The following is a 72,089-nucleotide window of genomic DNA, read 5'->3' on the forward strand; positions in this document are numbered from 1 at the left end:
GTTCCAATTTCATAGAGGAGCTGCTTTATTGCAAACATTGCCTGACAATTTTTCTGCAAGGCAAAATTGAGATGGAAACCAGTCACAGATCTGTGCTTATAGGTACTTGTTGTGCGTTAAGCAGAACAGCTCTGGCCCTGGTTTCAATTTCATTAGTCTGCTTATACTGTAAGCAAAAAGTGTCACACAGAAAATGTATGTATAAACAGCAGCTCAACACGTGTACTTTCTTAATTCTTACTAATTAAGTTGGTTTTAGCAACAAAAAGTTGTCAGAAATGATCAATGTCTCAATGCAACCCTGGCGTCACTCTTTTACATACAAGTGTATTTTACAGGTCTGCAAGGAATTGTTGCTTCCAGAAATTTGGAGCTTACCATTTCGTCTTTCACCACAAAATTCAAACCTCTTCTCAAAACTTATCCTATGTCACAAAATGTCAAGGACTGATTTAGTTGTGTCTTTTTTTTCCGTTTGTGTTTGGTTTTACTTGGCCTTGAACACCCACCAGGGTGGATTTGGCGCATTACAAGTCTTTAATGTTATTATTATTATTATTAAACAATCCATAATTAATTTATAGATTTGTACATCAATACCACACAAACCCTCAATAATTGGAATTCATGGTATTCAAAACCATCTCCAATTCACATCCCATCGTTGATCATATTGGTAAAGGCATCATCGTTACATAAGGCTAAAATGTCAGTCAATTGTATCAAGATATTTACATGTATATCGACCTTAAACGCATGACATCACGGCAGTGGGATGCCCTCACTTTAAGGTCAAAAGGAGGCTGCTCATTGGAAATAGCAATTCATGGGAGCTTGTTGAAATTGTGAGGTTTCCTGACTAAAACTTCCAACGAGTCAGTGACCTGCTCCAGTTTTTTTATTCCAATGTGCCCCTCAAACATATATGAACCAGTCCCCAGTGTTTGCAATTTTACACAGTCACTGGCTCAGGCCCATATACTTCGTTTTTGAAAGGGCAAGGGCACCAAGGCAGTTTCTCCTTGGTAAAGGGCACCCTTTAAGGAAATTGGAAATTGTAAATTTCTACTGGAGCATTTCAGGGGCACCAAGGCAATGACTAGGGGGCATGGAGGCAATCGCCTTGGTTGTGAAGTATCAGGTCTGCTGGCTCCAAGATACACCGCTTAACTCTTCCAACATAAATCAACATGTATTTTAGCCAAACTGTATGGAAACCTTAAATAGGCATTTCACATTCTCAAATTCGATGTATTTACAAACAACTGATACTTTTTATAAAACATATTCATATTTCTAAATATATAAATATCTTACTGTATACATATACACAATTTGCTTTCTTCAAAAATTAGACGGCCAATTGATTCTCAAACAAAAAATGGCAAATTTTCTTGGCATGGCTACACAAATGCCCTGCAGTTTATCACTGCCTTTTATCAGGAAGCTCAGAAGTCTTATTCATTCTTTACATCAACCCAAATCTGCAAAAACCAAGATTGACCTTGAAGTACTCCTAACAGAGGGTTCAAATAATAGTTCAATTATAGCTCAATGACTATAGCTGTCCTATGCATAAAAAGTGATTAGACAAAAGTTTGGATGATTGTAAAAACGGCTAGCCGAAACGATAACTCGTACTTAGGCTGCCCTTTTCATAACAGGAACAGCAAATTCCATTGAAACAAAACTCAAAGAAATCCTTGGTGAATTTTACTTTCACCACCATAAAGTATTGTTCAGAGTCTCTGAACACATTTGATTGTTTTTCATTTTGGGTTCAACATTGACATATTGACTAGAGCAGGATTTGAACCTCCAGATTAACATGCCGACGCTCTACCAACTGATCTATCTAGCGCTATTAATATTCGTCTCCCTATTTGTGGAATCAAATAAACCTTTGTTTGTGTTAAGTACAAAAAAACATGGCATTGTTCCTATTTTTGCGAAAACAGACCTCCAGGTTTACCAGTGGTATGTAGAAGCAACTGCTTTTTGATGAGCAAATTCACTTTCAGTGATAAAAGCAAGCTGTTTTACAACTGGCAGATGTACCATGCTTCTATTTGATGATCAAGTTGATTTAGAGTACTAAATACAATGTAGTTTGTGTGACTTTACAGGGCTTCCAAAGAACGTTATATATTAGTATGAACAATTCTTGTTTCATTAGATGCTTTATACACAATTAAATTGTACTGCCGTCTCTGTTATTTTCAGGTGAACAGATCCAATCTGCTTGGCTTTTTATTTGCGTAATTATACTGTCATTTGATGATTGAGTTGAAGAGGGTTGATGTAAAAGCTATTCACCAATCAGGCCCTTCTCCAGAGCTTCCTTCTGTAACTCAGCAAGCTGCCTGTGTGGAAAAATCAAGATACAATTGAAAATTTGAAAAACCCCATTAAAAATAATCCGAATGTAAAGTATTCTAAGGGTACTATTTGTTTTACCCATACACAGATGTGTGTGGGCACTTAATACTTTCCAGAGTTCTGTCAAAATCCACAGACACAATTACACCCCTTTCAGACAGAAGTGCCAGAGTCGCACCAAGCCAAATCATTAAATTAATCAATCAATCAATCAACCAATCAATCAAAAAATATCTATATATAGCGCCAAAATCAACCAAAATTCTTCAAAGGCACTCAAGACAGTTGTACGTGAGGTCAATTAAAATACACTTATTGAAAAAGATAACATTTTGAGCAGTTTCTTGAAAAAATGAATAGTCTGAAAAGAGCGACTCTATTCAACCAAAAACGACTGCAACAGTTAAGCTTTCGACTTCTAGCGCGTCAAGTCGCTCCTATTGTTTCAGACGTCAAACTTTGTATGTACTTTAAGAAATTGGTTCGGCGCGATTCTTGAGTGCCTGTCTGAAATGGGTGTTACTCGGGTGGAAATCCAACCCCATCCAACCCCAAATCTATCTTTGGCATTCAGAGCAGATGTCTTACCGACTAGACATCCAAGATTGCGAAGTAGCTAGAGGTAGTTTGAATCTGTACCTGCTGCTATAGGATTTGAACTTCTTCTAGCTAACGGGCAATCTCGATCATGATAGGGGCATGCATGCGTAAGGAAACTTACCAAGGCTTAAGGAGGACTCACAGAAAGAAACTCAAAGTCAAAAGAAACTCACAGTAAGCTAAAGGAACTCAACCTAGAAAAATAGAACCCATTTGGCTAAACTTATAGGTGAAAACAAACTCAGGGTAAACAGTAACTCACAATGGGCAAAGGGTTGTTATTAAAGTAACATCAAAGTAGAAAAGTAGAAATCACAGACAGGTAAAAAAGGAAATTTACTTTCTGAGTTGCATGGCTTTTATCTTGAGGCGCTTGTCATTCTGTTGAATCTTACGGATCTCAGCATCAGTTGAGTCATTGACTGTCTTATCCATGTCCCATCTTAGATACAAGCCACACCAAAGCATCTAGCCAATAATAAGCATACCATCATACATTAATTTTTATACACCTCATTTTGTATAGATCGAAAGTGTTTCTTAAGGCACTGGACACCTTTGGTAATTGTCAAAGACTGGCAGTATTCTCACTTGGTGTATCCCAACATATGCATCTGATAAAAATGTTAATTCATGTGGTCATCAAAGTTACAAGAGAATAATGAAAGAAATATCATGAGACTGACTTACCAAGCTTTGGGGAGCTACTGAAGGCCATATGACTGTGGAGTTTGGCTGGTACAGAGGGTTGATATAGGTTTCTAATATCTTTGGTCTGTTGACATACGTCCTTGTGGAAAAAAATTCAAACAAGAGGGCAAAGTTAAATAATAAATAATAATAAATAATTATTGTGGCTTCTTATATAGCGCACATGTCCGTCACTCAGTGACACTCCTGGCGCTGTAACATACAGTATTTCCTGCAAGATGTGGGACTACGTTTGAATTATGAGACCTAATTCTGATAGCACCGTGTAATGTTTTTACAAGGTGCTGTGGCGCAATTTGATGCCGATCGGACGAAGAACACCGGGGCGAACCCCCTTCTCTTTTCGATAAGTGCACTGAGTTCTTTTACATGCGTTACATAACACATGGGACCAACGGCTTAACGTCCCATCCGAAGAGCGAAGCAATGGTGAAGTGTCTTGCTTAAAGACACAAGTGTCACGGCTAGGGATAATAATAATACTAAAGATAATAATAATACCTAGTTCTTGATTTTGAAGTATGAGACCTGTTCCTTTACATAGGATCATGAAATGGTTTAGAAGATACCTCATGTGCTGTAACACAATATGCAGAAAAGTTGCACAATCTATCTGTCATTAAAGCCTAATGCATGTACATAAGTCAACAATGTGAACATCCTGTTTTTATCCTCCAGACAATTTGGAAAATAAAACTGTGGATCATGCCAGTTACGTATAATCTTACCATAAGGATTGTGTCTTTGTAGAAAGTTTCAGAGCCTGTCTATCATGTTCATTATTGCACAGGAATGTTCCTACAAATGACAAAGAAACAACACAAGGGATAACAGTCCAAAGAGATTCTGCTTGACAGTAATATATTTTGAGGGATAAACACAATAAAGCATACTCATACTGTGTATTACACAAACACAAAAAGCCCGTGGTTTTAAATCCCATCTGAAGGACAAAGCAATGGGAGACTTTCTGGGACGATAGAGGGCAGCAGACTTACCGGGTAAATCCATTGTTCTCAGAATTATGCGCATGTTCAGAACTACGTAAACAATGGAAATTTACCCGGTATGTCTGCTGCCACCTAGCGTTGGAAAGTCTCCTATTATGGTTAAGTGTCTTGCTTGAGGACACAAGAGTCATGAGCATGACCCAAACTCGCGCTCTAATAATATCAAAGCTCAGCCATGACACTCCATCCATGTTTAATGTATCAGTTTGAGTGAGAAAATTTAGAAGCGTTTCACTTGAATTTGAGAAATGTTGCTGTCAGAAGTGTTTTTTCAAATTGTGTATTCCAACTACGGATTATTCTTCCTGCATTGTCTAAACCGCTTCAGAATTTCTACAATATCTCAAAAGCGCTTCCACCGTTTGAACCATTTTAACTTGCACAGGTTTGTTTTATTGTATATTACATTTACATTGGATTAAAACAGTCAAAGGGTTCCAAAAACCAAAAGGAATACATTCTCTATAAACAGCAGACAGGGGACAGTCTCTTACCAAACTGTGATGCGTAGGAATTCTCAAAGAGTAGAATCAGAAACTTCTCATTGAATTCAAAGGAGCACTGGTACTGCTGCAAAATCTTTAAAATACAAAGTGATTAATTACAAATAATTAAAGCCGTGTTCAGACAGTATAAAGGTGTGCGGTTTCCAATGCTGGGAGGAGATGGCAAATGATCACCGAAAGACAGACATTATACACAGGTATTAAAGAAGCCAATGACACTAAGATATTGGAAAGGTAATGCATTCTGCTCTACCAGCCAGGCTCCTAGTGGATGATACCCACGCCTACATCCTTAGGGACTGTGGACAATGGTGGAGGGGGTTACCATGTTTCAGCCCCAGGAGTACATGTAGGTGGGTCAACATGATCTGGGTCAACAGCTCAAATCAGTTGTGTATAGCCCTCACTTTGATATGGCCTTCCCATTCTAGTAAGTTGATAGACCTCAAGTTATTGTTTGAAACAGGTGAGGGAGGAAGGAGTGAGTTGCTGCACCTCGGTTACTCTCTTTACCTGCCATGAATGTAGGGGTATAAATGGGTACCTTCAGGGGTAAAGGTTGATTTTGTGTATGAAAAAGATTTTCGAGTGCCCTGGCAGCTCAGGGCTGTACACTACCCAGGGAGCTGAGAAAGATTAAAGAAACGTTATTGGCCATCAATGACCAGGGCCCAATTTCATAGCGCCGCTTAGCGGCTGTTTTTGTGCTTACTGTGCAATTTCTATTTCATAGCGCTGCTAACTGTAAGCACACGCAAAGGCATGCTAACCTTCCGGTGCTTACCGCACACACAAAAATGATGACACAATGCAAATCCACTGTAAACACGCAACATGGCCGCCCAATTTTTCTGCTAACCTGTGAAATACGCTAAGGCTTAAGCAAATTGTTCTGTTACAGTAAGCACGCAAATTTACTGTTAAGCAGCGCTATGAAATTGGGCCCAGGGCACCTCTGTAAAGCGCATTGGTATGGTTATTGTAAAACACGCTACACACATGTAAGAAATAGTTATTAATAGAATCACTTAGTTTGAAGGGTTGTGGTTATAAACACTCACCTGTCCCACACAGTCTAAGAAGAGAAGGAATACAGGCCCAGTGTGTTTGTGTTTGCTCCCAGCGTAGGCAGACTTTGCACATCGACTGGCGAATGGGTGACCAGACTGAACCCACTCACGTTCAACCAGTGCCTCAAACCTATAAAGCAGGACAAAATAGACGATCAAGCTTTCCATCATAGAAAGGGTTAACCTTACCCCTTGTAATAAAACAGGTTTTCAAGTGTCAGATACGATAACTGTTTCCCTTCATGTTAGATTTTGTTTTGTGATCATAGAGTTATGTATCAGGTCTATGTCAAATTCTAGATATTGGCATAGTGTTTGTGGGCTAAACGAATCCCAAAACATTTTGTGTAAGCTCTTCTTACATAAGTGAATTTGATTGAACAGTACTTTTGTTTAACTGTTCCATTTTGGACCAACATGGAATGGGCATAGGACTAAAGTTAAACACGTGTAAAGAAAGTTCCTAACAAGCAAGGTCGCAATAGAGACCCTTTTTGCAATACATTTTTCTGCTAGGGCAACTAAAATCTGCCAAAATGGTATTGATTGTTTAACATATACATGTACGTAAAGCGCATTGAGACATTATTGCAAATGCACTGTATACATTTAAGAACTAGTTATTGTTACTAGTACCATGATTGTACTTGTATGGCTTACCCTCTAACTGTCCGACAGTCAGGATTGAGTATAATCTGTGCTAGTGATGTAATCTGTAGTGTGGCATCTAGTCCCTCTGAACCATGCACTAACACTGACGAATCTGTCAAAAAAACAGTTTCCAACATGTCTCAAAGTAAACTCATGAAAATAATCTCACCATGCACATATAAACATCCATTATTCAAATAATAAAACCAGTGCTTTGGTCTCTTGTTACTGGGAAAGCTTGGTTAAAACAGTTAAAATATGTTTTCTAAACATTCAAAGTTTGTGGGTATGATTTTGCCATGCAGGACTTAGATAAATTGTAGCGCTATAGGATTTTTTCTGTTCAGCAAACAATCTGTATGTTTAACGAAAATGTATACATAGAACTGGGCCCAATTCTATGGCTTTGCTAACCATAAAGCAAAGAATCGAGGGATACGGAAGCATGGGATTCTGCGCTTACATCAAAGCATATTTCATAGCAGCAGGGAATTTCACTTGTCAGGCTTGTGCGCGTGCATTCTCCACTTAACAAGCCATGCTTTGGTTACAAAGCTAGTGCAGATATTCCGCACTTGGAGAGTAAGCGGAGAATGTTGATCGTAAGGGCAGAATTCGGCAGTATACAGGGCCAAGAAAGTGGGCCCCAATCTTCTTGAATCTTGGTGTCATGACCAAGCTCTGGTGTTTCTGTTCAGCAGAGTGTGGGTTCGAATCCCGGCCCTAACACTTGTGTCCTTTAGAAAGACACTTAACTATAATTGCTTCTCTCCACCCAGGGGTAAATGGGTACCTGTTAGGGCGGAGATGGTTCTTGTCGTTGGTTTAGCTTAGTGCGCTACATATTTTGCAGTACAGGCTGTATACTCCCCAGGGAGCTGAGATGATTTAAGGAATGAATCATGGCCCAGTGACCAGGGTTACTAAAATGTTGGAAGTGCTTTGAGACGCCCTTCAGGTGTATATTAAGCGCTATATAAAATCTGATTATTATTATTATCAAGACTAATGCAGAAGATGTTGACTTACTCTCCCTGTCCACACACTGAGCTACAAGGCATGCTGTCGTCAGGACTTCCTTGACGTTACTGAGCCAGCTTGATGCACCTAGGTGCCCCAGCCACTTGTCCATTGAGTTGGTATTTTTGTTACATGCTGCAAATGAAACCCGGTAGAGTATCATACACAAATCTATAATACAGAGCTGTAAAAGGTAAACAGCTTCTACATATAGGTGTAAAAATTAGTTAATGGCCCGATGTTTCGACCCTAGAAGAGTCATTCTTGAAGGTCAAAGGTATTTTGTTTCACTTAGTTGTCTGTTCATGTTTGTTGTGTTGTCATTTAGCCTTCGAGAAAGCCTCTGTTAGGGTTGTAACATCAGGCCATTCACTATTTTTTGCAATGACACCATAGGTCCTTTTGGTTGGTAGTTGTTTGCAATCAGCTCATTCTATTGTAACCACTTCATTTAGACTTTTTGTTCTTTCTCTTGAACAGTATACCGCAGACCTGAGACTGTTCATGTAGGGGCAAGGCAGTTTTTTATTGATAAGGGGCACCTATGAGTAGAACATGTAAAGGGGCACCAAGGCCACCAATTACCAATGATATGTAGGAAACTGCCTGCTGCCACCATGAACTCTCAGGACTGATACAGTACATGCATTGATGTCATCACTGTATTAAATACATAATGTGACAAGGTTTTGGCAATAGTAAGACTGAGAACTGGGTACAAGATGCAATCTTTCATATTTTGTACATGTTTAAGACATGTTCCACAAGAATTGAAGACAGAGAAAACATGCAGTCATACAGACATAACAAGGCACAAATGCAATAGTCGCTGCCTATAGTGCTGTACAGTAAGACTTTGAAGAAAAAAAAGGATTTAAGAAAAGTTTTGAATATGGCAACAAAAAGAGATTGTTTGGTGTTCTAGGAAAAGGGTTTCCACATCTTTTTTGGTTGGTATTTACAAATGCAATACCAGTACTGGTAAATGCATTTGTACACCTCAGCAAGTTAAACTTTAACTCTATAAGGGAAGCGTTCTACCACCATAATCTTCAAACCGTGTAGTTTGTGGACGTTGTGTCGTACAAAAAGTACCCAACCCCTTTAACATACACTGTGTATTAGACTAGAGCAGCCTTACAGGGCCTTAGTATGCACCTACCCTCCATTAATTTGGTAAGGCTCTCCTGCAGGCTGCTGAATCTATCTAAAGGTTTGTGCACCCTCCTCCATTGGGGGTAGTGGGCCTCGGTCTCAAAGCCCCCACCTGGTGGGAAGAGAATCAAATAAAAATCTAAACGAAAATCAAAAAACGAGGGAGGGAAACACGGTACAGCAAATTAAATCAAAACGGAAAATGAAAAACTGTGTTTATAAGAGCACACACTCAGAAAGAACGAAATGTTGAGGAGATGTGAATAGCATGCTTCATAGGGGGAAATGAAAAACAACATCATTTTGTGACGTCTTAGAACTGTAGAACTGCATGGGTATTCCTGGACTGCCTATAATCCTTTCGAAATGACATTCGCTGCTGGAATTTGCTTGATCGCTGACCGCAAACAAAAGAACCAGCGGTCTGTGAACGAGGACATGATGATGCCATGGTGCAAAACCTTTAGACGAGTGACTTCTGCCTTTACCTGTACATCGTGTTTACCCACCTATTAGTCTAAAGGAATAAAGAAAAGAAAGAATATCTGAAGGTAAACACCTGATATAACTTGCATGTATTTGCAAGTTCCTAAAGAAAGAAATAAACACTTTTCTTTTCACATAGCTTTGACATTTTGCGATGAAGACTTCTTATTCCTTTATAACACCATTAATTCTGATGTTAAGGCTTCTCCAACAAAAGTCGGGAAGGGTCAGTGTTGCTTTATGGTGATGCATCCATCATGCTACATGTGCTAGGTTATACCACGGTCCAACTTCATAGAGCTGCTTAATAAGCAGCAAAAAAATTGTTCATGTTGTTATGAATGAAGAACTTGACCTGCTGTTTTTCTTTTTTCTACTGCGGTGTACATGTAGATTGGGTAGGTAAACTTCATAGACAACATTTACCTACATAGTGCAGATACAAACTTGTTCAGCCTGCTATTTGTCTACTGCTGCGAAGTAGGTTGGGTAAATGTAGGACAACCTAGTTCAGATAAAAACTTTCCCGCTGTTTATTTACTACGTGGAAAGCAAAATTACTTCTCAAAATTTAATCTTCACCACAGGTCGAAGTTAGAAATCACACAAACATGGCACCCTTCTTTGAAACTGCACTAAAATCGAGTCTCAATTAAACCATCCGCAACGTACACACAAACCCAACTATGCCAGGGTAAAATATTTGCATACAACATCAATGGTGCAGGACAGGATGTTACAACAAAATGAAGTGCACTACACTGTATTTTGGAATGAGGCTTGAGGGAAGCCTTTTAAATAAAATGTATGTACACGTATAACAATACTAACATGACTAGATGAAAGGTAAGTGTAATATTGTGTTCAAGTAGGAAAATGGTTTTTAGCAAAAAGGCCAGGTACTTGTTCATGGTGATATAGGGTGTATTGTTTAATATATAGTCCAGACATCACCATTTTTCTGAATTTTCAAAGGAAAAGAAATCGGAAATCAGACTAAAGTCAAAGTAGGAAAAATGTCATGCCTGCCTTAAGAACAAAACATATATATCCCTGTTTCTTGTGTCCATACATAACTTTGTGTCAGTCTTAAGCCCTGCCCTTTCACCTTTTGATCTTGAGTTGACGGCTGAATTGTATGACCTTGTGTCAATTATGTAACCTCTCTTGCCGATACCTAGCGTTGAGTTTAGCAGACTCTCATCCTCCTTGCATCTCTTACCATTCGGGCCTGGTAGAGGCTGTCCACTCCGAAGTATCACAGTCTGATAGAAACAAGTACCTCAATTGTTAATGAACCACTCACGTCATCCCCTCTCCACCCGACTGCTTCTGTTACACTACAATACACTTTTAAAGGGTCTGTATACCTTTGGCTTTTGGAACCCTTTGAATGTTTCAATCCTATTTAAATATAGATATCAATGTGAACCACAAGGGAAACTGACTGGGTAAATTTTTAAATGATTTTTGGGGTTGAACAAAGAATTGACTAGAGTGGGATTCGAACCAATGACCTCCTGAACAAAGAATTGACTATGGTGGGATTTGAACCAACAACCTCCTTCATGTTAATCCGGAGGTTGTTGATTCGAATCCCACTCTAGTCAATTCTTTGTTCAACCCCAAAAATAAATATAGATACATACATGTAGTTTGTTTACAATCAAACTATCCCATGAAAACTTCATTTAAAAAGGTGGTCCTGTTTTTTGAGATGTCACAGGAAATCTGGAGTGAATAATGTCCACGCAGGAACGATACTCCCAAATACATGTAGGAATACACAATCTTAGCAGCATTACCGCAGATAATGCTTCTTATAATTGTTTAAGTTTTTAGGTATAAAAAAGTGATCCTTCAAAGTGAAATATTTCTAAAAATGCATAGACTATGCAAAGCTGATGTACTTCTTATAATTTTTTATAGACATAAGCGTATATACAGATCCTTTAAGTAAATGTATGCATGTGGGTGTTGCCTTGTCATTCAGCCTTTAAGAAAGACTCTGCTAAAGTTGAAATGTCAGGAAATTATCAAGTTCAAATTAAACTTACCCCGTTTGCTGCATGTAAATAGCTGAGAACCGGGAACCTCCCCCCTTGGCGGAATGCAGCGGCCTGCATAATACAGTCATCATCTATATTTTTGGGTACTACCACTGCTTGTGGGTAAGTAGGGCACACCTTTTTGAAAAAGACATAACCAACAATTATTGGCTGACATCATAAACACAAAACATTCATGTCGGAAATATTTTATACAATTGTTGCACGCTGTGACGGGAATCCATGGTGTTTTGTTCACCAGAGAGGGCAAATGGCACCTGCAGGAAACAAGAGGGGGCCATTTTCCCCAGAGGGTGCACAAAGCCCATGGACCCCCAACACAGCGTGCCATAATTTGTTTGTTTTACCATGGTTACATAGATTCATGTTCTGAAAAGGCATTATGTTGTCATTTTCAAACATTATTACTTGCCATGGTTTAACAAGCAGATGAAAAGTTTTAAATGTTCACTGCTAGATCGACCCCCGTTGCTGATTCTTACACAAAAATGACATGGATGTTGACAAAGTCTAAACTGGTAGGGTATTGGAAGGGTATTGAATACAATGGACCATTTTAATGTGTGGTTCGAGACTTGGATAAAATCTCACCTGGAAATTCTTGTTAACAAATGAGAGTCTCCAGTCGTCTGTGTTCATTCTGGCAAACTCTGTCTCAGGTAGGAATGCTTGCCAACCATCCTCAAGGACGTCAGCCATCGGACGGTAGAAGAAGGGATACGTCAGAGTCACAGACTCTAAGAAATCACAGATTTATTATTATGATTATTATACATGTTATCAAGGTTTTCATTTTGAAAGATTCACAACCGAAGATTTTGTAGGTCAAAGGTGAAAGATTGGGAACTCAAGAGGTTGTATTGTTGGAGCATGAAATATGCATTGACGCCATTTCACATGTTTCAGCAACTAACTGTTTAGTTATGAATTAAATTTATGATATGATCATGGTGTGCACTGAGCTGTTATTGAATCAAAAGAGTTACTTACTAAAATGGAGGCAAGTGCATATTATTTCATACATGTGTTTCAGCCTGAGTTAACAATATTTCAACCCTAAATTAAAGCATGTTGGACTCAAAATGAGTCCATTTCACACAAGAGTTAATCAACATAAATAAAAACAATACACAGTTCTTATAATAGCACTTTATCACACCTTAGAATTCTCAAGGTATTCGGCATACCATGTTCAAATAATAAGACCCACTTTATGTATTACAGACAGTAGCACCATGTAACGGTTTACAAGGTGCTTGACGGTAAATGTCCAGCCAACCATTCAACCATATAAACATAGCCAGACAGCAGGGGCAATTTCCTTCTTAACATTAAGTACCTTTGGGTTCTTTTACACGCATGCATAACACAACATACGGGACCTGCAGCTTTCATCCAGCTCATCCAAAGGACCAAGCAATAATGGTTAAGTGTCTTGCTTAAGGACACAAGTGTCAAGACATACTCTGCTCAGAAACACCAGAGATTCAGTCCAGTGTTCTTGGATCGCTCGGCTACTACACGCAATGAGATGAGTTTGGAAATGAAAGACTCAGAGTACATTGTAAATCTTTAAAAATGTTGATTAATACTAGACAAATATTTGTTCCATAGGACTTGTTTCGTTGTAGGATTAAAGTCTATGTAAAGTATGTGCTAAAAATACTTGACCCTGGTCTTGATGCAGTGTATATCCAGTCATGGAGAGTTAAGTCATGGCCTTATTCCATGGCTCATCCGCTTACTGCGGAAATCTGCACTTACGATCACCATTTTCCCCTTACTGTGCAAACGGCATCTTTCAGCACTAGTACATGTAAGCAAATAATGCCTGGTATCGTAGAGTACAACGAGCAGCTATTTCTATGAAATTATGCCCAGGTAAGGTTGGCTCCAAATTGCGCCACACCACCTTGTAAATTCCCTGCTAACTTTCAAAACATATTTGACGTAAGTACAGAATTTCCTGCTTCTATCATGTCTATGAGCACGGACGTGTTGCTTATGGCAACCAAAGCAATGAGACTGGGCCCTATGTAGATCTGGCCCTTCCTCAACTTAATATCTTGTTAAATTCTCGTTAAGATTTAGGGGACTCAGATGCCAGTCTAGGTATAATGTTAAATGTTTGCAAACATTCTACACAGAGTGTACATGAACTGTATGTCACGGACAAACTGCACGTCAATTAAACAAAATCAAATTAGATTAGAGATTTGTAATGGCCTCGTTTGGACTTTCGACATGTCATGAAGCATACAGTGAATAGCCAAGCTGAATAAATAACCTGCCAGCAAACTTCACCGGTAATCAGTAGAATTTGATTAAATCCTTCCCATCCACATGGAATGATAGATGTCATGTCTAGTGGAGATAAAGTCAATATGGCTCAACCCTCTACAGACTCCAATACGGCGACACAGCTGTAGATGACAATGCACTGTTGTGCCATCTGTGTCAAGTGCATCAGGACAAAAATAAATGCAGAGACGTAACTGGCTGGCTATTCAAAAATGAAAATCAGAAATTCGTTTAACACTTGCTGCCGGCTCTGGAATACTGCCAATGTGCTAGAAATCTGCCTCAGGAGATTCTGTCCTCTACATGTACGTGTACATGTGGCATGAACAGTTAGCATTGGCTGCAGAGGAGGTTGATTGAAAAGAGGACACTATCACAAGATGCTAGTACACAGTAGTTTGCTGTATGAGGGGACAGATTGAATCTCCTGAGGAGAAAGAAACTTAGGCATGCAGCTGGGCATCAGCTCATGAAAATCCACTGAACTTGTGAAACTTGGGTAATTTGCACACAAAATTATGGCAACACCAGCTGCATTGATGCCATGGTGGGCGGCGCTGGGTGGGCCCGCCCGGAACTCAGAATTTCTGCCAAGCACTTTGAGCATAATTTTGCCAAGCACAGACTTCTCCCAGAATTAATCCAAATATTGTCCAATACATTAGACATAGTTGATGATACGTTTCAAATATCACAGAGAAAGAACACAGTAAAAAAAAAAGGCCATTCCACTTATCGCATGGCCCCAAAACCTGAACAGTTTAGAGACAGAAGCTTGCCTTCATCAGCTATGATATGGTCTCACAATATGAACAAATGTCCCAACAATAACCCTAGTTAGTGCCTCAAAATACTCCACACAAAGTCTAACATCAAACAGTTATGTTGCACTAACGTACAGTCTTAGCCATATCTCGTTGGGCCATGCACCACAGCCCCTGTGCCCCCTTTCAATGTTGGCTCTCATTGTGCAGTTTGCGCTCCCATTAACATTGACCGGGGGAACGAGGAAAGAATGTTTGTTGTCACAGGGGAAGAGGACAGGGAATGCTAATTGTCATGTTGTGAATGGGTGGCCCTTGCATTTTGGCCAAGACTGAGACCTCTAGAGGCCATTGTGGGTGCCATTGAATCATAGCCAAGAACCATTGCACTCCACTCATTCATTCATGTGGACTTCGAAAACAATTTTGATTTAGAGCCCACCACTAGAAATGGTCTAGCTATTATGTACAACTCTGAACACCATACGAGTCTTACACGCGTCACAATAATCAATAAGAATAGTACTGAAGTCATATAGAGCCTGTATCTGCATGTTCATGTGTACCAACAAGGTACTCAAGGCGCTTAGTTAGGCATTTTTTTCAGAAAGATAGGTTATTGAAGTTATGATCAATCATTCAACATTTCTAGTTATCCATGCATCCAATATTCATGTAGAAATAGATTTAACCTGGAGCTTTCATGGAATGCAAACAAATCACCATTGTACTGGCCATCCTTTCTGCCCCTCTTCCTTGCTGGCCTTTGTACTTCCCACCTTTTCAACATCTTGAAGATTTTCCGTACGAATCGTTTAGTTTTTGAGAATGACTCCGCTAGGGATGAAATATCAGGCCATTATTAACAAAAAATTGTAAAGGGAATAACAGAGTGTCAACAAGTTCTTAAACGGCAGTTTAAAACTGACATGGTAATGGACAAGCAAAGGGCCACAACCCATCAAGCCATTTAAGAACGAGTTCCCACTCGCCTTTGTTCCCGTTCAAAAGACCGTTACTTTTAAAATATCTTTTTATTCTAATGCATTTCATAACAAACTGTTTCAAACGCTTTTCATAGGCCAACTTGCTAAACCCAAGGCAATGTGTCCCTTTAACAGCTCTAGCTACGTCTCTATCAGTCGTTTAAACACCCCCACATGGCCTGCTCGCCATTAATAGGAAAAGCGAAACTATCATTGTATCTTAGGGCACAAAATTAGAAAGTTTGGGAAAATGGAATCCAATTAAAAACAAAAAATCTACATCTTTGAAGATGTAAGTTGTAATGGTACAGGCAGACAGGTGTAACAATAATTGTTACAATCTCAACATAAGCCAACACTTAAAGGGAAGGTACACGTTTGTTAATTGTCAAAGACCAGTGTTCTCACTTGGTGTATCCCATCATAACCATAAAATAACAAGCCTGTGATAACTTGGGCTCAATTGATCATCGAAGTTGTGAGAAAATGATGAAAGAAAAAACACCCCTGTTGGACGAATTTGTGTGCTTATAGATAGGAATAAAAGACTTCTAGCTAGAAGTTTTTTTTTAAATACTTTAGTGAGAAATTATGCATCCATATGTTGAGATACCCCAACTGTGAAGGCTAGTCTTTGACAATTACCAATAGTGTCCACTGCCCTTAACATATTTGTTGCTGTTGTTCCTCCTGTTCCAACATTAGCGCAAGCGAGAATAACAGGATGAGTTACTGAAGACGTGGGAGGAAAACCACAAATAGGGGAAACCTACGTAGTCAGGTATGGACTGAAAAGCCAATCAACATGCCTGGGGTACCTGAGGCAAGATTCACCACACATGCCAGAGAGGTAAAAGGCAGTCAATCACTAAGCCAACCTAATCCTAAAGGGATACAAGATACGTACATATTTACAGTATACAAAAGCTTTTAATAGCCAACCAATCAAATTTTAACAGCTTGTACATTGTATGAAATTGTTTGAAATTCGCTGAAATAAATTTTACATTGAGTACATGCATTGACTACATTACATAAGTGCCTCGCGTAAGCTTGCGCTCTCTCACCATGTTTATATCGTTCGTTTAAATGTGGCCATATGATCTCTTTTTGACCAATCACAAATAGATAAAAAGTCCTGGATATAAAGCACAGTTCAAAAAAACGTTTTATGATAACTAAGGGCAGCTCAGAGACCATTTTAAGATTTTTCTATATCTGAAAAGCCCTTTACAAAATGGAAAAAGACTTGCTCTCAAAAATAAATTCCAGGCCTTTTTAAAGATGTTTCATGAAAATAAAAATAAAAAATAGGTTAAATAATGGATTGTTGCAGCCACTTTACACTCAGAATGTTCTCCCGAGTGAAGACCTTTCTATTTCTCACCTAAGTTTGACAGCATCTCAATAGAGCTGGCAATGTTGAGGCATTCTTCCATGCCATTGATATCCAACTGAATTATCATGAAGTTCTTGCACTTGATCGTCAGCTGGCCCACGGATCCTGAAAACTTCTTCTCAATGGCATCTATATTGCTGTGAAGAAGCTGCAATGACAAAAGTACAGTGTACATTACTAGTATGTGGAACACTCAATAAAGAGCAGTTAACCACTTCACTACGCATGACATCTTTATCCGCAAAGGACAGAACTACAAGTACATGTACTGCCGACGTTTTATAACTCTCTGAACAGCTTCAAATCACTTCAAATAAACAATTTAAAAATTACTGACAGCCGGACACTGAGCTGACATTTGTTATCCACCCCGACATTCCAATGTGTATTTATGAGGCAGGCACGTAGATTGTGATACACTTTGTTTCGCCAATACAAAGAGTCACACCAGGACGTTCTTGAAAACATAGCCTAAGTATCTTGTAACATGTAAAATCCTCTTACCAAGTGTTTCCAGACTTTTGTCATGTTTGTGCTGTTGTTGTACAATTGTGACAATTGTTTATCATTTATTATTTTCTTTCAGAGATTCCGACATACATGTACCATACAGTAGCTGTGGCCAAGTTTCTGTGAATCACGGTGAGTGCTTAACAATTTTGTTAATGGGGGCATCAAGGCAAAGCCCAGGGAAAAAGGAAGGCAGTCCAGAGGGAAAAAGAGGCCATAGCCTTAAGGCTGAGTCACACTGCAGCGATAACGATAACGACGCAAAAAGAACGCATTCTAATGGTTGAATTGCTCCATGCAGAATACGCACACGCTTATTCAACCAATGGAATGCGTTATCTTTGTGTCGTTATCATTATCGTTCTCGTTATCGCTGCAGTGGGACCGGGCCTTAAGTGTACTGTAGATGTCATGGTCTTCGTCTTTTTCAAGACCTGATGTGCACATTTACACAGAAATGCCAACACACAAACATGACAAACATACTTTTGGCACCCCTGGTCATCAACCTCACGAAACTATATTGCCCTTAAGTTGCAACCAGAAGGTCCATCACCCCCCTGTACACCATGTCTGTGGAAACTTAATCATGTTATATTGCAGTCCCTCCTCCCTCTGGGTAATAAAGCTTGGAATCAGTCTGTTTGGCAGAATATAAACTATTCAATTCAACTCAATTCAATTAATCTCTACCCTCACTGGTACAGTGTTTCCAATCACCCTGATCACTACTGGATTAAAAGATGTCTTGCTTCAGGACATGTTCCAAAGTAACACTGTTACCTTTGAATTGGCTACCTGCCCATGTACAGTGTATGTACGTGCATAAAATGTTACAGGGCTAAATTTCATGGCTCTGCTTACCATAAGCAAAGAATTGTAAGCATGGAAATCTGTGCTTATACAGCAAGCGTATTTCAAGCCGGGAATTTTGGCTTGTGCACGAGCGTACTCCATGTTGCTTGGCAATCAACGCTTGTAAACGAGGCTAGTGCAGAAATTTGGAGCTTGCCATGCAAGTGGAGAATGGTGATAGTAAGGGCAGAATTTGGCGATTTAATTAGCAGAGCCACAAAATCGGGCCCAGCAAGTATCCATCAGGCATGTCAGGTAAATGTATGTACCGACAATATTATGTACAGTAACAGACAAGGGTTTGATGTGTACACATCCCCAGGCAGGGATGATGAAGTGCAAATCCTTTGATCCTGCAATACTTCAATACCAAAGTAAATTTTGTCTGTTTGTTTGTTTGTTTGTTTGTTTTATTTGTCAGACAGCTTAGCAAGCCAGGTGTGCCAAGTAGTCTGTTTAGGGGATCAGGTAGGCGTAGTGGCTTCTTGTTTCACTAGTCAGTCACGTCTGTGGTCTCAAGTTCAAAGTAGGTATTTCGGACTGGAGTTTCTATTGTGGATTGGGTTTGAATTTTTTACTGGATAAAGGGTTTTCCCCATTGGGGTTTTCTTCCTGCCTGTCTAAAAGTTTTCAAACAACCATTAGATGTTAAAATTGCATCAGGGAAAAAGACTAGGGCCTATTTGCATTTTTGGTTTTTGGTCCCTTACACACTGATGTGTGTTAGTAAGCATTGTATAGGGGCCTACTCAGTACGTTCCGAAAAAAAAACAACTACGTATTACATTTCTTTATCATTTTTTTTAACACTGCTTACACGTAGGGGGCATAATTAGAGCAGGACAGGATACTGCAAATGAATCCTTTCATTTTATTACCTCAAACTTTTTCTACGTCCAAGTTTTCAGGCAAAATCTTGTCAAACATTGCTACATTTTACAACCATGCTTAAATTAGGCAAGGGACCCCTGTAGTGTAGTGTGAATAGCACTTTTATGGACATTTGGGAGTGTCGTGGCCGAGCGGTTAAGAGCACCATATTCAAACTCTGGTGTTTCTGTTCAGCAGAGTGTGGGTTCGAATCCCCAGCCGTGACACTTGTGTCCTTAAGCAAGACACATAACCATTGCTTCGTCCTTCGGATGGGACGTAAAGCCGTTGGTCCCATGTGTTGTGTAAACGCATGTAAAAGAACCCAGTGCACTTATCCAAAATAGAAGGGGTTCGCCCCAGTGTTCCTGGCTGGATTGGCAGGGTGGCAGCATATTGCGCCACAGCACCTTGTAAACCATTACATGGTGCTTAAGGATTAGGTCTTATATCTCAAAAATTCGCCCCACTCCTTGCAGTAATACAATGTTATACCTTGCGCTTTGTATCCTTTGGCAAAAAGCGCGCAAAAAGCGCGTTATAAATACGGTTATTATTGTTATTATTATTTTCCCTCTTCCTCACACCGCTTGAATCACTGGTACCGCTCCAACCACAGCCATCTTTCCAAAGCTTGGTCTTTCCAGTGGTGCTGCTTTCAGTTCAGAGGTGTCACAACCTGACCATTGAACATGGAGTTCAATGTATTTATTCATCTGTTCATATTCTAAAGCTTTGCAGAACATCCAACCCCCACCCCCGCCCCCTCGTCACCTTCAAGAAAAGTGTGTGTGAATCCAATCTTACCTTCACTGCATGGCTACACATTGCACATCAAAGATTCTATCAAAATAAATCACTGACACATGCTGTTTCCTTTTGAGAAGGATGGCTGTGGGGTTTTATTGACTTTATTGATATTTTTTCTTGAAAATTTGCAAAATGAATCATGTGCATTTGCATTCACATCAACGGTTCAATCAAAATAAATCACTGAGACGTGATGTTTTCTGATAAGGATGACTGCTGTAATAATATTCTTTTTGACAAAATGCAAGATGAAATAATGTGCTTCAACTTTTGAGGACGCACCTGGAAAATATGTGCATACCAATTGGGTTCTTTTTTGGCTTGGCACTTGGAGAAACGCATTGAAAAATGGACACAAGATGGTTCAATATGAATATCGAACCCACACTTTGCTGAACAGAAAAACCAGAGTTTGAATTTGATGCTCTTAACTGCTCGGCCACGACACTTCCACAAGGAAGTTTTTGAATTTTGAAACCTACCCATAGCTCCTCTGTGTTTGTTTTCCTTGAGGAGAGAATGAGATGATGTCCCGTCAGGCAGAGTGTCCCTTCAATGGCGGGATAGAACGGCCGATGGAGGACCACGCTGTCTACCTTGGGAGTCTTGATAAATTCAACAAACTCCATGGCATGAAACTCAACGGGTCTTCTCACAACTACAAAAACAAAGACAACAAGAAAGAATGAAAGTTATAAACAAAGGCTGGCTTTGACAAAAAACAAACCCTAGAATTTCATCTTTGGAGATGAGGGCAAAGCTATTTGCATTTTCCAAAGGGCACTCTTTCAACACTTTTGAAGGGACACCAAGGCTAATACTACGTACGTAGGGGCAACACTGCCTCTAGCCTTTGTGTAATTCCAGGCCTGCAAACAGTTTGCTTTTAAAGGCCTTCATGTAAATAATAGTCTTTGAAGTTGAGACAGTTTAACAACATAAGACCTACAATTAATCGCTACAATGTATAAATGGATGTACAATTTGGTATTCACATGCACTTTTACAAATTCACCCCTTTGGTCAAAATCTGAGAATCCTGGTTTCTACTACATGTATGTGCCCGAGTAATTTATAAAGCCAAGCAAGATTGTCTAGGTGCAAATTTTATGTGCACAGTATAGTGGTAAGAAAAACAAGAATTCTTAAGGGTTCTGCTGCACTCAGAGCTGAATAAGCCTATTTCTTACGGGTGTTTAAAATGTTGCAATACTTCAATTTTAACACACTAGCAGCCTATCCAAATTTTTAATAAAAGTGCAACTTGCACGGGTTTAACCAGTATGTTTTGTTAGTAATCAATAATATTTTACCCAACAAACAAAGCCGAGAATGCTTGGTGAATGTTGACATACCACGACCAGCTGGTGCACCTGTATTAAGATTGGTTTCTTCAAAATCCAATAGACTAAGACTGCTCAATGGTGCAACCATAGGAAGGTAAATTAGTTTCCTTTCTTTATTGACTACCCAACTGATGTTACCTCATGAATGACCTTTTCATAGGCTGCTGTTAGCACTTGGTCAAACGTCGCCTGGATGGATACAAGCTAGTCAACTTAAAGTCGGGTGCTATTGTTAGGGTTGGGGTCCTGGTCATGGTACTTGTGTCCTTGAGCAAGACACTTCACCAAAATTGCTTCGCCCTTCTTCTGATTGTACATTTTAAGCCGTAGGTGAGGGTCCTCTGTGTCGTCACGGTTGTGTAATGCAAAAAAAAACCAGTACATGTACACTTTGCCCCCCCCCCAGTGTTTCTGCCATAGACCGATCCATTAAGCTCCGCCCATTGCGTATTGACCAATCACAACGCAACAAAGGTCCCATGCGTGTGCGTATCTTGGCGCGCGTGGCAGAGTTGTGCAGAAAGGCATTGGAGAGCCCCACGTGTTCTTGCTCACACATGCGTCGTGGGCGGAGCCTACTGGATCGGTCTATTGTCTGGCCGTATAGATCTAGTTTACTACATACATGTACTGTACAATGTATAGAACCTTGAAGGTTATATTCTGAGGCTATTGCTTCATCTCAGCATTCTTTACAAGGTCGTCTTAATTTCTTGCTCACTTCTTTTAGGGGGTGGGGGGGGGGGAGTCTTCGCAGGAAAAAATCATGAAACCAGGGTAAAGCCTGACAACTCATACGTAAATCTAGAAACAAAAATACACGCCTTGCAGTGAATTATGGTAGTCTTCGCAGGAAAAAATCATGAAACCAGGGTAAAGCCTGACAACTCATACGTAAATCTAGAAACAAAAATACATGCCTTGCAGTGAATTATGGTAGTCTTCGCAGGAAAAAATCATGAAACCAGGGTAAAGCCTGACAACTCATACGTAAATCTAGAAACAAAAATACATGCCTTGCAGTGAATTATGCAATCAGCAACAACAACAAACCACTGAATACATGAATAAAAACGGCAAATACCAAAGCATGTTGTACACATTTTACAGCCAAAGTCCAGTTAGAGCGCCTATGACACGTGATGTTGTTAAATCTCAAGACTACCTCTTGGCTGCAGGCGGAATATATTGATTCTAAATGTCCTTGTGAAATCCAACCCTCGGACTTGAAGGTTGATTTGCATAATGCATAGAGACAGGGAGTGTAACTGAATCACAGTAATGTAAAATCAAATGCCTTGATGACAGAAACCTGTTTAATTGAGGAGGTAGTGGTATTAGAGACGTTTGCAAGGCTAAACAAATACGGATACGTCAACACGTTGTGTGTCCACGTCAAGCGTAACTGCAACTTCCGTGTATCACGCGCACATGACAACGGATACAGAACGTGTCGTGTACATTAAAAAACGGTCAGTTTTCTAATTTTTTGTGTATTTATAACCTACATTTAAAAAAAACATGATTTTCCCCGGTATTGCTTTAATAACGTCATCCATGACATACAGGATAGCAATTGTGTTCTAGTTGAGACAATGAGACAATGCAGGTACATTTTTTGCCATGCTTGCTGGAAACTTTCTTAAAAGCACCTTTTTAAAAGTCATTCTAACCTCCCTGAATAAATTCTCCCCTCAACATACAATGTCATACACAACTAAGTTGCATTACAACATGAAATTGTGGAAAAAAGTACCTGCTCTCACACTGTGGCGAATATGCTAGCAAATGTGCTTATGATTGGAAATATTTCAAAATCACTCAAACTTCGCAACATTCGCCCTGTCTTCGTAAGCGTTTGTAACAAATTCAGAATGTTCACATGTCATTCTCCACCTCCTTAGGAAGATGGGTCAATTCAGGAAACGCTTTCAAAATTTCAGTTGCTCGTCGTCGATTTTCGTAAGCATTGGTGAGCCTTTGGTAATGTTGGTAAAGCGTGCATAAGCGTTGGCAATGTTTGTAAAGGCATTGGCAAGCATGGTGTTGGTTAGCATCCGTAATATATTCGTAATATATTGGTCATCCCAAGAGAGGGCCGACCGAGGAAAATCGAGCGGTGAGATACCGAGATGAGAATATCACTATCAAATCACAACTTTTGCGTTAATTCACCCCAGAATTAAAATATTCATATTCGCCACAGTGTGAGAGCTGCATAACTGTGCTCTGAAGCACACTGTAAAGCAAGTCTGTAAGAAAACAATTAGGTAAAGGTTGTCGTGACAACATGGTAGAGTTCAGCGCTGGTATGCCTGCCTGCATGAAATGTACACGCTACAGAAATGTATTAATTCTTGTATCTGAAACAAACGGAAATCAGCTACAGAAATGTATTAATTCTTGTATCTGAAACAAACGAAAATCATCGGTCTAAGAATAGAAATATCAGGTCTTCAAATGAATAGTCATGAGTGCAAAAGTTGTCCAGTCTGCTGGGCGAGTAAAACAATGTTCACAGTACAGAGAACACAAAAGGTAGCCATACCAGAACTCATAAGGAGGTGTCACAAAGAAAATTTGTGTATGAAGTCTCTGTGAGATTCTGAACCATAGACGATGTGACCTCTGACGTCACACGAAAACCATAATGATTCGTGTGCATACCGCCGGGCAAAACCTTTGTGTTTTGGCAGCCAGCTAGAAAGTGTACGCAATCTTACTGTGACTGCGCAACTCAGTGCCCGGCGAAACATGACGTATAGAGTGTTTTGTCAACAGAGGGCGGTTTGAATGTAAACATAGGTCACATCGTCTATAGGGACTAAGGAAAGAACAAAATAAGTCTCTGCAGAGATGCAGCAAATAGAATGCGTGGTCAAGCTTGAATTTAGTGTGTACTTATTATAAATTGGTACAATATTCTCCTTTTTAATATAATATTTCATGTAAATGTCATACTCATAGAGAGCTCAATTATCTCTACAAAGTACAACACCCTACATTTTAAATTCACTTCAGCATCGACAAATAACTCAGGTTTCTCTTCCCACTGGAAAAGAAATCCGCCCATGGGATGTGCAAGTCTGTTAGGTGGACAGAATTTTTCATTTAAGGAGTTTTTTCCCCTGATCGACAAGGACTCAGAAAAGCGTGAAATAGCATTCATCCTCAGCTGAACATGCCTGGATCAGCAGCGAGGCCACCAGAGGAAGGCACCTGGGGGGTAGTTAGCCATTTGTGCGTGGCCAATTTGAGCAGATAATTTGGGGGAAGTAACAGCCTCGTACGAGTTCAGCATGCCAAAATGGTCTTCAGGGGTAATGGGAATACGCTGTGTTGAATGCACTGGGTTCGTGTTTTGACCACGTTTCTTTTGTAGATTGAGTCAGGATTAAAGTACTCACACGGGTACATGTATTTTACATGTACAAGTGTAGTATAAAGTGTCCAGGGGCCGCTTTTACACTTTGTATTCCAGGGCAATTCCTTTTGTAATACATAAAAATGTTAATCTAGATTTTGAAAATATGTTTTACATGCTAAAATAATTTACGATTCACTGAGACGAAAATTATTTGTGTCGCTTGTTTTACTCCTTTAAAAAAAAAAAACTAAAGCACTTCGGCAAGTAATATTTTAAAGGAAGCTTTCTACAATCATTATCTCAAACTGTGTGAGTTTAATGTAAATCTGTGTAAGCTTGGGCGATATCGATTTATTTTAGTCACGATATATCGCCAACAATATATCGCGATATTCGATATAATCGCGATTAATTAAATTTGACATCACCAGTCTTCAAACTCCAAGTGAAAGTTGTAGAAGAGACAGTCATAGCATAAGAGATGTGTTCTAATGACCTATTCTTCTGGTTTTACTCCAAACCTATGGGGTGCAAGACGTCTCAGCTAGGAAATACATTGTGATATTGCGATATTTAATCGATATCGCGATATATCGCGATATGCGATATTTCGATATTTCGATTAAAACCAAATCGATCCGATATCGAAATCGTTTCCAAATTAATATAGCGATATTCGATAATATCGTGATATCGCCCAAGCTTAAATCTGTGGACATTGTGTTTAGTGTCCTACAAAAATACATTACCCAGACAATGTGTACTCAACTTCATATCTGGATGACTTTGCTCACAATGTCCTACTGTGGTGTAGGCGTTCTTAAAGCCTACTACATTAACTGTACATACTGTAACTAAAGAACGCCTACTTTAACTTCATCTCCATGCCCAATTGTCTAATGGAGCAGATGCATTAAATGGATTGCCAAGCCTAAATTAGACCAATGAGACCAGCCAATGGAAACAATCTGCACAGGATACACTCTGTCCCCTCATGCCCTAGTGAATAATCCTCGTTTTAACACTAAATCCCCTTTCACACGAGAGCAATTTAGCAAGGGTCCATCGCTAGCTTGTAGCATGGTTGTAGCATTTTACAAAATGTACCTCATGTGAAAGGACAATAATATTGTTGCGCTGTCCAGGGTCTCTTGTACAATTGTCAAACAATTGCTAAGTTTTACAACCATGTTAAACTTAATCAAGGGACCCCAGTTAAATTGCTGTCATGTGAATAACACCTTACACTCTGTCTGCTAAGTGCCCTTGTGTATAATCCCCATATTATTTTATTTTAAACAATGAGCGTGTACATTTGGAGTTGAAAGAATAACAGTCATTTCTAGTTAACGTATCAAGCTGGGGAATTTGCTCCTTAACACACTCTATTAATCAAATTAAATATTTACAAGTATGTGTGCAATGTAGCTCAGATTGGAAGACACTATATTTCAAAAAAGGAAAGAAGAACAAAGAACAAAACAGTTTTTGACAATAATATCGTGTCCTTTACAAAACTAATACCATGTTCAGACTATTCTTTCTCCTCATAGGCTAAAATATATTTTAAAAGAAAGATCCAGCCTCATAATTGACACTTGGTTTGGACTATTTTAGTTTGTAAATCTTATGTGTGAATTCTTGAATCTGCCAAACATGAGACCTAAATGGCCAGCCACCTGTATTGAAGCCAACCCTCTGCAATGTAACAGCCAGCCTCTGCTTTACATCCTGTCTTAAAGCCATTATACACTTTCGGTACAGAAAAAAATAAAAAATTCACAGATCTACAAATAATTTACATGGTTACAGAAGAAGGTAATGGTGAAAGACTTCTCTTGAAATATTGTTCAATGAAATGCTATACTTTTTGAGAAAACATTAAAACAGTATCAATTCTCGATAGCGAGAATTACGGATTTATTTTAAGCACATGTCATGACACGGTGCGAAATGCGCGGAAACAAGAGTGGGTTTCCCATTACTTTCTCCCGACTCAGAAGACCGATTGAGCCTAAATTTTCACAGCTTTGTTATTTTATATAAAAGCTATGATACACGAAGCGTAGGACTTGGACAACACTGTTTATCGAAAGTGTATAATGGCTTTAAGGACCCTACTGAGTATCCAAGTAGAAGTAGAAGCCTAATGATGTACATCTTGTACAATACTAACACACTAGCGGGATCCCCGCTAGAAATCAGTGTCTAAAATGCCGCAAATGATACATGTTAGGGGGTTTAAGTGTCCAGAGGGCAGGGTCACAACACAAATCACGATGCTTTTGTGAAATCGTATACACTTGCCCATTTTATTTTTTGATTTTCCGATTTTATTTGTCGATCTTCCCATCCATATGTACATTCCCTTTAAATAAATTTTTAAGACCAGAGAGCATTTATCTCTGATTTAATTTTGAATTTCTCCTTGAACATGTTGAAGTGGGGCGAGGGGAGGGGGAGGGGAGGTGTTAAGTTCCTCAATAGAAATCAATGAAGACCCCTTCTAATGGAGTACCACATCTCCAATGTGCAAATCAATTCCAATTCCGTGGTGACATTTCTTATATTTTTCAGGAACAAGATCACATAGTCATGTAATGGAGCTTAAAAAAGTAGCTGAAATTTTCTTAAGTACGTAAAGAAAGTTGATCCAGAACCGATCTTGACATTTTCACAAAGACCGAGAGAGAGTGCGAAGAATAAAAATAAATAACACGGCAGACAGATATGCCTCCGGCTATCGTTTCCATGGTAACACTTTTGTGTGCAAAATTTAATCATCCCCTCTCTGTTGACATTGATAGTCCCGCAGCCAAATCTTTGTGACTGAGATTTAAGAATTAAAACTGATCATGCTAAAATGTTTTAAGATATGGTGCAGTTTCCCCCGCGGAGATTTTGATTAGGGCGCTACATGTATGTGAAGGAAATTACATATGTATGTATAGGCCTTGCCCTTTTGGGCAAAAGTGGTCATTTTATACATGTAATAATATTAGGCTACATTTTATAATTACGTACATGTAGCCTACAGTGTATAATATAAATTTCTGATCAATTTGCTGTGAATGTCTGGTAATATTAAGAGTAAAATCAAATAAAAAGGTTTTTTATTGTCCCCTTTCAGTTCACTTCCATGTAAGTATTTTTAAACATGTAATACCTGAAAAGTAAATTTTGCTCTCTGTGAGCGAGTCCATATATTAATTCTTCATTCTATAATATACCAAAATATTTTATTGTACTTTTGTTACAAATTCCATGCCTCACAAACTCAACTTAAAAATTTATTATTGTTTAATAGGGGGCCTATAAAAAAAGTCAAAATTCCTTGAAAGGGAGGGGGGATATTCTTTTGGCCCAAAACTATGGTGTGTTTTTTTTCTTCGTAAAATGGGAGCATGAAACATGTATTTGAGACCACAGATAGTGTTGAGATGCAATGGTGTCATAGTCTTAGTGCAAGACATTGATGTTAACTTCGGTATTTTTATCATGATCAATATTGAGCAATATATACGGGGGCGATATGTACGCTACACATGCAATTAGCACTAACAGCCTAACAGACTGTCTCGTACTATTTTTGAGGAAAAGAGTGAAAATGTGTTCAGGAGAGTTGTCAATCTGTTGTACTGTACGCTAATTTTTTTTTTTTTAACTACATGTACAACACCGCAGCAAATAATATTTGAAGGGAAGCTTTCTACCATCATTATCTTCAAACCACGTAAGTTTAATGTAAATTTGTGGATGTTTGTGTTTTGTGTCCTACAAAAAAAATACCCAAACCCTTTACTACAGTGTTTTCAGGTAAGAAGATCTCACCACTTGACAGTGGGACAAACAACCACCCACACAGTATCATACCTTCATCTCAATGCAAACAGTTCTGACAGCATTATAATAAATATCAGAGTGCTTCATAAAATATATCATTTCATAGTTTCTAAAACTAAATCTTTGTTTGCTGGCTAAACTATGTGTATTTTAAACATTATTTTTTTTCTTAGAGCAGTGACTGATATGATCTTTACATACATTATTACGTAATCTCAGATGTGAAATTTTGTATTTTTGTTTATCTACATTGTAACCATCACCCACAACAACTATGCAGAAATATCAACAATTTTGTATTGTATATATTTTTCATTATTTTTTTTATTAATGGATATGTATTTGTTTGTACTTGTTTTATGCCTCTGAAGAAGGTCCGGATTGGATCGAAAGCTAAGGCCATCTACCCTATTCATTGTATATATTTTTCAGAATATTACAAACAGTTCAAAAATGTACTAAGGGCTCAATGTTAAATGTCAAGCAATGTCTAATTTCTGTTTCACATTTCAGGAAGTTTCACTGAACTAAAAACGTTTGTACATTTTCCTTTCCCTTTGTATTCATCTCTCAGGGATATATTTGAGAAGGGTTTGAACTTGAAAAACCGAAGGTTAAATAAATCTGTAAAATTGTGTTTGGAAAAACACCCAATTGTTTGACATGTTTGGTTTTGAGGTTAGATTGAATATGTGTCGGTCAACTAATAGCTAAAAATAGTTTCCTGTTGTCATTGTTAATTTATTGGTCATTGGTTGGTCTAGTGTACATGTACATTGTAGTTTTAATGGTTTTTTACATTCGATTTATCTATTTTAAAGGGTGTTTGTACTTTTTGTAGGACAAAAAACACAATGTCCACAGATTTACATTAAACTTACACAGTTTGAAGATAAAGATAGTAGAAAGCTTCCCTGAAAATATTACGAGCTGAGGTGCTGTAGCTTTTGGGTAATGACTAAAGTAATGTAATGAAAATAATTTTTGTCTCATGAGACGAAAATTATTTTAAGCATTTACAAACGTATTTTCATTACATTATTTTACTCATTTCTCAAAAACTACAGCACATCAGTCAGTAATATTTGAAGGGAAGCTTTCCACTATCATTATCTTCAAACCCTGTAAGTTTAATGTAAATCTATGGACATTTTGAAAAGGTACCCAAATCCTTTAAACCTATTTGTGTGTTCAATGTTCAAATAAAAGAATTACTGCACGTTTAAAATGTTGACAATCTTTCATTCCTTAATGTAAGATTGTTATCATTTTATATAAATTTACATAAAATAAAAATACAAAAAAATGATCTATTCAATTAATTTTTTTGTCTATTGGTTTATGCCACAAAGGCCTACAATCTCCTCAATTGGTATTCTACAATGTGTGTTGTCATTCGTTTTACACAAGACAGTACGACAGACACCCAAGCTGTAAAAAACACAGCAGCTGGTCCAAGCGCATTGTATTAATGGCAATTACTCTTAACTTTAATGAGATAATAAAACTGATCAGTGTGGGTTGCAACCTTACTAATGGGCGAATAAGTGTCTGTTTCCGTAAAAAGCTTTATGTACTGTACGCTAGTCATTAACAATCTGTATTTCCTAAGCTCGTAAACTTTCATTCTGCTTTGTAAAAAAAAAGTCTGTTTAAGCTTTGATACAGTTGTGTTCTGTGGGAAAATGGCATTCAGTGAACATAAAAAAATAAAAAAAAATTAATGGCAAAATTGAGAGTTTAAAACATAAAAAAGCCAAATGTTAATTTCAATCTGGATGCATTTTTTTATAAAGTCTAGTAACAAACCCCAGAGAATTATTGCCATTATCAAAAAAAAAAACTCTCCAATGCAAGGAAACAGAAATTTACAATGTACTGCTTTTGCCGCAATCAAAATAAAACAAAACATTGCAAGCATGTATTACAATTAATGCATGAAGCAGTACAAAATATGACATGTACCTTTTTGTTATTTTCACAGAATTATGACCAATAAATTTAATTTACTTCCCACAGGTTGGTTGTTTCATTCAACTTGAGGATGGCAAAATAAAAAAATAGAAACAGGCCCAATAATGCAATGTCCCTTTAATTACAACGATGAGTCGTGAATCAAAATAACATTGGAATAGGTTTCTAGATCAGAAGGTCTGCTGGTCACTAGTAAGAATCAGTCAGCCATGCCTAATGAATCTACCATTCACAATCTACCCATGATACAAGTTGTCACGTTTGACAATTAGAAATTTTTGATAGATTTTTTTCAATGGGTTTAATTTATTACCTGTTGACGACTGGTGGTGTGTACAACATATAAAATACAGGCCTAATTGTTTTTCCAAGGTAAACATTCTGTAATTGCTTCGAGGCAAAAAATTAACTATTTTGCATCCTTTTTTTAGTTTTTGAAAAAAATATTAACTTTACAGCGTGGCACATGCTCTGGTTGATGTATGTGACCCCCCCCCCCACCAAACCCCATTTTTAATATGGACTATTTAGATTGTAAATAATTGGAATACAAAGTTTTATGACCTGAAATAAAACGTTTAGTATTTTAAAATATATATTTTCTCATTTTCCATGATAACAAACTTATAAACATTTCTTCGGGGGTAAATTTTTCAACAAAAAAGTAATAATTTAAATGCCATATTTATTTGACTGGACAGAGGATCCATTTTACCGCACGCGGTCTTCAATTACTTCTGTTAAAAAACAAAGGGCCTTATGCCCTTCTTCCAGGCACAAAACCATTTTGCATTAAATGTATCCATCGATTATGATAAACACTGTAAAAATAACAAGAAGAGAACTTTGCACAGTTGCACAAACTTCTAATGGTTATTGTAGAGACATATGCTGAAAATACATTTCCATTTAAGAATTATGCAAGCGTGCAAAGCTGTGATTTGTACAATGTACAGAAGACTTGATTTCCAAGTTACTATAAAGCACATTTTTAAACAAGTACATTACTTGGAATTTTATCAGGCCTGCTCTATCCAGTACAAACATCATTGTTGAATGATTTCCTGACATCAAAAACTTATTCATCCAATTTTGTTTTCACAATTTAACAAACACTAAGTTTATCAATGCATGTTACTACACTGTGCATGTAAAAAAAACAGAAAAAAATGTTCATCTATTGTTAAATCATGCGTACCTAGTACTGATTAAATGTCTTGCCACGCCAGCGGTAATGTACAGTGCAAATGGTAAGAACTTAAAAAATATTAACCTAAAAACATTTTTCCAGATAACACGGTAAACATCTTGTAACCGCTATATTTAACATTTGTACAAGATACATGTGTGTAGCTTTGAGACTAACCAAAACCACTTTAAATTTACACAAATAATGCACCACCTAACAGCAACAGTCCAACCACATCAACAATCTTATCAAATATTCAGAACAATGGATATTAATTTCACCAACTATGAAATAAAAAAATTCAACCAAATCAATGCGATCCAAAATGATATCACATAAAAAAAAGCAAATACCTTTTCCATTCATTTGATCTCCACACCAGAGTGCCAGGTAAAGACTTTCCGTCTGTGTTTTAGGTGTTAATGCTCCGACCATATGGTCACACTACTGTCTCCGCTCTATCTATCTCTAAACTCACTGCACACCAACTGTTGTGTGCGCGAGATTGTCTGGTCGATAATTGAACGGCATCGCTGAATACACTGCGCTATTGGAACAGTCCATGTGGGTTTTTTTTTATTTTGAGAGAAGTCAGAGAGAGATGTGGATGACACAGGTATTGGTCTTGCACGACAATGTAAGCAAACGGTGATGTCTGTTACGCCAGTGTGTAAGCTGTGACATCAATATTACGTATACTGACTGCGAGTGGATGCACAGTGCTGTATGTGTTTTGGATGGAAAGTGTGTGGATTTATTAATATAGATTCAAATTGAATTGTGAATTAATCATTAACACATGTTTTGCATGTCATTAAGGAAACATTAATTACATATAAGATAAATTGTTTATTGGTCATATTTGTTTTTATTAATTTCTTTTTTAAAAGCAATTTTATGTACCACCAACCCAACACTGTTTAAAAATATTTACGAACACCAGTAACAGTACACAATTACACTGTGTGCAAATACAATGTAAATTTGCAGAACGATAGCCTGGTTTGCTATTTCACCAGCTCATCCAGTTTTGTGTGAAAAACACAGTGTGTAGGCCTGCAAGTTTTACGAGGGCATTGCAATTCTCAGGCTGAGAATTTCGCGGAGGACACAGAGCCCACTGCCTCTGTAGCCCTAATCTTGGCCTTGGTGTCCCTCTAAAATTTTCCCATAGACTTTTAGATTTTCTAATGGAAGTGCCCTTTGCAAAATGAAAATGGCTTTCAAAGATGAAATTCCAGGCTTGAATTTTACCCTTTCTTACAATAACAAACTTCAAGGGACTTTTTTGGGGAGCAGAGGTTGGAGGCTCAACATATGCTTACCCGTAAAAGTGTACACAATGCAATAGCAAAATAATTTGTTCAAACTTGTTTCTTCAAAATGTAAACTGTACATTTGTGTCCAGGGTACGTGTCCACGTATTGGAGTGTTTCGTAAGTGACACTGGCAGAGACTTGAGTAAAATGCAGACATGAAAGAAAAGAGGTTCAAGTGCAGACAGTGTAGAGTGGGGATGCTGCATTTATAGACACCAACTTGTACCTGGAGTAAGTGCATTCATGGAGAAAGAACCTCCATGGTGCACTTAGAAAATGCACCCAAGATGTTCAATTCGGACTTTCTTATTTATATAATATTCATTTAAAAAAGTATCCACGTGCTGGACAGGCAACAAATCTGACTTGGTATTAATATTGGATGTTTGTAAATTGCCAGTCAAACAATGAACCACAAAGGAACACCGAGGTTTAGATTGTATGCATTGTACTATAACTAGGCCCATGGAAGATGTAGGCCAGGCAATTTCATGCTCTAATTATTCCCATTCTTTTATGATTTTAATTTCCCTTTTACAGCAGAACTGGAAAAAAAAAAGGAATACGTTGAATTTGGTAAATGTACCTTGCACACATTAGCTCCGTTTTTGGGGGTGATATCTAAATAACGCTATCACCTTTTAAAATTAACTGTTATTGTGTTTATTGTTAATTATATTGTCTACATTAATAAAGTATTATTAACAAGCAATTTAACAGTTCCAAAAAACTAAATAAAAAATAAGTAAACTAATAAATAACTGCATCAACAACATTAATTAGTGAACTTGCAAAATTGCTTACATTGATCACAGTATATTGTAACTCAATTTTGAACTGAACAAAGAAAGAGTGCAATATGTTCATTTGTGTAGACCATTCACTGAAAATACCACAATCTTAAAAAAATGCTGGAGTAGTTGAATCTGATCTTAATAATCTGTGTTACATGAAGGTGATTCATACGAGGTTAGACATGTTAGGAAGCGCACAGTATTTCTACACGCAATTTGACTATGACCATGGGCAGGCAGAACATTAGGCCACGTTTAAGGTCAGTGCAAGAGGTTTCTAGACAGGGTTGCATACGAGGTTAGACATGTTAGGAAGCGCACAGTATTTCTACACGCAATTTGACTATGACCATGGGCAGGCAGAACATTAGGCCACGTTTAAGGTCAGTGCAAGAGGTTTCTAGACAGGGTTGCATACGAGGTTAGACATGTTAGGAAGCGCACAGTATTTCTACACGCAATTTGACTATGACCATGGGCAGACAGAACATTAGGCCATGTCTAAGGTCAGTGCAACAGGTCTGTAGACAGGTAGACAGTAGTCAAAAGAAAATAATAATTACCTGCGTTCTCCATAATTTGTTTTCAAAACAAATGCAGCTCACTGAAGATTTGTAAAGTAGCTTACTCTTAATATAACTTTTATGTTGTTCTAAACACAGGCAGATGCAACCATTGTTAAGTGACTATCAAAAAAACTATCTTACAGTGTGTTGAGCTACAGTACTTGTAGTACAATGTATGACAAAATGACTGAGTGATTAGTAACAACTTCCTTGCTTGACCATTGGCTCTTCCTGTTGGGAAGTTCAGTCATACCCTTCAAAGGCCTTCCGAGATCCACTGTTAAACCAATTTAAGATGTGATCTAAGTACAGCATACCATATGGACTGGGAGTGGGACTGTGTTCGTATGATGTACATGAACAAGGTTCTACGCAGTATTTTTCAAAACTGTTTTTAGAAGTTTGGCTACAAAGGACGCTGAATTGGAACAATATCTTCGGAATGTTTTCTACTGATTTGATCTGCCCTGTGTGCACTGTGCTGAAGCATTGTAAGTGGTTTTATCTTGAAGATTTTTGTGAAATTAAAATGTCATGAATGTAGACTGAATCCGCACGTTATATTTAGCCAGCACGTTAGAGCTTGTGCAAAAAAAACTTTGATTTTAAAACTAAAGAGGCTTTTGAAACTTCATTTAAAGTTATGGTGCACGTACAAAGTGTTGTAGGCGCAAAGTGGGAATCCAAATTACATTAAAACAGGAAATAGTGTTACCAGAAGATATCCTGACAAATGGTGTTATATGTAATATGCATCATGTACATTTACCATGTAGACCTCTGAGCACAGTGTCATTGTAAACCTGAGGTTAGAAGGAAGAGCCAGTGACTCTAACTAAGTCCGGTCATCCTGGGCTGTGAACTCAATTTCGCGCCAACCGGTCACCGATGACCGATTTTAAATCCCTCCAGAAAAACAGAAATTCAACTAAAGATCTCACAGCCAGATAGGCCTATATGTAGATTTCAGAATGGGAAAGAGGACTCATGAGGGGGCCATTGTGACCAGTTTTTGGAGGGTCACAATTTGCAAAAATTGTGTATACAATTGATGTGTCCATGATCAATGCTATGTATCACTAAACACATTCTTCACTTACTATGCAATAACATCTACACATGTGTACCATGACAAATAAAAAAAGACACACACAGACTCCTCTCTGCATAACATACTGAGCCTTTGAACATGATCCAAGATGTACAAAAAGTATCAACTCTTTTCTTTTGTTGTGTAACAATCCATCAATGTCCAGGCCAATACCTAAAAACTGCAAGGAGGATCCACAATAACAAATTGCCAATGCAATCCACACACCAGAAATAGAAACCCTATTGAATTATGCCATTTTAATCAGGTCCCTTAACAATTCTGTTCCCATGGCAACACTAGATTATGCTTTCCTATGGAGGGGTTCTTTTATGGAGAGACGTCGTGCAGTTTACAGTCTGAGTGAAAGACAACCTTGGGTTGTTGGTGTATGCTGAGCACGTTCATAGATAAAGAGGTATGGGACAGATGCGGAGATGAAGATTCTGAAATGAATGGTTTTGTCCGGCTCCCATCACTCCCCTTCCTCATTTGACTTTGTAATTTGTCATCATCTGCCAGAATACATTGGGGGTCTGGCCTACTTTATGTGACAGTGTAAAGTTGAATATCTTGCACAAGGAAATAATTGTTGGGAAAAACATGCGTGTTTTTGTTTATAAAGAGAAGGCAATTCGTAGATGTTAACATCATGACAACATGTACATATTTGAAAGAATTAAGCAAAATACGGAGGGAAAACCGAAAGCCAAGGTTTGATTTCACAATTAAAGCAAAGATTGATCGTTAAATGTGATGATCTGAGTTGAATCAATGACCTCCTGATAAACTTGCCAGCGCTCCAGAAGCTACAATAGCTAGTCCAACACATGTATGTTGGCGGTCTCCCTATTTTGTCAAATTCCAAATCATTTAATATACCCAATCAGTTTCCCTTGTGGTTTATTATTTTAATGGCAAAGTGTGATGTCATTAATACAAATCACTACTTATGCAATATTTAAAGTCATCTTAAAAACATCTTGAAATTAAGACCAGGTGTTCTCGCCATGGGAACTTAATTGTTTTCTGTACTTGAAAAACAAAATGAGAAATTGCTCATTTTAGTTGCACCACAAGTTGTTTATTTTGGAACATGCAAAGGTGCAGCCAGTTTATGTGTGTGTTATGTGTCCTCCTATTCAGTGACTGTACACACATTGTCAGTGTCTCAAATTTTTTACACAACACCACAGATACCAATGTTTGTGAGAGAGATTGGTTGTTGCCAGCTTGGTGTTTATATCCCCTTGTTGGAGTTTGCTGAGTTCCCTTGATGGGAAGATCATCTAAACAGACCAGTGACTTCAGTGTCAGGTCAATAACTCAAGGCAGGACAAGTCAAGTGGTCTTGTGTTTTTCAATTCAACATCTTTGACACAAAATAATGAAATTGAGTCATAGAACACAATTAGTATCCAACCCATTTTAAAGGCAGTAGACACAATTGGTAATTACTCAAAATAATTATTAGCATAAAACCTTTCTTGGTAAAGAGTAATGGGGAGCTGTTGATACAGGTAGTATAAAACATTGTGAGAAACGGCTCCCTCGCAAGTGACATAGTTTTTAAGAAAGAAGTAATTTTCCCGAATTTGATTTCGAGACCTCAGATTTAGAATTTGAGGTCTCGAAATCAAGCATCTGAGAGCACACAACTTCGTGTGACAAGGGTGTTTTTTTTTTCATTATTAATTATCTCGCAACTTCGATGACCAATTGAGCTCAAATTTTCACAGGTTTGTTATTTTATGCATAAAAATTATGTTGAGATAGACTGGTCTTTGACAATTACCAACAGTGTCCACTGCCTTTAATACATAACATGAATAATTTGGCCCTTCAAATCCCTTCAAGTTTTATAAAATGTATCTGTACAAAATCTACACTAAACAGAACACTGGATTCTAACTCAGACTTTTTAACCCGCTTCATCAAAGCCAGATGATAGATTGAAGTGTACTGCCACAAGAGGGCAGCAAACACTTTCCATCAAGACCTTTTAACCTCATCTAATAATGTACACATCATGTATACGTACATGCTATTCTTTTTTCTGTGGTGCCCTCATCAGCAATGTTCCACTTACAAATTAAAATTTTCCCCATAGAAGTGCAGGGGTTGAATTTTCCACTAGCCCGCTAGCCTGAGACTACCAGATTTACAGCCGGGCTACTGATTTTCCCAGTTTGATAGCCCAATGGGCAAGTGGGAATATAATGCCAAAGTCAATATCACAAACAGTGCTGATGTTGTATTGTAAAGTTTGTGCCGTGACTCAAGGTGTTTTCGGGCTACCAAAATCTCATCACCCATCAGGGCTACTAAACAAATTTTATTGGTTACTAGCCCTGCTGACTATCATAAAAATACACTTAATTTTGACCCCTGAAGTGCCCCTTGATAGCAGAGGAAAATTGCTGTACCCTTCAAGAGTGAAGTTTAAGGCTGTGACTGTCTCTAGATCCTGTTTGATTTCAATACATTTATTTCAATGTTGCCATAAAGTTACATTTGTGTACATCATTACAGTTTCACTTTTTACTAAAAACTTTCTGAATGATTAAAGGAACTTTATATTTCGACCTGAAAAACATAACATATTTTACAACATCCAAAATGAAAAATAGGCCTGAACTCTCAAAAGAATTATCAGTGTGTGTGTAAAATCTTCTCTCCCTTGGGCAATTTGCCAATTGTTGTTCTTTTTACAAACATTGTAACCCCTAGGCCTATAGATTAAAGACCATGGATACTGCATTTGTTAATGGTCAAATACCAGTCTTTTTACTTGGTGTATCTCAACATGCATAAAATAGCAAACCTGTGAAAATTTGAGCTCATTTGGTCCTTTTGGTCGTCGAAGTTGCGCAATAATAATGAAAGAAAAAACACCCATGTCACACAAAGTTGTGTGCTTTCAGATGCTTGATTTCAAGACCTCAAATTCTAAATCTGAGGTCTCAAAATCAAATTCGTTGAAAATGACTTCTTTCTCAAAAACTACTTCACTTCAGAAGGAAGCCGTTTCTCACAATGTTTTATACTATCAACCTCTCCCCTTTACTCGTTACCAAGTAAGATGTAACGCTAATAATAATTTTGAGTAACTACCAGTAGTGTCCACTGCCTTTAACTCTGTTCATATTATTATTGGAATTAAAAAGCAGAGTGCCTTGCAGTCTATTAAAAAACTCAGTTCCAGTACTGGCAGTATTTCTGTATAAATATTCAACTCAAACATGTCCAGTGTAACAAGCATGCGCAGTTTCGGAAAGTGATAACTTCAATTTGACATATTTAGGGTTAGGGCCTACAACGTGTACAGTACATGTATTTGTAATTGTTTGGTTTCAATCATCTATGTCAAATACATGAAATATGTCAAATTGAAACTTTGTGAAGTGTTATGAATTTACAAAAGATATTACATGACATAAGGGAAACAACTCTATACACAAAGTAAGGAGTCCAGAGGATTGGCCCAATACAACAGAATGGGGCTACATGTACGGTACGTGGAAATCCAAATCTGATAAACTAACACAGGCATGACAGGAGTGCACTTTAAGTTTCGTCCACGCGATGAAATGTGGGCTTGAATTATTTCCTTTCGACTACAACGAACCACCAGCTGCCGACAGCAGTCATGGCAGTACGGTACCAATTCCTTATGAGTCAAGGAAGTGGAGGGGATTATTATTTTTTAATGGAAATAAACTTATTTATTATTATGTTGTATGTTATAATAAATAAATAAAGTCCAACACAATTCAAAAACTATCAAAAAAACACGAAAAAGAGTAATTTAAAATAGCCCTTAAAAATTAATTAAATGTGGTGGCCAGATGAAGAAATAATCCATTTCAATTCCGAAGCTATTTTAACTAATATGATTTTAATATGGAAATTCCTTAAACAAAATACACAACCACAGTAGATGAAACTGTTCACTTTTCTTCTTCATCGTTCATCCATCCTGAGCTCCATGATCCATGCCATATGCACCAACCAAAACAACAAACAAAACATCACCCACTCAACTTACATTTTTTCACAAAAAAATAGTTTATCCGATGTTTTTGAAATATTTCCATTTTAATTCCAAAGCAATTTTAATTAATATGATTTTAATATGGAAATCATTCCTTAAACAAAATACACAACCACGGTAGATGAAACTGTTCACTTTTCTTCTTCATCGTCGTTCATCCATCCTGAGCTCCATGATCCATGCCATATGCACCAACCAAAACAACAAACAAAACATCACTCACTCAACTTACATTTTTTCACAAAAAAATAGTTTATCCGATGTTTTTGAAAGCAGCTTTGTTTTAAAAGATAAATTATACTTACCTCAAATAAGGAGTCTTCCTTCACTTGCACTATGGTGGTTTGTCCTGGCCTCACTTCAGAATGAAATATCAATATTTTAATTTTTATTGCAGTCGACTTTTAATGAGTTTCACTCCCTCTTTTTCTCTTTATTAAATTGATGAGACTGAGCCCAAATCAACCGGTGATTGTAACACTAATGAAACAATGGCATTGGAGACAGGGAGCCAGATTTTGGCAGAACTCAAACAGCGCCCTCTATTGGTCAATGCAAAAAAATGTTATAATCTTATCATCTGCAGTGATTATGTTATGTTGTTGCTCGGTTTCAGCGTTTCAGTAAAAACAACTGAGACTGCTTGACGTTGTTTCAACAATTGTGCACAAAAACGGCACAATCTGTCTGCGTTATCAGCAATGGACGGTGTACCCGAGGAAGGTTGTATAATCTCGTAGAAATTTTATTATCCACCGTTTTTGAAGTTGACGTTAAATTTCTAGTGACATTTTTTATTTAGTTAGGATTTGTTAATGTATTGTATTGATTGTATTTGTATTGTAAACGACCAATGATAAATTTCGTATTTTTTTTAATTGATCGCTGACACAATAGTAAATACTGTGCTACAACAATCACTGCTCTACTGCCCACTGGCAAGATAATCAACAGTTATAATGCCGTTAATATTTGTTTGTGACTGTGACGGGTGACTGTGATATCACCGTACTCATCCTTACTACAATACAAATAATTAATAACTGTCTGGCTGACTGTATTTAAATGTTATTGTTAGCTGCATAAGGTTGATCGCGAATAGCAAAGTATCAAGAGAGGTCGCTTTTGAACCCACACAGAGGTATTGGCGATGCGTGCGCGAGTCGTGCATGACAACATACACTGCATCGCAAACTGCCCCAGGTTCTGAATCGCGATAAACCTTACTCTGAGGCAGCAAAACAAGTTTTGGCTCCAGCAATTTTGTATAGCCATGGGGGTTATTACAGAATTGTATTTTTTGTGTTGTTTTGCTGTACATGTTTTACTCCCCAGGGAGCTAAGAAAGATGATCATAGTTACAGGAATGTTGTTTGCACTAATTAAAATTAAATAGCACAGCAGCACATTGAGTGACTGGGCTTATGAGCTAACGTAACAAACTAGTTTTTATTATTGTTGTTATAAACCTGTGCTGTGGCAAAGATTATAAATCGATACACTGTATTCTATTTACCAAAGCCCCAGAGCCCTTGCAGCTTGAGCCATGTGACATCTGCGGCCGTAACTTCGCTGATTATGTTCTGCCAAAACACATCAAGATTTGTGAGAAGAATGCAGCTAAAAAACGCAAAGTTTTCAACTCTGCCAAGCAACGTTCAGAGGGGACAGATATAAGCGGTGCACCAAAAGCAGACCCGAGGAAACTTGAAAAAGCGGTAAGGAAGACAAATTCAGTAACAACACATTACATAGACAGATGCTTGGAGGTCACTGGACTTTTTTGTCTGATACAGTGTATGTGTGCAAAGTGGTGTAGTCTTGCCATGTGAAGTGCTGGTCTATCAGCTGAGATGACCGCAGGTTTTCCAGTGCATACATGGACAAGGAGAGGACTAGGGGTGGAGTTCACAAAGAGATAATATGACTAGTCCTATCTTGAGTTAGGACGAGTTAGCAGGACTAGTCTTATCTCCTAGGACTAGTCCTAACTCTATGTAAAATCGACCCCAGGACACCCTCGAGTCAGTTGTGTGAACAACTTTCAACACGGTGGAGTTGTTTAAATATATTTATGATCTAAAAATTGAAATTAAAAACTCTCAACACAGACAAGTCATATAGGGGACAGCGCCTATGACCAGTCAACAACTCTTGTCATTGTTTATGACATTGTACATGTTGTATGAAGTACATGTATGCCTGGTGGCAATCTGTGTTGTAGCCACTGTGGGCAGGTAGCCTATGCCGTTTATAACAAGACTCTTCTTTTGGGAATCCCCCTGATAGCCATAACTTGAGATTTTCTTTCATATGCTTCTTTTTTTCCGTTGATTTTCTGTAGAAAAGAGCCACTGCAAATTGGCGCTCCAAGCATGAGGACTTAGTAACGACATTAAAAGCTGCAAGGGGTGTTACGAGGGCCATGAGAACAGGTGCACCTCTGCCACCGCCCCCATCCCAAACTAAGGTCAACCCAGGTCGGTTTCATTCTCATTCTCATGAAATTTTGTTGTTGTTAGGAATTGATCATTTGTAAATCGATGGCATATCATTTTGACAGTGATATTTTATTATTTTATTATTTTATTAAAAACAGAAAATTGGTCAGTGTATTCCGAAAAAGGTACTGTGGGTGCTACTGGAAACATTTGGAAACTCCAAACCAAAGTGCTTAATTTCATAAATGATTATATAGAGCAAAATCAATAGCTGTTTCAAGGTGTCTTGGCAATGAAGTTGATCCAGTCATAATAAGCCGCCAGCTGTAGGCCAGCAAAAAATAAATGGTGGCAGATACATGCCTGACGCATCATCCACTGTGAAGTTGTTACAAACGATTTTACATACATTACACAACTTCCCATCTGAAAGATTTAGCAACAGTGGTTACATGTAAGTGCCTTGCTTGACACTAGTGTCACGACTGGGACTCAAACCCACACTCTGCTGATCACAAGCATCAAAGCTTGAGCATGTTGAGTAGGGTGAATTTGGCAATGGCAAATAAAACAAAAAATCCAATTAAAAACAATTTGTTTTCTGCTAGGAGTAATTTATGTACTCAGAAATTTGTGTACACATTTTTAGTGCACATTCGTGTACAAACTTTCTGTGATTGACCCCGGCTAGTATTGACATGCTTCTATTGTTTTCTTGTAGATTATGTGCAATGTCCATCCTGCCAGAGGAACTTCAGTGATGGTGCAGCTGAGCGACATATACCTTGGTGTAAAGAAAAAAATAAAAGGATCAACGTTAATAAGAATGCTTCTACCAAGGAGAGAGTAGCTGTCAGAACTCAGGTAATAGGAAAGTAATAAACTATTTCATTGGCTCATCAGTGTGTTAAGGTCTTTAACTGCAATTTCATATTTGTAATGATCAAAAGGTCGTCAAGTGAAAAATGCTTATACATGTACAGTAGTCAAATTGATAGTAAATTTTTTAAACTGATAAAAAAAATTGTTTTTTTAACAAATGCCAACATCTAGGTTCGGGTGAAGAAACACCTTTTGTTCCCCAGCTTATGGACGGTCGGACAAAATGACCAACATGTATGAAAAGACAGGACATCAACAGCTGTAAGACAAAAAATAAGGTCGTTATTATGTGAAGTAACTGAAATGAGAGTAGAATGGGCCACACTATTGCATTAAAATAAGGATGGTTAAATTGGCCTTGCAAATGTTGTACACTTCAACAAGTTTAGTCAGCCTGGGACACTGCTAGTCTTACTTAGGTATTGTTGTTTATAATTTACTGACTTATTTTACTCACTTGACTCTTTTTATATTAATCCAGTACAAGCCGCCATTACCAGGAGCTAAGAAAAGACAAATAGCTCCTCCTAAGGCTGGTCCAGCATTAAGAACAGGGAGGGCAGGTTCAGGGTCATCTACTGGACAACTGGAGAGCCAGTACAGTAATATGAGCATTAAGGAGAAAGCTGGTCGAGGCAGAGGGACAGGTAGGAGAAAGTCTCAGGCCATGTCCGAAATGGCGATTTTTGGCTACAGCGAAGGCTAGATCAGTGCGTCTCTTAGTGTGGAAGAATAGGTAGACGAGGGAGATCTAGCCGAAGCTGTAGCCGAAGTTGACGCTTCGGACACAGCCATAGTCTATGGCTGTCTTAATCTTTGAGAATCTGCAATTGTAATTGTTGAACGCATTGACAAAATGTTTGCATGAGAAAGTTCTTCGGAACTATTAGAGCCAGAAAACAACCAGCCATAACTTTGACTTTTATAAGTTGAATACATGTTGGTACTCTCTCATCAAATTTTTGTTTGTCAACACTAAAGCTATATATGTATACCAAGACTTAATCATGTTTTCCATAATGCCTAGGAGGACGCCCAGTACAGAATGGACAAAAAGCCAGGAGTGCGAGCCTTGAGAGACGCAATGAGAAACAAACTGACAGTTACCGCAGTGCAAGTGGTGACAGTACTCGAGGCAAGAGGTCTGTTTGTTTGATAGATTTCAACAATTTCTTTTTAGACTGATTTCTCCTGAGCCACTCTGCCACATTTGCTGTTTTCATAATTTTGTTAAAAAAATCCTTGAAACGATAGCAGGGGATCTACCATGTTTTCCCTACCAGCCTGACGGGATTATTTTCAAGGAAATGTCGGAAACATTACGTTGATATTGATAGAACTTTTGGCAACACCGCCAAGAGAACAAAAATTATGTTTGTTGAAGCACCAGGATAAGAATTTCACCTTCAAGAAGTTATCTGTATAATGCACCGTGAGCAGCAAAAATCTGCCATGCTACATAATCCATTCTTAATAATAGTACAAAGGCAGAACATTACCCTTTTTTCCCCACCACAATTTGTCTTTTGTGTGCGTGGAAAAAAAGCATTGCATAGGTAGTGCTTACTCTGCCCAGGCCTGTAGTTTCGGTCATCTGATGGGACATACAAAACCAAAGTGCATATCACCTGAATTCTTGCAGGGAAAATATTGGCGCCCATGTTGGCACAACAACTTGCGTCAAGGTTGAATACCCTTAGAAAGCTCCATGACAATTACTTTAATATTGACCTGTTTTTTCCCCCAACTCTCTGTTCTACATTTCTTGTTTCTTGTGATTATATTTTGTGTATTTTTGTTAACATGTAATCGTAATTTAATGTTCCTTCCACTGTAATACCATGTTTTGTTTTGTTCTCTACATTCTTTCACCACTCATGATCCACTTATTCTCATCTCTGTTTCAACTACATCTGGCATATCTGCTTTCTCTTTAATTTCCCACATTGTTAATACACTTGTTTACTTCACAAAATCTATGTCCCTCTAACCCCTCCACAACACACCTAATCCCGTCAACTACATGGTTCAATGTATGCTTCCTCTTCATTGACCACATCCATATCCACTCCATGCATTAATCCACGCCTAATCCACACATACTCCACACACTCCTTACTCCTACCCATTACTCCACTTCGCTTGACTCATCAATCGCCATGTCCACCCCATCCATGCATTAATCCACTAATCCACACATACTCCATACTCCCCCGCCCATTACTCCACTCCGCTCAACCCATCAACCACCTTGTCTACCCAATCCATGCATTAATCCACATCTAATCCACACATACTCCACACTCCCCCGCCCGTGACTCCACTCCGCTTAACCCATCAACCACTCAGTAGATACACTGATGATGAGGATGATTACGATGGCTACGGTGACCCAGAGATTGATCGTTATGGAAGGAGGAAACCAGGCCCCAACAACTTTTTACCCCATCAACGAGTAAGAGCAGCAAAAGAACAGAGGTTTGTTTGCTATCCACAAAAATCTATACATAAGCGGACCCTGCCCCCTTCCCAGCTTTAAAATTAAGAAAAACCTATGTGTACAGATACATGTTCCTAATAACGGTGACGCTCTAGCCACTTTAACATAAATTTACCTCCACTTGAATGTTTTGAAAACGTTCTTGCTATGCCAATGTACTTTACAAAACGTGACTTATTAAAAAACCTTCCAAAACTAACTTGATCAAATAATCATTTTTTCTGTTGCAGTTCCCCAAACTCAAGAACACCCACGCCGCCATCGAGGAACACTCACTCTGGAGGAGGCCTCAACAGAAAGCCTAGCCTGGAGAACATCATCGGTCGACGAGCCTCCAAGTTCTGTCATGAATGCGGCACACAGTACCCGGTAGTCAAGGCTAAGTATTGCTGCGAGTGTGGAACAAAGCGAACATACCAAGATTGAAAGGATAGTATTTAGGTTGGGATATTTTGTATATTTTCCTTTTTAATAGATGGTATTTCTGGTGATAATCAGAGAGTCTGTAAACCTCCTGATTTGTTTAAGGGCCATGTCACACAAGGCAATTTACGGGCAAGCAGTTCCAAGAAATCTCCAAGAAGAAAGGCCATTCACATTCTTGAATGTTCACATATCCTTCTTGTGGATCGTAAGACATTGTTTAAAAAATTACCTGTGTGCTACCAAAGTGGTCCTGTAGCATGCATGCACTGTAGTTGGTTGCCTCCAAGTTGCCTGCAAAAGTTGCATCGTGTGACAAGGCCCTAAGAGGTTCTGGGTCTAGAGCCCAGACTTGCACACCATTTGTTTTAGGATTTTTGTTCATTCATGAAATCTCCCTGAAACATATGGTGTAGCTCAAACTGCACGCATTACCCAAATGTGCCCTGCACACCATCACATGGCGAATCTGACTCGACCAATATTTATTGTATGGTGACATCAAGTATAAAAAATAGGTCAATACATTCCTTTATAACCACATAATGTTAAGAACATGTGTTAAACGCATTTTTAATTGTAAAGAAATACATTTTTCTGGTTGCTTGTACAATTACCAAGGGTCGCTTTTGTCTTTATACTTTGTATGGCTCACATCATGGGACCCCTTTTGTTGCAACAAATAATAAGGAAATGCTGAATAATTACATTTGACAGACAGAGAAGGTTAAGATAATTTACTAATTTTCTCAAGTAAGAAATAAAATTTTCGCAATTGTATGACATGTGAATAAAATGTTTTAATTAAAGAGTTTCCTACAAGTCAAATGAAATAATTAAAAGAGACAAGATATTCTGCTTCAACTGGCTCCAGTAAAAATTAAAAATGTGTGCGATTGTATTCGTATTAAAATGTTTAATTAAAAAGTTTCCTATAAGTCATATAATTTTTTTAAAAGAACAAGATTTTCTGCTACAGCTGACTATTGTATAACTGTGCATAAATTACCTTAGCAAATCTGCATTTAAATGCATGCAATGTATACAAAAAAGTGTAACTAGTTTATGTTCTGACTGTTTAGATAATACAAATTGTGGCCAAAAACAGGTACTATAATAATTGTAATATCAGTAACGACAATCTACAGTACTTCACTATGAGTTAGTCTTTTAGAATGTGTCTCAAAAATTATTGTACTAAAAAAGCAGGTATTTTTTTTCTATTTATAAGGCCTAGATTTTTGAAAACCAGGCACTTTTCAAATATCAAAACCATTTGAAGAAAATGCAAAAGAAAGTTTGTTCCTCTCTTTTGTTTTCACCCTTTTGTTTGTACCCTTTTTTATCACCTTGCTGAACTTTTTGTTACTTAATTTATATAAATTAAAAAGTGTCCTTTATCAACAAAAATTAGTTTTAAATGTACATTTTATGAACTGGTAAATAAGTGTTAGTGTAAATTTTATTAGGAAATGTAATGATTCAGATTAAGTGAGTCGTTTGTTTTCGATGTTTAAAACTGGAGGCATTCGAGATGATCAACATGCATTATGATCAACATTGCTTCATGTCATTTGAACTATTATTATGCAGAATAGAATTACCAATACCGTCGAGGACCAAATCTCATTATAAAAGAAAGCTCCAAGGAAATTCTGAGTTTGGCCACAACATTTAGAAAGTATAAACATGTATTCACATTTTATCACTTTGGTCAATTAACTTTATGGATGAGCAGTTAGTTTGTCTGGGGCAGGTCAGCAGCCCTACTGATTTGTGCATGATCAAATTAAGTCCATTGTTTGGAAAGGGAATTACATGGAGATAACAGGTGTGAATTGCCAGAGGAAAAGGATGTAGTACTCTGCCAACTTGCTTTAACGGAGTTTTCACTGTAATGGTTGTTGCAACACAATTATATCTTCTACTTGACACGAGTTTCGAATTTGTTCTTTTGCCAAATAATTAAGCAGAAATGTATTCAATGTAATTTATACGACCAACCATTCAAAATTGTCTGTACGTACAAACTTGCAACACACAATTTAGCTTGCTCTGCTGCACTCTTTCTATTCAAAATAGTGACCGTATTCATAATTTTGGATGGACCTTGTCTGTAATATTATTATTGCATTTTCAGTACTTTGATTTATAGTTTTAAGTTCATAAAATGCGAATGTATCATGCAAGATTGTTTTTTAGTTTGTAATAGTTATCAAAAGCTGTCGAATCGGTTGCATTCCTAAGGGGGACTATTTGTGAGTGAAATACACACACTCGTACACATTTGTGCATTTATGTTCAAGTTTCTTTAACAGGTTTTACTCATACATACCGATTTGTGTTTAGCACTGTATCTACTGGGTAATCTCGATCTATGTGGACAAAAATAACAGGCATATTACTCGGGTGAAGTGTTTGTTATTCCCAGTGCAAATTTCTTTCTATCAAAAGTTTCTAAAACGATTGGGTTTTGTTCTTTGTTTTTGAGAGAAGCGGCTTACAAACGGCTGACGCCCTTCATGTATTAGATGCAAAGTGAAGCTTTAGAAGTATTGTGCAATATTTGTTTTGCATGCTGTAAAAGAAGAATATTTGTTGTTTTTCTTTTATGTGAAATAAAATACAATTTACTTTTAACACTTGTTTAACTGTTTGAATAATTTCCATACTTTGTCATTTGTTTTTGTTTACAGTCTTAGGACCTGCTAGGTCCTCATCTCCACAATAAATTACACAAAGCTAGTATCATTATTGAAATAAACCAAACACACTCAACCTTCCAGGTGAACAATTATCAAAAAGTCTCCAAACTCCTTTAATTTTAAACCACTCCGAAAGCCAAGAACGGCACGTAATTATGCACTTGACTATTGGAGCAGGTGCGCATGCAGTATGTTTTGGTGGATTTTTGCTATAAGTTGAAGTTTAAAGGATTTGGGTACTTTTTCAAATTTCCATAGATTAACATTAAACTTACAGGGTTTGAAGATAATGATAGTAGAAAGCTTCCCTGAAAATATTACTTACTGAGGTGCTGTAGTTTTTGAGAAATGAGTAATACAATGTCATGAAAATATGTTTGTAAATGATTAAAATAATTTTCGTCTCATGAGACGAAAATTATTTTCATGACATTGTTTTACTCATTTCCCAAAAACTACAGCACCTCAGCACGTAATACTTTCAGGGAAGCTTTCTACTACCATTATCTTCAAACTGTGTTAGTTTAGTGTAAACCTGTGGACATTGTGTTTTTTGTCATACAAAAGTTACATAGACCCTTTAAATAATTTGAGATTCCAATGAATGTTTTATTATCAATCAACTTCTTTGAAACAAAACCTCAGTGACTGAACTTTTGAAGGCCTACTCGCTATTCAGAGGTGTGCAGTGTTTGACCATGCAATAGCAAACTACGAGAAGCTATTACAATGTTCACCACAGAATGCAAAGCGTGACATCAACTGATCACTTTGTTAATAATTGTTTCCAAGAACTGAATTTCAACAGTAAAGACAATTTCAATTTATAGCTTTTGTTTTATATGTCTAGACGGAAATAGGCTACCATTACGACATGTAATGTGAAAAAGGCTTCACGGTTTGAGGAAGATTAATCTTGATTTTTAGAGTTTACTGAGAAATTTAGTCAACTTAATTGACATTTTTATTCTGAACCTTGCACCATAGGTTACACCTTTTATACGAAGTTTTGCATCTATTCACAAACATACTTCGTATTAAATACCCATGCATCGGGTGCATTTTGCCCACCCGATATTCCAACGTATACCTTTGAAGTGACACGCCCATGATACGCCCCGGCATCCCACTGAGAGAAAGCCATCTGCTGCCCTCCTTTGCCGACCGTCACCACGCCCTTTATGTACTCGATCCAGAAAGGACGATATTCATATTGACGGACGATACCGGGCTCGTTGTATTCACCGAATAGATCTTTGCAAGTTTTTGAATGACATGCTCTGAAAATCGTCTTGCTGCCATTCCATCCACCAAGGGCTAGACAGATAAAGACCAACACTGTATTAGTGGATTTACTGCAGGAATGCAATACTTTGGTTTTCTCTGTAAATTTCGGCAAAAAATTTATGTGCAGCCAATTATGTTTCTCAATACGCTATTTCGCACGAAATCGAATGCAGCTGAAAAGGGTCATTCTGTTTTCGTTTTATGACCAGTAGACTGTTAACAAATTAATAATATTAAAATAAAAAAGCAGCATTCGAATTCGCAGGAGTTGTTAAGGCCCTGTGTTTGGTTATTCAAATTAATTTTGTGGTTGGCATTTCTGTAATTTCGAAGTTTTATGCAAATATAACTTTTGAAGTATCGCAAGAGGGCGCTTTGTATCTTGATGATGCCAAAATCATTATCTTATCTCGATTCATGGTGCAGTTAATTGAGGGGAACAACAAGACAAAGAAGAGTTCTGGATTATCTTCAATGCTAACAATAATTTAAATTAATGAAACTTTTTGCTAAGAGCAAATCAATCGAAATTTTATTTTTGTTTTGATTTATTGTGGGTTTGGTTGAGATTGACAAATCACGAAATCTTTCTGGTGCTGTGACCCAGTTAATAATTTCACTTTCGCCACTTTAAGATGCATAATGTACCAAGTTGATGTACGTTTGAAAACGAGTATAATCACTGGTATAAAAAAACACAATCAAACTACAATCAAAAATGAATTGAGAGTTGCAATACTTACTTAGTTCAGCAAAGACGGAATCATCCGCTCTTCTCTCGGCAAGAGCTATCATAAGTCCGTTCCTAGACTTGACTTCGAAGTCTAGCTTAAAGGGCCCGCTCAAGGGACCCATGATGAATCTGAAGCTATGAGGCGTTGCTGGTTCAGTGAAGTATTCACATCCTGCAGGAAAAACACGTAGATATTTAGGCCTAGTTATTATTTTATTTTCCTCAAACAAAAATTACTGGGTCGGTGGTGAAAGCCAGAAAAAAGAAATTTAGAGTTTGTCTTAGAGTCAGTCTCAATACAGACTCGGTTTTGTCTCGGGGAGTACACGCCTTGTGACAAATACAATTTGTCTTTTGTTTGTTTTACCTTTCCATTATTTTTTTTAGCTGTTCACTGAAAGGCAAAGTCGTAGTGTGTAGGGCCTGTCTTTATTTCTATAGAAACTGGGTCACGGGAGCGCAATGTTTTTTTTTTGGAGTACACGAAGACAAGGAAAAATCGTCGTCTTTTTAACAGCTCTGGTTTCCTCGATCGATACGTTAGAAATCTGCTTTCTGGATATTACTGTTCTGAAAAACTAACAACGTTTTGTGCTTCGCTTGATAATTAATTACCTATGTTGTTGATTTTCAATCCATCAACACACACGGTCAGTTGTTCCGGATATGCGGCCTCAAGAAATCAACCATAATTTTATGAAACTAGGTTTCATACAACTTGGAGATGATTTTACAAGAGTTACATAATGGTCATGAAATATTGGGCTGATTTTGATTCTCAAAGACTAACACACCAGCCTGTAAAGAGGTGGGAGTTCTGAATACCGTTTGGGTATGGTGACCATTTTGGAAAGCCAGTACACAATCGTTTACAACCTGGCGGATGAGGGCAGGTAATGACCCAAAATGTTTAAAGGTAGGGTCATATACAGTTTAGTTTTTGTTTAATACCGCTATGCTAATTATAAACAAATTAGAGAGATATGTGCAATAAAAGTCATCTTTGAAGGTTTCAGCTGAACAAATTGTCTATTTGCTGAGAACACTCGCACCCTCGCACCCCCACCCCCAATAAAAAATAAATAAATAAATAAATAAAATAAATAAAATAAATAGGCCTAAATAAGTAAATAAATAAAATAAGACAAATCAAAAGTAAAAATAAATCATAATAGAACCCCAAACAATAATTGAAAACAAATCTTGCTTTGCAGTTAAGTAAAATAATATTAACAACAGTTACATTAACCGATTATTTATAGTAACCACGTATTTTCCCCAACTGTGTTCATACTTCCTAGTATAGCGCGGTAGAAATGCTACACTCAGAAAAAGAATGGTAAAAAAAAGTTATGTTAAATGTGTTAAGTGAAAAAATACTTAACATAAGTAAAAATTAATGAAAAATTTAAACAAAATGTTTGTGTAAATAAAAAACTACTCAAATAGTTAGTAAAACTAATAGTTTACATAACTTAGCAACTTTAAACACATATTATGCAAATTTTACTGAACTGGTTGTAAAAGTTTACATGGTGTTTAGTAAACCACGATATTTTACTCAAGTATTGTGCAAAATACGCAGCGTGTGACTTGTCTGCTGGGGTCGCGCTCTGCAGTACCACAGTGTAACCACACACAACGTAACGAAATGGATCTCATGAAAAAAAAACCTTCTTGAGTGGAACTTCCCTCATTTAGTTGAGACGTTTGAAGGTAAGTACTATAACATATTTCTGTATTGATGTTATTATCTGTAGTGATAGACTATACACGACTCGTTAGCACGAGTTAGCACAGATAAAGGGACAGTTGAACGTCATATTTTGACTGACAACACTTTTGAACAGTGACTTGAATATCACAAATACATACGTAGGTCTGATCAATGGTCCCCGTATTGTGCACATAGTACACGTACAGCATGCATCGTTGAAGACCATTGTACACATGTACATCGCCACTGTGTTAAAGCACCACCACTGCATACAGCCACGGTGCATCAGGCCAATGATTGGGCTAACTTTAATCTCTCATTTGTTCAGAAGAACAATCAAATAACTTTTCAACATTTTGTCTTTACAAGATACTGACAAATGATACAACTGACTTAAAATGCAAATTCTGGGAGAGGGGAATCGCACAAACACATCTACCCTTTGTTTATTTTAACCTGTTAAAGGAATTATTCAAGAAATCTCACCCCCCCCCCACACAAAAAAAAAGGACGAAAGAAAAAGAACAAAAAGAAAATCAGATAAAGATCAAGAAAAATCAAAGTTTTCAGGTAGCCTACTGTTTTGTGGGATTGCATATATAGCACCAAAATTATCTCTCCTCCTGGGATCCTATCACCTTATTCCAGAACTGCAAGTCTCCATCATTGAACCTTTTGTTGATTTGTTTATTTTTTAAGCCCCTATGTATTTGTTTATTTATTTTATTTTATTTCAATTTGTATTTGTACTTTTTTAAATTTATGTGCATGTACATCATGTACAAATTGTATTGCACATACATTGCAGTACTGGAACGTTGTCTCTATTGATCTATAAGTGTTGTAATATGATAATTAAACCACTATTGATATAAAATAATGGTTTAATCTGACATTGTGTGTACCCCATCCTTAAGACAATCAGATTAAATCATTATTTTACAGCAAAATTGGTTTAATTGTAATATTACAATACTTTAAGTTCATTACAGACAATATACACGTGTCATACAATTTGTACTGCACCCCCATTGAAATTTAACCTATTGTGTTTAATATTATTCCCCTTTATGCAGGAAAACACAAGTTTGGACCAGTATTTGAAAGACATCAACAGGGACACCAGATCGCAACCATGCTGATATTAGGTGGGTCTGCACTGGCTCCACAGCAAGTGTTCGTAATTTTTGAGCAAATGCATTTGAACAGTCATCCCTTGTGAAAGCACTGGATGTGTGTTTCAAAACACATTTTGTCTTCGACTTGAGCTACCAGGAGGAGTGTTCTGGCGTTTGGGAGTTCATTGAATTGGTTGTGTTTGAACTCAAAGGCGGTGTGAAGAGCAGCACTATTCGAGAGTTCAGGGCTTACTGTTCATCTCATGATGCATCTGATTAATGTTGACCATTCCATAAGCATTGTAGTTAAAGAAGTTCTTGCACAAAATGTTTGCAAATACGTATCAAAATCATAAGAGATGTGATAGTTGTGATAGTTTGGATTTATGGAACAACCTTACAGTTTAAATAGGAACTCAAAGGTCAAATTCAAATTTGTATTCAACACCCTTCCAGTTTTGTCAAATTTGTCAAAATGTCAAATTCAACGCCGTTTTGATTGCTTAGCGACAATGAGGATAAACCAATAATTCCCCATACAAATTGTTCAAACCCAAAATTGAATTTTTACCTTGGAGTTCTTCTTTAAGCTGTGTTAGCCTGGAAGTATTTATTCTGACCTTGCCAATTAATGTAATTTGACCATTCCAGAAGCATTGTAGTTAACCCTCTAGTCCCTGCACCGCCCGAGTTTCTGAAAACCAATTTTTCAAGATTCTTGCAGTAAATAACTGGAATCGTAGTTCAATTTTTAAAAGATAGCTTAATATTTATGCACAATTTTTTACCCTTTCGGTAATGTTTGTATAAAAGTACAAGCTCCCATTGGGAACAATAATCGGCTCTTGAATATTTTTTTGGAAGGATAAAATGGACACAATAGCTTTTCAAGGCTTTAATCTGACTCAATGCTCAAACTAATTAAATGCGAAGGCGTTAGTTTTCGACAATATCATCAATCATTAATGATGAATAAATACAGTTTCCTTTGTGTTTACTAATTGGTATGAGCTAAATTATTTCATCGTCATTAGCTTCGATGAAATAATTTAGCTCATACTAATTAGTAAGCACAAAGGAAACTGTATTTATTCATCATTAATGATTGATGATATTGTCGAAAACTAACGCCTTCGCATTTAATTAGTATGAGCATTGAGCCAGATAAAAGCCTTGAAAAGCTATTGTGTCCATTTTATCCTTACAAAAAAATATTCGAGAGCTGATTATTGTTCCCAATGGGAGCTTGTACTTTTATACAAACATTACCAAAAGGGTAAAAAATTGTGCATAAATATTAAGCTATCTGTTAAAAATTGAACTACGATTCCAGTTGTTTACTGCAAGAATCTTGAAAAATTGGTTTTCAGAAAAACGGGTGGTGCAGTGAAAGTTCTTGCACAAAATGTTTGCAAATACGTATCAAAATCATAAGAGATATGATAGTTGTGATAGTTTGGATTTATGGAACAACCTTACAGTTTAAATAGGAACTCAAAGGTCAAATTCAAATTTGTATTCAACACCCTTCCAGTTTTGTCAAATTTGTCAAAATGTCAAATTCAACGCCGTTTTGATTGCTTAGCGACAATGAGGATAAACCAATAATTCCCCATACAAATTGTTCAAACCCAAAATTGAATTTTTACCTTGGAGTTCTTCTTTAAGCTGTGTTAGCCTGGAAGTATTTATTCTGACCTTGCCAATTAATGTAATTTGACCATTCCAGAAGCATTGTAGCTAACCCTCTAGTCACTGCACCACCCGAGTTTCTGAAAACCAATTTTTCAAGATTTTTGCAGTAAACAACTGGAATCGTAGTTCAATTTTTAACAGATAGCTTAATATTTATGCACAATATTTTACCCTTTTGGTAATGTTTGTATAAAAGTACAAGCTCCCATTGGGAACAATAATCAGCTCTCGAATATTTTTTTGTAAGGATAAAATGGACACAATAGCTTTTCAAGGCTTTTATCTGGCTCAATGCTCATACTAATTAAATGCGAAGGCGTTAGTTTTCGACAATATCATCAATCATTAATGATGAATAAATACAGTTTCCTTTGTGCTTACTAATTAGTATGAGCTAAATTATTTCATCGAAGCTAATGACGATGAAATAATTTAGCTCATACCAATTAGTAAACACAAAGGAAACTGTATTTATTCATCATTAATATTGATATTGTCGAAAACTAACGCCTTCGCATTTAATTAGTTTGAGCATTGAGTCAGATTAAAGCCTTGAAAAGCTATTGTGTCCATTTTATCCTTCCAAAAAAATATTCGAGGGCCGATTATTGTTCCCAATGGGAGCTTGTACTTTTATACCAACATTACCGAAAGGGTAAAAAATTGTGCATAAATATTAAGCTATCTTTTAAAAATTGAACTACGATTCCAGTTATTTACTGCAAGAATCTTGAAAAATTGGTTTTCAGAAACTCGGGCGGTGCAGGGACTAGAGGGTTAACTACAATGCTTCTGGAATGGTCAAATTACATTAATTGGCAAGGTCAGAATAAATACTTCCAGGCTAACACAGCTTAAAGAAGAACTCCAAGGTAAAAATTCAATGTTTGCAAATACGTATCAAAATCATAAGAGATGTGATAGTTGTGATAGTTTGGATTTATGGAACAACCTTACAGTTTAAATAGGAACTCAAAGGTCAAATTCAAATTTGTATTCAATACCCTTCCAGTTTTTGTCAAATTTTTCAAAATGTCAAATTCAACACCGTTTTGATTGCTTAGCGACAATTAGGATAAACCAATAATTCCCCATACAAATTGTTCAAACCCAAAATTGAATTTGACCTTGGAGTTCTTCTTTAAGCTGTGTTAGCCTGGAAGTATTTATTCTGACCTTGCCAATTAATGTAATTTGACCATTCCAGAAGCATTGTAGTTAAAGAAGTTCTTGCACAAATTGTTTGCAATAAAGTATCAAAATCATAAGAGATGTGATAGTTGTGATAGTTTTGATTTATGGAACAACCTTACAGTTTAAACTGTGTTAGCCTGGAAGTATTTATTCTGACCTTGCCAATTAGGTAGATTTTTTGTAATTTTTTAAATTCACTGAAATTGTTGACTGATTATGAAACATACAGAAAACCCCATTTTGCACATGTGATGTTTTGGATTGTTAATATTATTACCATTAAATTTTTATTAAAAAGTTGTTATCTTGAAATTCATGTTGTAGTCGCCAAGTCTCAGTATTTATGATGTGTCCATTTATTACAGCCCTAAACTCCATGAAATAACACTTTGCTAGTATTCAACACAAGCATTGTGTATATTATTACCAGTTTTAAAGGCACACAGTTTACATTAAAAATCGGTAAAATCTATACTTCAAAATTGAGTAATTATTTTACATGAGTGGATTTATACCCAGCAATTCAGTAAAAAAAAATACCCAATATTGATGTAAAGTTTTACACAACTATTTACATTGTAAAGCGGTAAAGTCTGACGTCACAATTAAGTAATATTTTACATGAGTGGGTTTACCCAACAATTCAGTAAAGAAAACTACCCAATATTTATGTAAACTTTTACACAGCTATTAAGCAAGATATTACCCAACGCCTGTTGGGTAAAGTTTTACCTAATAGTTATGGTGTTCGCCCACTACATCTAAAACAGGTAATATTTTACACAAGTTGTGTAATCTTTCCTCTGTGTGTATGTATATAATACTTTTATAGTTTTTTCTCAACAAATATCTTTTAAGAACCCTTTATTGGGTGTACGGGTCTATGTACAATATACTCACTGTGTAGCGGTGACTCTCTGTGGCAGGTTGATCTGAAACTAGAAAAAGCTCTCTTCTGCAAAGCCGACAAGTTTTCTCCATCAACTGCAGAGATTAGTGTCGAACACATTTCTCCCTCCAGTGGCAGGACGTAGACAATAACGGTTAAACTGAGTGCATGAACTAGGAAAACAATACCACGCAAATAGTTTTGTCCTAAAGCATCCATGTTCGTTTAGAAGTCGCCAAGACCGCAGAGCTTGACTGGTGATTCGCTCAGTTGGTGGCTGTTCCTTGTTCTGGGACCAATTTCATATAAAGCTGCATAAGCAGAAAAACTACGCCAGAATATGGTTACCAGCCAAACTACCATGTCGCAAGTACAATTTGTGATTGGTATTCTGCTCCATTTACGTTAAAGCAGAAAACTGTTGAGCAATAATTTTCAACAAAATTAGGCCCTGGTTTGCTTATTGGGCACAGTTTCCGGGAAACAGTGCGGTTACTATGGCAGCCTTTATCACAGGTCTTACCAGACGTGGACTAAACTAGGCTAAAACAGTTACACGCTTAACTGCAAACCGCGCGGAAACTAGGTTAATTGATTCTCCCATGCAATGTCTGCTGAGTTAAACGTTTCGTAATCACTTTTAAAAGTCAAGGCAGCGTTTTTTTAATTTTTATGAAAGCCCTCGTAGCTTTCAAGTAATGTGGTAAAGCAGCATTTTATTTCTTATCATTTGTTTTTAATAAAGTTATAGCATAGAGTGGGGACCTCTTTGGTTAAAGCCACTTACCGGACAAGTAGTGTGCCACCCCATCTTTGCCTCAAACTGGCGGAATAGGCTATGCCCGGGATCTAGCTATCGCATGGCCGCATATTATAGCGCAAAAATAATGTGCAAGCTCACAAATTACGGTGTGGCATCACTGGCTATCAGCGGACGAGTGTCCTATAGTCTGCAGCCCTACTCTCCATGTTAACTTCGCGGATTGATAGGAATGCAGCGAAAGTGTAATGCGCTTTGTGCAAATTCAATCAGTAACAACGCGCTGGTGCAAACGCTGGCGGCGCTGTTTCGCGAGCTTCGCCTTTACATTGGGTGCGTTCGTTTGGCTTCCCTGGGTCGACCCCGGTGTGTGGCGGGTTTTTTTTCTAGGACAAACGTGGGTAATTATCTGCAAATGTTCTTCCTGGGAAAAAAAATCCGCCACACACCGGGGTCGACCCAGGGAAGCTAATCGAACGCACCCATTACATACAACAAAAGGAGAAGGAACATGACATGTACAATAATTATATACAGAGGCCTAGCAGCATAGTCTGGCTGGTTACAATATACCCCTCTCTGATCCTCATATCCAATTCTGTCCCATTTCGCCCCTCACATTCCATCTTACCCGTATCTACCCCCTCTCCTACCATTTCATGTCCCGCCTATATCCCCTCTATATACCTCCCATGTCTCCTTGTATACCTCTCCCCACTTCGTCATTCAAATACCTATATACCTCTTCCAAACCCCACCCATCCCATGCTGCCCTTTACCCCCATCACACCAATCTTACACCATCTCTACCCCCCATCTCACCCTTCTGTAGATATAGATATTGCCCTGTACATACTGATGTCAGTCATAGCAGACCAGAAGTCATTATACTATGTACATTCCCTGCGGGATGCGCAACATTCATATTAAATTGTCTCGTAATGCTTTGGTCGAAGCTGCTTAAGTACATTGTTTTGCCTAGCTTGAGGGGGCGGAGGAACGGATGAGTGCTGACTATTTTGCTTGTGTCTTCAGGGTATCGAAGTTCTTTTCAGAAATGAAGTGATAGAAAGCCAAGTGCTTTTGTCAGCGTTGTCATGCATCTATGGAGGATGTGGTGATTTGGGACCTGGGGGTGGAACTATTAAAGGAACACGTTGCCTTGGATTGGACGAGTTGGTCTTTAAAAAGCCTTTATGACTGTTTGTTATAAATGCATATGGTTGGAAACATGTTTTAAAAGTAGAATGCAATGATCCACACAAATTTGCCTCGAAATGGCGTGGTTTTCTTTTTACTTTGCGAACTAATAACACAGTCGGCCATTTATGGGAGTCAACCAAAATGGCCGACCGTGTTAATTGACGAGGTAAAAAAGAAAAACGTGCAATTTCGAGGCGTGTTTGGGTGGACCAATGTATTCTACTTTTACAACATCTTTCTACCCATATGCATTTTATTAAAAACGGTTACAATCGCTTTTCAAAGGCTAACTCGACCTATCCAAGGCGCAGTGTTCCTTTAAAAAAACCTTTCCTTACTATGATAAACATCAGGCCCGGATAGAAATTCCATCAAGAAAAACAACTTTTTTTTATTTTTCTTTTGTATTGATTTATTACCTCAACTTCAAGTGAATGTCATTTTCAATGTAGAGTGTTTAATAGGTATGCACATTACCAATTTGACAATCTCCCAGTGTTGAAGTAGATTGAAAAGAATTGTTGTTAAGTGATGTAAAATCAATATGAACATTATTGTAATAATACACACATAAAAATATAATGAACCTAAGAACATACAGTAAAGAAGATGTCGAGAAAAGGGGTAACGCACTTGGTGAAAAGTTAAACATGTATAATTGAGTACCATTTCAATCGTGGATCCATACTTGATGTGATCAAAAATATTTTGAAAACTGAACGATCCCAAAAACTAAAGATGTACTGTGCCAGAGGGGCCCAAGGTCAAACTCAGGCTTGTAATTTTCCACTACATAGAGTCCTAATGAAAATGGACAAACAAATTACAAGTCTCTAACTTCGGGTTAAAAGTGTGACAGTGTCTTGAGGCAAATTTTGTCAAAATCAGGAAAATAATTCGATTAAGTCACGTTTCAAATATATATATGCTTTATACATTTTAGAATGGGGCAGTTTTAATTAATTTCTGAATTCTGAATATATAGTTAAAAAGGCATGACCTTTTGACTGAAAACAAAATTTTTCAGAGTCCTGTTTTTTTTTATAAGTCAGGCGACATTGTGTTTACAGATTTCGCTCTGATGTAATCACCTATTACTACAGTCTAAGCGTTTCCAGATAAATATAAATACTACACAACTTCAACGAAGCGACCATTCGAGTGTATGCAGTCGGAGATACCACAATGCTAAAGACGTGGATAGCAGCATCTTGTATGCTATGGTGTGTCGGCTTATGCTGCGGTGCTAGAAACCTGACCAAGCTTCACTTACTGGGTTTGTTTCCGATGACGGGGGTGTGGGCCGGGGGTACGGCCATGTCCATCGCAACTGAGTTGGCATTACGAGATATCAACGACAATGTCGATATACTTTCTGGGTACGAGGTGGTTTTAATACGCAAGGATAGTGGGGTAAGTGTTTTATGCTTGATTTAACTCCGCAGAAGCGGTCAGGGCACACTGACCGAAAAGTCGAGCAGTATCAAACCGGCTCTTCTCAGAGCCAACGCTACTCACAAAAGACTATTTAAAGAGTGGTCTTAAAGACACTGGACACTATTGGTAGTTGTTAAAGACCAGTCTTCCCTCTAGGTGGGTCTCAACATATGCATAAAATAAAGAACCTGTAAACCTGCGATAATTTGAGCTCAATTGGTCGTCGAAGTTGCGAGATAATTATGAAAGTAAAAACACCCTTGTTACACGAAGTCGTGTGCTTTCAGATACTTGATTTCGATACCTCAAATTCTAAATCTAAAGTCTCGGAATCAAATTCGTGGAAAATTACTTCTTTCCCGAAAACTACGTTACTTCAGAGGGAGCCGTTTTTCACAATGTATTATACTATCAAAAGCTCTCCAGTACTTGTAACCAAGTAAGTTCTTACACTAAAAATTATTTTGAGTAATTACCAATGTCCACTGCCTTTATTACCCAAGTAAAGTTGGGGTAAGTGTTTTATGCTTGTTTTCTTTCTGCAGAAGACGGTCAGAGCATACTGACTGAAACGTTCAGCTGTATACAAACCTGCTCTTCTCGGAGCCTTTTACTACTCACAGATAAGATTTTATAATTATGGTGTATGGGTAAGAGCCAAGGATACTGCGAACAAAAGCGCTCCTTATTTATGTTCGTTTAATCATCCAGGGCAATTTTATTATATGCAGGTTAGAGATGAAGAAAGTAGGGCAAGGATATACGGTAGGATTACTGTATACAATGTCTTGAATATAGGTCATCCCCTTAAAGGAACACGTTGCTTTGGATCGGACGAGTTGGTTTATAAAATGCATATGGTTGGAAAGATGTAAGTTGAATACAATGATCCACACAAGTTTGCCTCGAAATTGCGTGGTTTTCCTTTGACTGTGCGAACTTACACGGTCGGCCATTAATTATGGGAGTCAAAAAGTTGACTCCCATAAATGGCCGACCGTGTTTAGTCGACGAGGTAAAAAGGAAAACCGTGCAATTTTGAGGCAAACTTGTGTGGATCATTGTATTCTACTTTTAAAACATCTTTCCAACCATATGCGTTTTATAAAAAACGGTTACAAACGCTTTTTATAGACCAACTCGTCCGATCCAAGGCAACGTGTTCCTTTAAAACCCTGCTGTTACAAGCAAAATTAAGAAAGTGGTGTATACATGCTGACAATTGTGCATGGATTCTTTTCTAACTTACGTAAGGGATTCAGCCAAAATTTTCACAGGTTTGTTATTTCATGTATGGTTGATCATACAAAACGTGGACACTGTCTTGTTAGCTTTTTTATCGATCGTATAACGCCTTTGAGAAATTACTGATTCTTAACCACAGCAAGACGGTTCGATGAATCAAATCAACTCAATCAAACTCTCTTAATAACTAAAATTCAAACTAAAATCTTTGTTTCAAGTTGCTTATGACTTTAGCGTGTCTATTTAGGCTCCCCCTCTCAACATTTCTCGTCAATCAAACATTCTTAACAACTTAAATTCAAACTAGAATCCTTGTTTCTATTTGCTTATGAATGAACTTTAGTGTGTCTATTTTTGCCCACACCCCTCTCCTCATTTCTCGTCAGTCAAACTCTCTTAACAACTTAAATTAAAACTAAAATCTTTGTTTCAAGTTGCTTATTACTAAACTTGTGTGTCTATTGGCTCCCCTCTCCACGTTTCTCGTTTTGGTTGATTGCTTATTGTATTTTTCATTTGTGAACAGCGCATCGAGATCCAATTCATTATTGTCTTCGCCATATAATCAAATATTTGAATTTAATCGATGTTGAATCAGATAACTGCAATTCCCGTACTCTGTCTAGACAATGTTGCATGGACCCTCTACGAAACTATATTTATAAACTCATTCCCAAGAGGCCGAGACAAAGTCCTTGTGAGAATTGGAAGGGTAGTATTAACCCTGTAGTCCCTACACCGCCCGAGTTTGCTGAAATGATATTGGGTTTTCAAGATTCGTGCAGTAAGTTACTAGAATCATAGTTCAATCAGCCAAGGCAACTAATTAACTCAGCAATAAGCCTTCAGAAGTTATAAGTCCAAAGGGAACAATGAAGAGCCTCTCGTTAACCATTTAGCCACTGTACCGCCCAAGCTATTGTGTCCATTTTATCCGTGCACAAAAATATTCGCCATAAAAATTACCGTAGCCGTTTAACGAGAGACATTTATTGTTCCCATGAGAACTTGTACTTTTATACAAATATCAAGGTTCAAATTGTGCATACACATTAAGCCATGGCTATCTTTTAAAATTTGAAGTACGGTTCCAGTAATTTACTGCCAGAACGTGAGAAATTGGATTTCAGCAAACTCGGGCGGTGCAGGGACTAAAGGGTTAAATGTCTTTTATATCCGATTATAGAAATGCCACTGTTTGATAATCTTCAAGAGTGCAAGTTTTGTCAATATCCAAAAACGTGAAGCATAATGACCATTCCACGTTAAAACAACTAAACACTTTTTATTGTCAGATTTTCTGTTGCAAACTCATCAATTTGTTATTTGTTGTTTTTCGTTTTATCACTTGTTTATTGTGGCAATCAAAACAAACTGCAGTGCATATTTATTTGATGCTCATAAACTTTAAAATCTCCCGGGTCAGAATTGACCCGGATTTGGGTCCGAGGGGGCCAGACCCATTTCTGGGTCAGTTTCAAATCCGGGTCAATTTTGACCCAGGAGTTTTTAGAGCAGAGAAGTAATACTTTCTCAACTTGTACAATATTTCAGGTGTCATTATCAATCTTTTCGAATGGAAGAAATTTCTATGAAGTAAGCTTTCAGGTCAGCTTCCTTTACCAAACTACTTTCAAAGGCGATTTGACAATAACATTATATGGTATGTGAGACATTGGATGGTGGGGTATCAATTTATTTGGTTTTCGGTAACAACACCATGTGTGTATTCTTGCCGGGTAGTTTATGTTCATTTGAGAACTGTCTTGCTTTTTATTCTACTAGAGTAGTTTTTTTCGGAAATCGGGAGACTTCTCACTGAAAATAACTGTACAGTCCTGCTTTTAACTACTACTTGGGCGGAAGGTATGAAATCGTGCGGGACTATTTTTGCTTAATTGGATCGAGGGGACCTTCGTTATTAACGTCGCTACCGCGGAGTGCGTTCTTAATTATTGGTCTCAACGTTTCGACTAGCTTGCTCAGTCATCGTCAGGAGACATAATATTACGTAGGAAAACTTTAGAGTTAAACATTTCTGATTTGGTATTTCGTATTAATGTTACAGTGTGACGGAGGAACCGCAACGAACGCTCTATTCGAAGAGCTGTACAACCAATCCACCACTAAAATGATGATTATTGGAGCTGGATGCTCAATCGCAACGGAACCTACTGCGCAGGCGTCACACCATTGGAATCTCATTCAGGTATATAATGGTCCTTTTCGAAACCACGGCTTCAGTTCCAGATTCGGCTCAGAGGACGGAGTCTGAAGCCGATTTTCAAAATCCGAAGCCGCGGATTCGAAAAGGGTTTTAGTAAAACTTTAAAGCAATTTTTATAAGGTCTCAAAGCGTTGTACCAAAACGTCAACGAATGAACAAAAGTAAAAAATTAATCAACTTTGAATGGGGGCAGCAATTTTTCGTTTTTGTTTTGACTTCTAGTTTTTATTTATTTATGTATAATTTGTGTTTTTTTTTCTTTTTTTTCTTTTTTCTTTTCAGATTGTATAAAACGTTGTTCCCATGTGTAGTGTCTTAGTGGCGGGTCTACCAAAGCCCCACGACTCTACAGTGTAAGGAAAACAAGTTATAAACCTATTATTTATTAAAAATTACTTCTAAATTTTTACCCAAAGATGTCCATCTCGTCCTCACCTTTACTATCCAACCGTGCCATGTTCCCGCTCTCGTTTCGTCTGATGCCTCCCGAGTCCAACTTCAACATTGGGAAGCTCGCCTTATTCAAGAAGTATGGCTGGAAGAAGGTGGCCACACTGTGTCAATCAGTCCCTTTGTTCTCATTGGTAAGTATTACCCTTCGATGCCCTACCGGCCTGCATCTATAGTAGACCGAAAACATAGTTTAGTTAATTACTCGTTCAATATTTAGCAAACACAGGTGAAACTCTATCCTCAGACAGGCCAGATCAACATGACCTATATGCCTCCAATACGCCTCTCTAAATATTCATGCATGACGTCATAATTTTTACCCAAAGGGTGCGTTCGTTTAGCTTCCCTGGGTCGACCCTGGTGTGTGAAGTTTTTTCTTTCCAGGACGAACGTGTGCAGATAATTACCCACGTTCGTCCTGGAAAAAGAAAACGCCACACACCGGGGTCGACCCAGGGAAGCTAAACGAACGCACCCACTATGAAGCTGCACGTCCGCCACCACTTGCAGTTGGTGCGCCTATAGCCTCGTTTTGGGTTAGAATCGTGACGTAACTCATGCATAAATATTAAGAAAGGCGTACAGGCAGTATGACTCATGGACTCGGAAAATTCAGTTAACAAAAAACTTTCGACTAAAGGCTTGTGCACAAAAATACTTAGTGGGTGTACAGTGTAACCACATACTAATTAACATTAGATTTTATTTATTGATTATTATTTTTTTATTTTAAACTGTCTCTTTAAAGCCATTGGACCCTTTCGGTACAGAAAAAAAAAAGTTCACAGATTTAAAAATAATTTACAGGGTTTACAGAAGGTAATGGTGAAAGACTTCTCCTAAAATATTAGTCCATGAAATGCTTTACTTTTTGAGAAAACGGTAAAACAATATAAATTGTCGTTAACGAGAATTACGGATTTGTTATAAACACATGTCATGATACGGCGAAACGCGCGAAAACAGGAGTGGGTTTTCCCGTTATTTTCTCCCGACTCCAATGTCCGATTGAGCCTAAATTTCCACAGGATTGTTATTTTATATATAAGTTGTGATACACGAAGTGTGGGACTTGGACAATACTGTTTACCGAAAGTGTATAATGGCTTTAACATCTGGTAACGTTTTTAGCTTTGCACAAAATAAATAATCATTCCTACAAATAGAGTTATTTGGCATCCGTTTAAATCTGACAGGGCAGGGTTATGCTTGCTCTCTTGGTATGCTTGGTATAATTATTATCACTTGGTGTGCCCCTAAACTTTAGAATAACAAACCCAGAAGACTACACTCTGCCTAATGACAGTGAAATCACTCTTCATTGTTATTATTTATTTATTTATTTATATAAAAAAAAAAAATAATAATTCCCCCATATTTAATACTTTATTAAAGTCATTGTTCGTTCCTACAAGAGCAGACACCGGTTAGTAAGTGCCTCATTGAAACCAGATACATAATATCTATTTATTTCCCTTTGAGGAAATTACATAAACCTCTTTTTTTTCCAATGTAAAATACTTCTTTTTAAAAAAGTCTTTGTTAGTTCCCTACTCAAAAGGAGGCACCGGTTGAAAATGCCTCAATCGGATAAAGCTTTCACGACAAACACCGCTCGAACCGGGGACTTTGTGTGATTGAGGAGTTCAATCGCTGCAAAAAATTACCGACTTCCTATTCATAAATTAATCACACCGTGCAAAATTGCTTGATATCTAGTAAGCTTTATTTGATCAAGCTTTCGCTGGAGTTGGCGAAGGTGAATATTAAATTGCCATATGATTTCACTTTGATAATTTTATTAAGCTTATTTTATATTGGCCTTTTGTCTTGTCCACACTTGTATTATTTCATCAACGCCCGCGTTTGAGAAACCCTAACTACAGGAATATGATAATTATCTAATTTAATAAACAAATATAGAAAAACTATACGGACAATGAAAGCAAAAAAGACAAAGCCGTGATTTTTCTCACTCAATTGTTTTTCTTGTCGGTACGCCTCTACTTCAATAACCCTAATTACATAAATACAATCTTTTGTACACAAACTATGGACGGACATAGAAACAAAACTGCCTAAGAGACAAAGCTCACTAAATACAAGTTAGATGCACTTTCCTGTAACGATTCGAAAACACTAAAGGTTTAAATTCCGGATTCAGTGTCCTTTCGCTTGTTCAAGAAATCGATTTGTGCTTTTGCCTGTGGGTTTGTTCTGTCAATAGTCAATACCCAAACGTGCGTCCCTAAATTATCTTCTCGATTTTTGAAAGGTTACAAATCCATAAAAATATTTGAACATTTACTTGCACTATCTTGAGGTTGGACAGCGGACTGATATACGTGAAGTGTATCTTTCTGATCTTTCTGATCAGCACAGTGTTGGTTCGAGTCCCACTCATGACACTTGTGTCCTTCAGCAAGACACTTAACCATAACTTCGTCCTTCGGATGGAACGTAAAGCATTTGGTCCCGTGTGTTGTGTAACGCACGTAAAAATAACACAATGCACTAATCGAAAAGAGAAGGGGCTCGCCCCGATGTTTCTGGTTTATTTGGCTACATACTGCGCTTTAGCAACTTGGGTTTGTACAGTGAATATATACCCTGTACATCGATATTATATATTGGACATTCCCGTAGGTTTGTACAGTGAATATCTACCTTGATATTAGATGGACATTCACGTAAGCTTGTACTGTGAATTTCTACCTTGTGCATCTTTCTATGTTGAATATTGGACTTTCCCGTGGGTTTGTACAGTGAATGTCCACCTTGTACATCGATATTGGATATTGGACATTCCCGTAGGTTTGTACAGTGAATATCTACCTTGTACATTGATATTGGATATTGGACATTCCCGTAGGTTTGTACAGTGAATATCTACCTTGTACATCGATATTGGATATTGGACATTCCCGTAGGTTTGTACAGTGAATATCCACCTTGTACATCGATATTGGATATTGGACATTCCCGTAGGTTTGTACAGTGAATATCTACCTTGTACATCGATATTAGATATTGGACATTCCCGTAGGTTTGTACAGTGAATATCCACCTTGTACATCGATATTGGATATTGGACATTCCCGTAGGTTTGTACAGTGAATATCTACCTTGTACATCGATATTGGATATTGGACATTCCCGTAGGTTTGTACAGTGAATATCCACCTTGTACATCGATATTAGATATTGGACATTCCCGTAGGTTTGTACAGTGGATGTCTACCTTGTACATCGATATTAGATATTGGACATTCCCGTGGGTTTGTACAGTGGATGTCTACCTTGTACATCGATATTGGATATTGCACATTCCCATAAGCTTGTCAGTGAGTTTCTACCCTGTACATCGACATTGGATATTGGACTTTCCCGTAGGCTATAGTACATTGATTGCTACCCTGTTAAATAAAAATGCGAACTTAATAAACTTGTTGTTCCTGCAATGTTCTTTATTGATTGCAGCTCCGCACAGTTTTATCTTGCGGGAATTTGAGACGGTACGACGGGAATGTTGACCACCTCACAAGTAAAGTGCCATGACAACACCTGGGGGATAGGTTTTGACGGTTTATTTTGTCAAAATACGTGAAATGTTACATTTATTTACAATTGCAAATCTTAAAACTTGTAAATCTGTAATCGTTGTATAACTTGACATTTTGCTTTGATTTAATGACATGATAGGCTAACCCCTGCAGCCATTTTATTCACTGTCAAAATGCCCCAAAGTACAAGCCGTGATTTTTCTCACTCAAATTCTGAGCTATACAGACATTTGAATAATTGATTAGTTAACAGAGACTGACTGATGCATCGTTTGATACTCGAAGATGAATTGTATAAACATTTCAAAGATGAATCTTGTAATTCGACTTATTATGGTACACTGCACAAGAGACCGCTCTTACAAACCACCACGGGATGCGTTGACGCGGCATTATCAAATAACTGTTTCGGTCATTGGCCGGTGATTAAAGGAAGGGTACAAGTTAGATAACCTTTGGTTAGTACTTCAACAAATTTATGACTTTTAAAATTAACTCGATATTATAAACATCGGAGAGAGTAGTGTAATTTTCGTGAAAAGTCTACTTTACCTCAAAGAAATTGGGTCTAAAAAAGACTTCAACTAGAAGCCCACAATTGTGTGCACCAAGTTCGTTTTTCTGTCAAAACTTTCTAGTAAAGCAACTTTTATAACTAATAATTGAGCAAAATTGTTCACAGGTTTATAAGCTTACGCATAGTGAAAAAACTGGTCTTTGACAATTACCAAAAAATAAACCATGCCTTTAACTAATGGCTAATCCACACGAAAAACAGTTATTGGTCACGACAACGAAAAACGCTCCATAGATAAGGCCAGACGCAAATAACTGAGGTCAAATACATCGTAGCTGAGGCCAAAGACACCCGGTAGCTAAGGAAAAGCGCACCGTAGCTGAGTTCAAACGCATTAGCTTAGGTCAAACGCACCATTGCTAGCTGAGGTCAAACGCACCATTGCTGAGGACAAAAGCACCGAAGCAAAGCGAGGGCACTTTGGTGCTTTTGTCTTGCTGAGAAACACATTGTTTTTGGGGAAAACGCACCACTGCTGAGGGCAAACACACCATAGCTAAGGTGAACGCACCATAGGTAAGGTCCAACAAACCATAAGGTCAAACGCACCATCCAAACAATAACCACAAACCATAGCTCAGTGTTTCAGGTCGTGACGTCACACGTATGGGGTCATCAAAGGTTTGGCACGGAAGGTGCGCCATGTTTCAAAAGTGTGCCATGTTAATTTCAAAATAATAGATGTCTTGAGAATTCAGAAAAGCCCGAGGACATTTTGTAAATGAAAACCTGACATCAATGCGAAATACGGGTATTAAAGCCATTGGACACTTTCGGTAAACAGTATTGTCCAAAGGCCCACACTTCGTGTATCACAACTTATATATGAAATAACAAACCTGTGAAAATTTAGGCTCTATCGGTCATCGGAGTCGGGAGAAAATAACGGGAAAACCCACCTTTGTTTCCGCACGTTTTGCCGTGTCATGACATGTGTTTACTGTAATCCGTAATTCTCGTTGTCGAGAATTGATAATTGTTTTAATGTTTTCTCAAAAAGTAAAGCATTTCATGGAATAATATTTCAAGCGAAGTATTTTACCATTACCTTCTGTAAACCTTGTAAGTTATTTGTAAATCTGTGAACTGTTTTTTTTTTCTGTTCCGAAAGTGTATAATGGCTTTAATACATGATTGACAGATGTCTTAGTTCTTAAATGAGATCTCTAAGGATACCAGATTGCCTTTCGAGGGAAGATGTTGTGTTTGCTTTCCCCAATAATTATGGACGCACATTCACTTCATCACCGACTAGTGCACGAGGTTAAACCTTAGACAATTGCAATTAAAAACGTGTTTTTGAAGGTCCCCTATAAGGCGAATCATGCAGTAAAGATAAACGTGTGAAAATAAATGATGTTTGTTTTCTTTCTTCCTCTTTCTTTTTCGCTTAACGACTGCTTTAGCCGTTTGATTCGTGTTTCCAATCAATCAAAACATTCTTTTTTTCTTTTATTATTTTCTGGCAACTTCGATCACAAATTGAGCCCTATTTCACAAATTTATTATTTTATGCACACGTATGGATACACCAAGTAACAATACTGGTCTTTGACAATTACCCTAAGTTCCCAGTGCATTTCATTGTCATTCAGTATTATTCCTACTGTTTTCTGTTTTCTGTTATATACCTTTAAATATTGCAGTCAATGGCAGACTTACACAGAGACGCTACCGAGCTCGGTATTGAAATTATTGCAGCAGAGAGCTTTGTGGATAGCCCGGGAGTCTCAATAGAGAATATCAAGGTAGGGTTGGCATCAACAGGCTCCAGTGACATTAAACCCTTTGTGCTATGATCAAATACATGTATTGTGCTGCCATGACGCTCCAAACTGTAATATTGGACATCCGCCCGTCCAATTATGGATTATTATTATTGGACGCTTCGTCACAAAGTAAATTTTAGCGATGAATTTAAATTTGGAAATAAATTGTCAGAGGCTCGTCCTGGATCATTTATTGTAAAGAATATAAGAAATATCGCTAAATATAAGCAAATTTAGTTGACTCTCGGAAGAAGTACTTTGGGGAAATGTACCGTTTTTTGTAACTTTGTTTGTTTTATTTTAGAATGTAGGAGCCCGAATTATTGTCGTTGGTGTTTATAGCGAAATGGCAAGGAAGGTTTTCTGCGAAGTGTATCGACAGAAGATGTACAGCTCCAAGTATGTGTGGATTGTAACAGGTTAGTGAAAAAAAAAATTTTTTTTAACATGTTTGCTCCCAATGGAAAACTTTATTACTCGTAAAATAATACTATAGTTATTTAGTTTGCGGTAACACAATTATGTATATCTACTTTGCTGTTGGGTTTGTTTTTGTGAGCTGTAGGCCTTGTTATTCTACTACCGCTGAGTAGATTTCAGAATTTACATAATTTTGAAATGTAATAATACTGTGTGTGCTGTTTTAATGCTGTATTATCACTATCTTTAATATAATAAGGTTGGCTTGAGTTTAATTGGTGGCGGGAACCAAGCGAATCTATTGACTGTACACCAGACCAGATGGACAAAGCAACGGCCAATCAGTTCGGGATGTACATAGACAACTTCCCGTCCGATCAGAATAGTACACCTTCAGTATCCGGGCTCGTAAGATATTATCAAATTTCTGAATTAGTTTTTCTGTAGCTGCTTAAAACGACCGATTGCATATGACGCCAAACTCTCAAACATCGCCCTTATTAAGGCAACGTGAGGCAGATCATTGGGCGATACACTGATCCCCTGTCCTCATCCTTTGGATGGGGGCAGGTATTGGTTGTACAGAACCAGCGATATCACTGGTAAACGTACATGTACTTTCACAGTGCATGTTTATGTTTTAATGAAAGCGTGTTCGTCATTTTGGTTGGCCGCCATCTTTGAAGATACGTGAACGTCAGAAAATTGTGTTGTTTGTAGCATACGTGAAGATACAATTTTTTCACGTCAGGTACGTACTTAAAGACGTTATACGTGAGCATGAAATAAGCGGTGACGTCACCTACAGTAGAAACAACATATTTTTTTGACGTTCACATGTTTGCTCGTTTAAATTGGATGAAAAAAACTTTTTAAAATGTCTTATCGTTTTCAAATGGGTTTACCTTTCAGACAACAAGTGGTTTCTTGGAGAGGTTTAAGGTTATTGCTGAGACCGAGTCTCCGGAATCTATGACGGGATACACAGAAACCACTATAATATACGATACAGTGTGGACAGCTGCTTTAGCACTTCATCAAGCACAGACTACTCTCGAGGCATTAGGTAAAGGCTTTGTCGTGTATGCTTCAAAATATGATAACCGTTAAATGTTAAATGCTTTGCCCTTGTCTTTATTTACAGTTTTGCTTAAAAA

The 72,089-nt window shown here is 37.6% G+C and overlaps 4 protein-coding genes across 10 annotated transcripts in view; 2 read left to right on the top strand and 2 right to left on the bottom strand.

The window, feature by feature from the left end:
- Window positions 1-1,083: 1,083 nt before the first annotated feature.
- On the bottom strand, window positions 1,084-40,116 carry LOC117300757 (myotubularin-related protein 9-like). Of its 3 annotated transcripts, none has more exons than XM_033784540.1 (15): window positions 32,225-32,420; window positions 20,635-20,810; window positions 17,096-17,255; window positions 12,249-12,394; window positions 11,646-11,774; window positions 10,697-10,853; window positions 9,110-9,241; window positions 7,957-8,082; window positions 6,937-7,039; window positions 6,268-6,406; window positions 5,195-5,279; window positions 4,419-4,488; window positions 3,670-3,769; window positions 3,320-3,447; window positions 1,084-2,363 (listed from the first exon to the last, which is right to left on the bottom strand). In XM_033784540.1, exons 1-15 carry the CDS (start codon window positions 32,304-32,306, stop codon window positions 2,309-2,311), a joined length of 1,788 nt encoding a protein of 595 aa, XP_033640431.1. In that variant the 5' UTR covers window positions 32,307-32,420; the 3' UTR covers window positions 1,084-2,308. The 3 variants fall into 3 exon arrangements, with proteins under 3 accessions (XP_033640431.1, XP_033640432.1, XP_033640433.1); XM_033784541.1 differs by having other exon boundaries at window positions 9,110-9,214; window positions 32,225-32,417; XM_033784542.1 differs by lacking the exon at window positions 32,225-32,420 and adding an exon at window positions 40,000-40,116 and having other exon boundaries at window positions 1,085-2,363.
- A 141-nt stretch (window positions 40,117-40,257) lies between these two features.
- On the top strand, window positions 40,258-46,089 carry LOC117300805 (zinc finger C2HC domain-containing protein 1A-like). Of its 2 annotated transcripts, none has more exons than XM_033784622.1 (8): window positions 40,258-40,417; window positions 41,216-41,412; window positions 42,039-42,174; window positions 42,857-42,999; window positions 43,499-43,664; window positions 44,045-44,159; window positions 45,367-45,495; window positions 45,748-46,089. In XM_033784622.1, exons 1-8 carry the CDS (start codon window positions 40,396-40,398, stop codon window positions 45,941-45,943), a joined length of 1,104 nt encoding a protein of 367 aa, XP_033640513.1. In that variant the 5' UTR covers window positions 40,258-40,395; the 3' UTR covers window positions 45,944-46,089. The 2 variants fall into 2 exon arrangements, with proteins under 2 accessions (XP_033640513.1, XP_033640514.1); XM_033784623.1 differs by having other exon boundaries at window positions 40,259-40,417; window positions 45,370-45,495.
- Window positions 46,090-49,169: 3,080 nt separating this feature from the next.
- On the bottom strand, window positions 49,170-58,259 carry LOC117300806. 4 transcript variants are annotated; one of them, XM_033784627.1, is made up of 4 exons: window positions 58,180-58,259; window positions 57,290-57,451; window positions 50,676-50,837; window positions 49,170-49,962 (listed from the first exon to the last, which is right to left on the bottom strand). In XM_033784627.1, the coding sequence occupies exons 2-4, from the start codon at window positions 57,396-57,398 to the stop codon at window positions 49,661-49,663; spliced, it is 573 nt and encodes a 190-aa protein (XP_033640518.1). In that variant the 5' UTR covers window positions 57,399-57,451; window positions 58,180-58,259; the 3' UTR covers window positions 49,170-49,660. The 4 variants fall into 4 exon arrangements, with proteins under 4 accessions (XP_033640518.1, XP_033640517.1, XP_033640519.1 ...); XM_033784626.1 differs by having other exon boundaries at window positions 58,066-58,227; XM_033784628.1 differs by having other exon boundaries at window positions 57,290-57,321; window positions 58,180-58,197.
- A 2,167-nt stretch (window positions 58,260-60,426) lies between these two features.
- LOC117301058 (gamma-aminobutyric acid type B receptor subunit 1-like) overlaps window positions 60,427-72,089 on the top strand; it is a 17,758-nt gene continuing 6,095 nt past the window's right edge. Inside the window, exons 1-7 of the mRNA XM_033784941.1 lie at window positions 60,427-60,654; window positions 63,992-64,132; window positions 64,567-64,734; window positions 70,390-70,491; window positions 70,817-70,931; window positions 71,192-71,340; window positions 71,845-71,998. Of these exons, the coding sequence (XP_033640832.1) occupies window positions 60,427-60,654; window positions 63,992-64,132; window positions 64,567-64,734; window positions 70,390-70,491; window positions 70,817-70,931; window positions 71,192-71,340; window positions 71,845-71,998 (1,057 nt within the window). The remainder of the gene's footprint in view (window positions 60,655-63,991; window positions 64,133-64,566; window positions 64,735-70,389; window positions 70,492-70,816; window positions 70,932-71,191; window positions 71,341-71,844; window positions 71,999-72,089) is intronic.

The sequence above is a fragment of the Asterias rubens genome, chromosome 16, assembly GCF_902459465.1.
Source record: "Asterias rubens chromosome 16, eAstRub1.3, whole genome shotgun sequence".
NCBI lineage: Eukaryota > Metazoa > Echinodermata > Asteroidea > Forcipulatida > Asteriidae > Asterias > Asterias rubens.

What these genes read in the sequence shown, in the direction of transcription:
- LOC117300806 (XM_033784625.1), bottom strand. Translation starts at nt 57,497, where the DNA reads ATGGATGCTTTAGGACAAAACTATTTGCGTGGTATTGTTTTCCTAGTT. An exon ending in CAGAGAGTCACCGCTACACA is followed by an intron (nt 50,838 to 57,289) that starts GTGAGTATATTG and finishes TTTTTCCTGCAG; the next exon opens with GATGTGAATACTTCACTGAA. An exon ending in TTCCGTCTTTGCTGAACTAA is followed by an intron (nt 49,963 to 50,675) that starts GTAAGTATTGCA and finishes TTATCTGTCTAG; the next exon opens with CCCTTGGTGGATGGAATGGC.
- LOC117300757 (XM_033784540.1), bottom strand. Translation starts at nt 32,306, where the DNA reads ATGGTCGGAGCATTAACACCTAAAACACAGACGGAAAGTCTTTACCTG. An exon ending in CAAACACAGAGGAGCTATGG is followed by an intron (nt 17,256 to 20,634) that starts GTAGGTTTCAAA and finishes TTGTCATTGCAG; the next exon opens with CTTCTTCACAGCAATATAGA. An exon ending in AAAGCCATGCAACTCAGAAA is followed by an intron (nt 2,364 to 3,319) that starts GTAAATTTCCTT and finishes TTTTCCACACAG; the next exon opens with GCAGCTTGCTGAGTTACAGA.
- LOC117300805 (XM_033784622.1), top strand. Translation starts at nt 40,396, where the DNA reads ATGGACGGTGTACCCGAGGAAG. An exon ending in CGAGGAAACTTGAAAAAGCG is followed by an intron (nt 41,413 to 42,038) that starts GTAAGGAAGACA and finishes GATTTTCTGTAG; the next exon opens with AAAAGAGCCACTGCAAATTG. An exon ending in GACAGTACTCGAGGCAAGAG is followed by an intron (nt 44,160 to 45,366) that starts GTCTGTTTGTTT and finishes TCAACCACTCAG; the next exon opens with TAGATACACTGATGATGAGG.